At 35.1% G+C, this 60948-nt stretch overlaps 3 protein-coding genes and 2 long non-coding RNA genes across 7 annotated transcripts; all 5 read left to right on the top strand.

Annotated features, from left to right (window-relative positions):
* Positions 1 to 13589: 13589 nt before the first annotated feature.
* Positions 13590 to 14003, top strand: LOC145632573 (uncharacterized). Its single transcript, XM_081684938.1, has one exon. The coding sequence runs from the start codon at positions 13590 to 13592 to the stop codon at positions 14001 to 14003; it is 414 nt and encodes a 137-aa protein (XP_081541064.1).
* Positions 14004 to 23456: 9453 nt separating this feature from the next.
* On the top strand, positions 23457 to 25097 carry LOC145630406 (uncharacterized). The gene is made up of 3 exons (XR_014112044.1): positions 23457 to 23800; positions 24658 to 24864; positions 24972 to 25097. It is a non-coding gene; the product is annotated as an uncharacterized LOC145630406 (long non-coding RNA).
* Positions 25098 to 27016: 1919 nt separating this feature from the next.
* Positions 27017 to 28446, top strand: LOC145630405 (uncharacterized). The gene is made up of 2 exons (XR_014112043.1): positions 27017 to 27065; positions 27921 to 28446. It is a non-coding gene; the product is annotated as an uncharacterized LOC145630405 (long non-coding RNA).
* A 1955-nt stretch (positions 28447 to 30401) lies between these two features.
* Positions 30402 to 39147, top strand: LOC145630404 (3beta-hydroxysteroid-dehydrogenase/decarboxylase-like). Its single transcript, XM_081682664.1, has 12 exons — positions 30402 to 30754; positions 31545 to 31634; positions 31730 to 31863; positions 31959 to 32129; positions 33305 to 33421; positions 33521 to 33600; positions 34928 to 35132; positions 36306 to 36423; positions 37129 to 37303; positions 38003 to 38147; positions 38358 to 38421; positions 38513 to 39147. Exons 1-12 carry the CDS (start codon positions 30517 to 30519, stop codon positions 38707 to 38709), a joined length of 1734 nt encoding a protein of 577 aa, XP_081538790.1. The 5' UTR covers positions 30402 to 30516; the 3' UTR covers positions 38710 to 39147.
* A 1502-nt stretch (positions 39148 to 40649) lies between these two features.
* Positions 40650 to 52997, top strand: LOC145631853 (flowering time control protein FPA-like). 3 transcript variants are annotated; one of them, XM_081684057.1, is made up of 6 exons: positions 40650 to 41094; positions 42737 to 42982; positions 43349 to 43483; positions 43690 to 44597; positions 46583 to 47927; positions 52624 to 52997. In XM_081684057.1, the coding sequence occupies exons 1-5, from the start codon at positions 40828 to 40830 to the stop codon at positions 47913 to 47915; spliced, it is 2889 nt and encodes a 962-aa protein (XP_081540183.1). In that variant the 5' UTR covers positions 40650 to 40827; the 3' UTR covers positions 47916 to 47927; positions 52624 to 52997. The 3 variants fall into 3 exon arrangements, with proteins under 3 accessions (XP_081540183.1, XP_081540182.1, XP_081540184.1); XM_081684056.1 differs by having other exon boundaries at positions 40651 to 41094; positions 46583 to 47931; positions 52624 to 52996; XM_081684058.1 differs by having other exon boundaries at positions 40651 to 41094; positions 43352 to 43483; positions 46583 to 47931; positions 52624 to 52995.
* Positions 52998 to 60948: the final 7951 nt, after the last annotated feature.

Genomic DNA, 60948 nt, shown 5'->3' with positions numbered 1-60948 from the left:
GTTTCGTTTGGCCACCGCAATGCAACGTTCGCTCGTGAAATTGGTGATGCGTTAGGGGGCTTTATGGAGTTTGATGATGAAGATCCTCTTGGTTGGGATGAACTTATGAGAGTTAAGGTGTTGGTGGACATAACAAAACCTCTATAAGAAGAGGTATCAAAGTTGTTACTAGCCTGTCGACGGCAAAATGGGTGGGGTTTAATTATGAGAGATTGGAGGATTTTTGTTACTTCAGTGGAAGATTGGGGCATCTTGATAAAGATTGTCTGGAATAAGAATATGTTGAGGAGGAGCAATCCCTAGTATTTCAATATGCCTCCTTTCATGGTGGCTTCTCCGCACCAGCGTCCCCAACTTTCTTTGGTGGATATGGAGAGAGAGAAGAAATGGGTGGAGAATCTGTCTAATACGTGGCATGTCAAGATAACGACATATAACAACCCCAATGCCATCAAACTTGCCCCCTAGTGCTGCTAGAAAACTGATTTTCACTCCTCCAAATATTGGGGTTACTGAAAAACCAAAGGCAAGATATGCAAAACTCATAGCTATGATTGATGATAAGGGGAGCATGAATGTTGTGCTACGTACTGTGGCTGATGATTCTGATGGACAACAAGATGTGCAAGTGAGTACTAGTGATGCTTATGTGGCGAATGAAGAAGGGGAAAAGGACGGAGGGTAAAATAGGTGCCTTAAATAAATTTATTTTGGGGGTGGGAAATAGATGGATAGTGGGGTAATGCAGAAGGACAGTGGCACTACTATGGATAGGAATTTTGCTACTGATTATATGGACACATCTGAAAACAATGTGATCATACCAAAGAGTAAAAAAAGAAGGGTCAATGATCGTTCATTTGATGATGAGGCTAGTGATGTGCTGCTACGGGAAAAACGAGGTAGAATTTTGCCATAAAAGTTGTCACTTTCAAATACAATTCAAGTAAAGGGACTTGGGAATTACCAAGCCCTCAAAAAGCCATGAAAATTTTAAGTTGGAACAGTCACGGGCTTGGCAACTCAGGGCGAGTTCGTGCCCTTTAAGATAAACGTTGGAAGGAAAGGCCGAATTTTGTTTTTGTTATGGAGTCGATGATTGATACACTAGTAGAAAAAACTAAATGGGAAACCCCAAATGGCAAGCGGTTTTTAAAATCCGCTTCCAAAAACCCACAAAAAAACCTCTGATATGGAATGGCAAGCGGTTTTGGGTTGAACCGCTTGCCATTAGTTATAGTGATAGTTCTATTTTAAATAAAATAAAAATTAGATGTGGTCTCTTGTTCTGATCATCACTTTGAACCGCTTCCTATTTGGGGGTTTGAACTGCTTGCCATTTAGTATTTTCTACTAGTGATAGTTATATTTTAAATAAAATAAAAAGTAGATGTGGTTTCTCTAATGTCTTATGTCTAAGTAGTGTTGGTAATTCGGGAGGGATAGGTTTTTGGTGGAAAGACATTAATGCAGATGTATGTGGTCTCTTATTCTGATCATTACTTTGAGGTGAACGTTTTAGATGATAATCATACCCTGACATGGAGAGCAATTGGCATTTATGGTTGGCCCAAACAAGCTCAAAAGCATAATACATGGTCGTTGATGACTTTCCTTAAATCATGTAGCACTTTACCATGTATTATGTTGGGTGATTTTAAAGAAATTACTAGTTTAACTGAAAAGGAATGGAGTGTTCTGAGAAGCTAAAGATTGATGGATGATTTTAAGGAGTCCATAGATCAATGTCGCCTTCGAGATTTGGGTTTCACATGTAGCATATTCACTTGGCCGTGAGAGGGGTAATTCTATGTCCAGTTATGTTCGTGAACAACTTGATCGCTTTCTTACGGATGATGGTTGGATGACCTTGTTCCCCGATTATGAAGTCCGAAACTTTCCAATTTATAGTTTGGATCATGTTTCCATTATGTTGTCAGTAAAGAAAATAAATGATCTAGGGATGAATGGTAAAAGCTTTAGGTTCAAACCATTGTAGCTTTCTAGAGAGGATTGTGGTGAGATTGTGGACAGGAGCTGGAATGCAAGTTTAGAGCTGAATATTGATAAAAAAAGTGCTCGATGTGGAGAAGATATAAGTATTTGCGTGGGCTAGGAAGTCATTTGGGTCTATTAAAAAAAGATCAAAGATGTTGAGAAGAAGCTTCGTGAGTTGAAAGAAGGGGCAATGGATGCGCAACACTTGAGCTATGCTAAAATATGTCCGTACAGCTTGATACTCTTTATGTGCAAGAATAATCTTTCTATTTTGCTAGAGCATGAGTGAATGAGCTTAGAGATGGGGATAAAAACACAAATTATTTCCATCACAAGGCAAGTCAACGTAAGGCAAAACTATTGAATTAATGGGCTTCTTGATTCAAATGGGGTTTGGTTACAACGACGAGTTGACTAGGAGTGTCTTATTGAAGCCTATTTTAGGGATCTTATTGCTATGAGCTCCCCTACTGGTTTTCAGGGTGCACTAGATGGAAATGAGAAGGTGGTATCGGATGAGATGAATGAAATGTTGAACTGTGAGCCCACCGATGAAGAAATTAGAGACGCTCTCATTCAAATGCACCCTAATAAAGCACCCGGACTCGATGGTATGTATGCTTTATTTTTTCAAAAATTTTGGCATGTTATTGGGATGATATTATTACTTTTGTGAAAAAAATGGTGGAATGGGGATGCAGATTTGAAGGAGATCAATAATACTTGTGTGGTGCTAATTCCCAAGTGTAAGGACACGAAATTAATTACTGAGTTTATTAGGCCTATTAGTTGTTGTAATGTAGTTTATAAAATTATTTCAAAAACTTTGGCCAATGAACCGAAAGGGCTCTTAGGGGAAGTGGTATCTCAGAATCATAGTGTGTTTGTTCCTAAACGACTTGTCACTGATACTGCAATTGTCGCTTTTGAGATTTTTCATACCATGAAGAGAGGAGGTGAAGGAAAACAGGGAAATATAGTATTGAAGCTTAACATGAGTAAGGCCTATGATCGTGTAGAATAGGTCTTTTTGGAGATGGTGATGGAGAAAATGGGATTTTCTAGTGTTTGGATTGGTTGGATTATGGCCTGTCTTGAGAGTGTTAATTCTTCTTTCAAAATTAATGGGAAGATTTCAGGTTCCATTACTCCGACTAGAGGACTGAGACAGGGTGATCCCATTTCCCCTTATTTGTTCTTGCTTTGTGCTAATGCTTTTTCGACCTTGTTAAATAATGCAGCAACAAATAATGTCATTCATGGTGCCAGAATATGTAGAGGGGCCACAGAGTTTCTCATCTATTTTTTGCCGACGACAGTATCCTTTTTGCTGAGTTAAGCTAAAATATGGTCCCTCAACTTTGCCATTAGTAGCACATTTGGTCCCTAATCTTTAAAATGAAGCAAAAAGGTCCCTCAATCACCCTTTCCTCAACATTTCTGGTGGAGGAACTTCCTAGTCAGCAAAGTTTAGGGGTGTCAATGCCAACTAAGCCAAAGTTTCAAGGACTTCCAGCGATGAGTCAGCAAAAGTTTAGGGACTACACTTGTTTTTTTCAAACAAAAGTTTAGGGACTTATTAGATTACAAGTCATTAATTAAATTAAATATAAACAAAAGCTTACTTATTTATAAAGTGAGTTTTTATTAACCAAATATTTTTAAAGTGAGTTGGCAAGAATAAAAATTGCTAATAAAATTTGATAATCATGATGTATTTTTTATATATATTTTTTTATCATTCCTTTAGTTCCTAACATTTTTTGATAATCAATCGGAGTGTCCAGGGCTCTGTGACTCCTTCCAGGGGTTTGAGGCAAGGGGATCCATTATCCCCGTATCTTTTTATTATGATTGTGGATGCTTTCTCAGCTTTGATCAGGAAAGAGTCGGATGATCGCCTTATACATGGGGTAGGAGGTAGTCGGAGAGGGCCAAAAATCACTCATCTTTTCTTTGCAGATGACAGTTTCCTTTTTGCAAGAGCCAACCGAGAGGAATGCTCAAAAATTGTTGAAATTCTCAACATGTACGAAGCAGCTTCCGGACATAAAATTAACTATCAAAAGTCGGAGGTCTCTTTTAGCAAAGGCGTTTGTTTGTCGAAGAAGAGTGAGTTAATTGATTTGCTGAAAATGTGAGCAGTTGGGGAACATGATAAATATCTTGGCATTCCTAATGTGCTTGGTCGGTCTAAGAGGGTGGTTTTTACGGCTCTTAAGGATAGAATTTGGAAGAAATTACAAGGTTGGAAAGAGAAGTTGCTTTTGAGAGCGGGGAAGGAAATTCTTGTTAAATAGGTTATACAAGCAATTCCTACCTATTTAATGGGAGTCTTTAGGCTGCCTGATAGTGTGCTTGATGAGATCCGTTCATTGACAGCAAAATTCTAGTGGGGCAATGCTGACTTGAAGAGGAAGGTCCATTGGTTGAGTTGGGATAAAATGTGCAAGCCAAAGTGTCTAAGAGGTCTTGGTTTTCGTGACTTAAAGGTCTTCAATGAAGCCCTTCTTGGCAAGCAATCTTGGAGGCTAATCTCAACACCGAATTCACTATTTGGGAAGGTTATGAAAGCAAAATACTTTCCCCATACCGATTTTCTCAATGCTACGCTTGGCCTCAATAGAAGTTACTCGTGGAGTAGCATTTGGGGATCGAAGGCTTTAGTGAAAGAAGGATTAATTTGGCGAGTTGGGGATGGTAAGACCATAGACATTTTTGAGGACCCATGGCTTTCTGATGAAGGGGGCAGATTTATGCATACGCCTAAGATTGATGGTCTAAACCATGTCTGTGACCTTATTGACGAGAGCACAAATGACTGGAATTACGAGCTGATCTCTGCCAAATTTGTTGAGCGAGATGTGAAATGCATCCTTGTTGTCCCTCGGTGTGATAGAATTGCAAATGACCTCCTCACTTGGGCTTTCTCCTCGAATGGACATTATTCAGTTAAGTCTGCTTACATTCTTGGAATGTCATGCAATTTTGATGCCATTCATCAGGCGTGGGTGGATGTTTGGAATATAGCTACAATTCCGAAAGTCAAGCATTTTCTCTGGCGTGCTTGCACCAACACTCTGGCTACCAGGAGCTTACTGTATCACAGGCATATGACGGATAATAACTCCTGTCCTTGGTGTCCGAATGTGCCCGAGACCTTCCACCTTACTTTCTTTGCTTGTCCTGCTGTTACGGATTTGTGGAGAGAATGTAACTGCTCTGACTTGGCTGATTTTGATCTCACATTGGACTTTAAAGATGTTCTTGTTGATTGGAGAAGGAAGGATGCGAAGTTGTGCTTAATTGGGGCTGCTCTCATGTGGTTTATTTGGGGAAGGAGGAACGACAAAGTTTTTAATAACAAAGAAACCCCTCACCTGGTAATTAGTGACAGAGTGGTGAAGCTTGTGGAAGATTGTGGCAAGTATACAGAGCAAATTTATGGGATTCCCAGCAAGCAAAGAAGGAAGAGCCCGCGACATTGGCGTCATCCACCTATTGATTTCATCAAGCTGAACTGTGATGCATCGGTTAAGGATAACGGTTGGATGGGATTGGGGACCGTGGCTAGAAATGAAGAAGGTGATGTCCTTTTTGCCGGTGTTCGTCGCACTAGAGGTTTTTGGTCCCCCGAGATCGCAGAATGCAAAGCTGTTCATTTCGGTATCAAGCTTGCTCGAAGATATGGATATAAGAAGATTGTGGTGGAGTCTGATAGTGAAGTTGTGGTTAATCGCCTCTCTAAAGCAACTACTTATCTCACCGATCTCGACTCAATTCTTGATGATGTTTTTTCCTTGTGTATTGATTTTGATTTTATTTCTTTTATGCATGTTAGAAGGGATGAGAATAGTGTTGCTCATCACCTTGCTAGTTTAGTACCTTTCGGGACGGAACAAGTGTGGGAAAACTTTTGTCCTTCTGTAATTGCTCCGTACGTTTCTATGGACAAGTTGTCCATGAACATTTAATAAAAAGGTCCTAAACTTTGTTTCAAAAAAAAAAAAAAAAAAAAAAAAAAAAAAAATTGATAATCAATTTTTTTTTTTTTTTAACAATATATCCTAACCAAAATCATTAACCACATATCTTCAAATCCTAACTCCTAACCCTTAACCCCTTATATATTTCACACGCCAATATAAATTGAAATAAAAATAAATAAAACCAAAAAATGTATTGTGTTTTCAAAGTGAGTGATGAGTAAGACAAACCCAAACTTTGTAATATAAAACTAAGTAAAATTATGAAACTAGAATAAAAATAATACCACCCTACTTTTCTCATAATTGATATTTTATTTTTCATGAGTTTATGTTCTAAAAGGTTTTCACTTTTTTGGGTTGTTGTGTGTCAATTTTAAGGTTTTTTCCCTACGTGTTTTGTGTTCTAAATGAATTTCAATTTTTTTGGGTTTTACGTGAGACAATTTTAAGGGTTTACCTATTTCCCTTTTTTCTTATGTTAATTTCTAGGAGAGCATAATTGCCTTAGATTATTGACTAAATGTGTGACCATTAATTCACTCTTAGCTTAAATTATCTCACTTAAATATTTTTATTTTTATAAAGCAAATAATTTTTACTAAAATTAAATTGGTTTAGTTGAAATTAAATTAGTTTAATTGAATGGGCTAAAACTTATAATCACTTTGTATGAGAGCACCATGTGTCCCATAGGTCCCTAAACTTTGGCCTATAATAATTACATTAGCCACCTCACCCGATAAATCCCTAAACTTTCATTTCTAATTTTATTAATGCCAACTCATTAGTTGAAGGTCCCTAAACTTTGCATTTAAAATCATTAAATTTGTTGCCACATGTGCACTAAGGTCCCTAAACTATGCCTAGTAAGCTAATTTGTACCTAAAAAGTGAGTCATTGGTGGTTGAAGGACCATTTTGCTTCATTTGCAAGTTGAGGGACTAAATTGCTACAAATACCAAAGTTCAAGGACCGTATTTTAGCCTAACTCCCTTTTTGCTAGAGCCAATGTGCAAGAATGCTTCGTTATAGGTTATAGCTAACATTATCGGCAGATAATCAGATATGAGAGGGAATCGGGTCAGAAAAGTCAATCTTAATCAAATCGAGGTAACTTTTTGCAAGAATGTTAGTACCGTTTGGAAGGAGGAAATTATAGAGATTTTAGGAGTTTACGAGGTAAAAAAAGCATGAAAAATATTTGGGCCTCCCTACTATTATTGGCAGATTGAAGAAAGTGATTTTTGCAAGACTAAAAGAGAGATTGTGGAAGAAGCTCCAAGGGTGGAAAGAGAAGCTTCTATCGAGACCAATAAAAGAAATTCTCATCAAAGCTGTGGCTCAAGCCATACCGACATATATGATGAGCATCTTTAAAATCCCAAATACTTTTAATGATGAATTTCACTCTCTTTTGGCGAGGTTTTGGTGGATTTCTACGGATACAGGAAGGAAAATGCATTGGTAAAGGTAAGAGTTGCTATGTCAACCCAAGGGTAGGGGAGGAACGGGGTTTCGTGATCTCCGTTGCTTTAATCAAGTTTTGGTCGCGAAACAGTTTTGGCTCCTTCACCACGATACAGACACATTATTGCACAAGATCCTTAAGGACAAGTATTTCAAAAATTGTGATGTGTTGGAGGCTAATGTTGGTGTGAATCCTAGCTACGCTTGGAAGAGTATGTGGGGGGCAAAATCATTGCTCCTTGAAGGGTTGAAGTGGAGAGTTGGGAAAGGAAGTGCAATCAATGTATGGTGTAATGCATGGTTGCCCGGTAATACATCCGTTCTTGTCCCCACTCTTTCGGTTGATAGTGACTTGAATATGAGAGTCATTGATTTAATTGACCATAGTTGCAACTCCTGGGATATAGAGGCTGTGAAAAACACATTTATTCTTCTACCAAATAAGAATGGTCAACAGGTATGTCAAAATTGGTTTGTGAGTATAATTGTTATGCTGAAAAAAGTCCACCCTCAGGTTGCTCAATCTATCCCATCTGGTGTAAATTCTTGGCAAAAACTACCCTAAGGAATTACAAAAAATAAATTGTGATGCATATGTGGGTGATGTGGTTGAGCTTGGTATAGTGTGCAAGAATGATAGGGGTTGTATTCTTGCGGCTGATGTTAGAAAATGTGGAGTTGGCTGGTCGGTGAAAGTAGCAGAGGCAACTGTTGTGTTGTTTGGTTTATAGGTGGCTAAGAGGCTTGGCTATGCGAAGGTAATAATAGAGAGTAATGCTTTGACTATTGTTTCCGGAGGAATCAAACAAATGACTGTTGGATGTTCACCTATGTTTGATGATGTATTACCTCTTTCCTTATTATTTAGTTTTGATATTTCTCGGGTAAAGAGGGCAGGGAACACTCTAGCCCACTTAGTGGCAAGGTGGGATACTAGAAACTGTGATGAGTTTGTTTGTCTCGGCCCATTTTCGTAAAGTTTATTAACTTTGGCGGACTTGGATTTATCTTAAAATAATTTCCCTGTTGTTCTCAAAAAACAATGTTAATCTTGGCAATTAATTTGTATTTTCTCATCATTAACAAAGAAACTATATAACGGGATCTTTTTTTTTTTTTTTGTGTAAAATACTAATTAAACAATTCCACTACTTGTCTAATATGGTTCCAACCGTTTTACTATATATTTTGTCTAAATTCAAATATGATCTCTCACAAAATATTTAATTTAATTGTTTTTCCCTTATTTTTACCACTCTTATTTGTTTTTCATAATTTTCAAAGTTCAACAAAGACATTTGTTACTTTCTCGTGACATTATTGTTTGATTTAATATAAATTGAAGTCCACTGTCATATTCCTTTTTGGAAATTATTAATCTCTCATTTTCTTTATTAATTATTGTAACACCCTAGAAATTCCTTTCCTTTAAAATACCTATTTACTCTTTTTAAAATCGAAATAGAAAACTCTAAAACATTACCGCCACCGTGAATACGGCTAAGGCAATTATCAAAGACACACAGCGGAAGACTAATTTCACAACCATTCAAAACAAGTCAACTTAAGAAGTCAACCAAACGAAAGTAAAGTCAACGAAAGACAAATAAAATCAACCTACAACTTGAAACCATTGTAGGCCCTTATTAAAACCAATAAAATACGTAAAAACTTTGCGTTAGTCTCATGAGCAACCATAATATAAAATAATCAAAACATTAAACACAACATAAACTAATAGAAAATATCATGATTCGATCTTCACTCATGCCCCGTCATGAATATGCTTCAATACCTGAAAAGTTTATCTCTACTTGTTTCCACTACTCTCCATTAAAAATGGGTCATCATAAGGCCAAGATAAATACAAGACCAATAACACACAAACACACACAATCAGCAAAGCTGAGTACATAAGCATATTTAAACACACTAACATGCTTTCACCTATCAACACAAACTTACCTCAATGCACCTGTTTACAATCACACACAACATTCAAAAAAAACTTCTCAACTAGACCTCTAAATAATTTATTTAGCGTTGATTACGCATCGAACGGGTTTCCCACTCAACCTCCCCCAATAAATGAGGTTACTGACACGGGAGCTAACCGTGTCAGCATCAAAACCACTCATAGGTCGCGGAATCTTGCGCATAATAATAATAAAAAGGAATGTACAGCGTCCTGTACTCCAATAGAAGTTATATTTAAATATAAAACCTCATAACTCCCCCCATATGTTCATACTCAAGGTATATACGTTCCAAGAGTTTTGGTGCGTAATCTCTTTCACTTTACGTTATTTACAGATTATTAGACTTGGTGGTGACTCTCAAACCATAATCATTCAATCAACAATAATTATTCAATCAACCAAACACACCAATTTAATTCTTGAATAATTAGTGACCACGTAATATTTAATGTTGAACTCTTTTTAAATCTAACTCGGTGTCAAAGACACCTTGAACGCATAAAGCGCTACAAATCCTATCCCTTGGTGTTGGAAACACCTTAAGTACACTAAGGCACCAAAAATATAATTTAACCCTCGTGTATAAAGACACTTAAATAGCTATTTCCTCATGCTTAAAGCATCAATAAGAATTATATGAACCATGAATAAATTCCTTTTCAATATCCTGAACATAATTAAACATGTAGTTTAATTAATCATGCATTCTAACATGTCATAAATAAAAAGTATGGTTCATACACAACATGTCAAACAATAATTTTCCAACATTTAATCCATCACAAATAAATCATGCTTCATAATTCAATCACCAACATCAATAATTCCAAACATAAATCTTAGCATGCTACTACATCACCCATAAATATGCTAAGTACGCGAACATATCTCAATTAAGCCCTTAAGTAGCCGATTACACTACAACAATTCCCGAATTAAGTCTCCACGGGTGGTGGCCGACAGCTGAACAGCGACTGGTGGGTAGTTGTCGGCCGTCGGTGGTGACGTGGCATCGGTGGTGTGAGGTGGCGGCAGCAACATCATCAACAATTGGAGCTCATGAGTGTACGTGAATGAACAAGCAAAAAGAAAAGGAAAAATAAGAAAAGAAAAAAAGGAAAAAGAAAGAAAAGGAGAAATAAGGGAGAAAATAATTACCTTGACCCATTGACTTTTTTTGTGTAGGAAATTTTAGGGGATTGAAGGAGTATTTATAGTGTAGACTGTAGAGAGTAGGTTATGGTAAATTTTGGGCTTTAAAAATTAAAGACTTGGATGATGAAAAAGTTGGTCCAAATATATAAAAAAAAAAGGATGATTAGGTTTATTATAAAGATGAGATACATTAAATTAAATACTTATTGACACAAATGTTAATACTTGTTTTAATTATAATTCAATAATTATTTCCTCGAAAAAAAAATATTATAATCAATAGTTAAAGTAGTTTGACCCAAAATATATTTTATAAACAAATAAATAATTTATAAAATACTTTAAAATATGGGGTATTACAATTATTATACCACTAAACGTCTTTAAATATACACTTGTATTTTGACTTTTAATTTGCATACTAAAATTTACAGAAACAACTAACTTAAATCATAAAAAAAAATATATATTCTTTTTTATATTTCCTTCATTTTGTTATATTAGACTCTTCTTTTACTAATAGTTTATCTGTGTATTATTGTATGCATTTGATGCAATTAAAAAAAATTGACAATTATATAAAATTATTTACAAATTAACAAATTACATGACCATTTACAAATTACTAACAAATTATTTATTCAACTAAATGAGTTTTTGTGCAATTTGATAATTTTACTTATTGTTTGCGATGTCATCTTTGTATGTGTATGCTTGTTTCTTCAAATTTTTTGGATGCACATAAGAATATGTCAAATTTTAAAGCTATGCAAGTTTATGGTTTTTTGAAATATCATTTTCCGCATGTACATTTGATGTCTTCAAAAGAAAACCAAAGCATGTTTATGTATTATCGGAAAATAGCAAAACTTTACCTTTGTTAGATGGTTCTCGTGTTTATGATGATTGTGATTCTTTGAAAATGAATATTGATGTTAATGATGTTTAAAATTGTTTATGTGTTAGAGGTTATGTGGAATGGCATTGGAGATATGTAGTACGTACAAGCAAATATAGATGTTTTATATATAATGAGGAATTGGTATTTTGATGTTTATCCCAAAGTTTATGGGAGTCTTATCGTTAATACAAAAAATACATTACTATCGGATTGTACTTTTTCAAAGGAATCAAGAAGATTCGTCACAACTAGTAGGGAATAGTAGGATAATAACACTATCTAGAGTGGTGGTGGTTGTTGTTCCACTAAAATCCTCTCTTGTTATTGAAGCAAATCTATGAAATAGAATTTGTAATAAAGTCTTGTCGTCCTCTACTGAAAATCTGATTGGGACATCGAGTGATTCCATAACAATAGAGGAAGACAATTATTCTATTAATAATTAATGTGAAATGGGGTGAAGTTAGTAGTTATTATATGTCTATTTTTGAAGTAGCTCACTGCGAAATAGGTTTAATTTTGAAATAGGTATCTCTACCTACACCCCTTTTTATTATTATGATGTCATCTTATATATGAATGTTCATATATATATATATATATATATATATATATATATATATATATATATATATATATATATATATATATATATATATATATATATATATATATGTATGTATGTATGTATGTATTTTCAATTTTGTATCAAGTATCATTAAATGTTCAAATTTGTAACATTAAATGTTAAATCTTGTTAATACGATGTGCTATTTTCAAATGAGTATTTTTTTCATTTTTAGTTTTGGATTGTTTTTCTTATTAATTTGTCTTATTATTAGTTAAATTAATAGGCAATGTGTATCCCGAAATGCTTAGGAGGAATGGGTTTTAGAGACCTCAAAGTCTTTAATGACGCGCTACTTGGCAGACAAGCTTGGAGGTTAGTTCATAAAGATGGATCCTTGTTGAGTCGGGTTATGAAAGCAAAATATTATCCGAATTGCTCTTTCTTGGATTCTTATTTGGGGTATGGTAGTAGTTACTCTTGGAGAAGTATATGGAGTTCGAAAGCACTACTCAAGGAAGGAGTTATATGGCGCATTGGTACTGGATCGAATGTGAACATATGGAGAGACCCTTGGCTAGCTGATGCCGAGGGCCGTTTTGTCACTAGTCCGGAGGTAGAAGGCATGAGTCAGGTGAGTGAGCTCATTGATTTTAATTGTATGGAGTGGAATGTGGATCTCATTACTTCAATTTTTAATGAGCGAGACCAACGTTGCATCTTGTCTATTCCCATAAGTTGTAGAGGCCCCTGCGATGTACTCACATGGGCTTTCTCCAAGGATGGCTTATACATGGCAAAAACAGCATACATGTTGGGAAAAGGGTGCAATTTCGACGCATTTCACTTGGCTTGGGTGGAGATATGGAGCTTGGAAGTATCACCAAAGGTAAGACATTTCCTTTGGCGTCTTTGTACTAACACTCTGCCAATGCGAGCTCTCTTGAAGGCTCGTCACTTGATTGAAAACGCCTTATGCCCTTGGTGTGGATTGGAGGAGGAGATTAGTGCACATATTATGTTTGATTGCGCCAGGTCTAGAGATATGTGGGAAGATAGTGAATGTGCAAGATTGATTGAAGATAGAAGTGGTACGATGTGTGACATGGTAGTGAGTTGGAAGGCCATGGATGTGAAGAAACAGCAGTGAGCTGCTAATTTGATGTGGATCCTTTGGGCTGAGCGAAATCTTTGGGTATTCAATGGTACAGCCACCCCAAATGGAGTGCTTCTCTCTCGTCTGGACAGGTTGTGCGAGGAATATGGGAAATATAATAACATGATTTATAAACCGATGCAGCCTCGACGAAGGAAGAGTGCCTCGAAGTGGACTGCTCCTCCCACTGGCTTAATTAAAGTTAATGTCGATGCATGCAGCCTCGACGAAGGAAGAGTGCCTAGATTTATAAACCGATGCAGCCTCGACGAAGGAAGAGTGCCTCGAAGTGGACTGCTCCTCCCACTGGCTTAATTAAAGCTAATGTCGATGCATGCAGCCTCGACGAAGGAAGAGTGCCTAGATTTATAAACCGATGCAGCCTCGACGAAGGAAGAGTGCCTCGAAGTGGACTGCTCCTCCCACTGGCTTAATTAAAGCTAATGTCGATGCATGCCTAGCAAATGAAGGTTGGGTAGGGCTTGGCGTGGTGGCGAGGGACCACAAAGGGGAGGTTATCTTCTCTGCAGTTAGACGAGTGAGAGCTCAATGGCCTGCGGAAGTAGCAGAAGGCAGAGCTTTGTTGTTTGCTATCAAGCTTGCAAAACGGCTTGGGTATGAGAACTTGGTACTCGAATCTGATTGCCAAGTGTTGGTCAATAGGCTTTCGAGTGCAGCTGTGTACTTCTCTGAGTTTGATATAGTTCTTGAGGACATTCTTCATGTTAGTTGTGCTTTGAATTATTTTGCTTGGTCACATGTAAAACGTGAGGGCTGTAGGGGATTATAGGTACTACGCAGCGGAAATAATCATGAATTATATTCATATAGCACCTAACCAAGGATCTCATGCATAACACATAAAGAGTAAGAATTATACCTTTGAAGCGTGATTCCATTAGCAATCGAGCAAGAACAAGGGAGACAAAGAACCTCAAACGTGATTCCTCTACTTGGTCCACAGGCACAGGTTAAGACCTCCACTAATGCTAGTTAGTCGTGATCGAACTCTTCAATCGACCTTCTACGGAGAGGTATGAGCAACGAACTAGTCACAAACCACCACGAACCACCGCGAACACCACCAGGGGTGGTCGGCCGCAAGTCCAAGGGGGGGGAGAGGGGTGCCGTGAGAGAGAGAGAGATGAGGGAATTGAGATTGGTTGCCTTGATTCACAATTCACTGTAAGTTGATTGTGACTCTTGTGTCTGCCATCCTAGGCACAGATCTTATTTATAGATCATATCCATAAATAAGAGTCCATGACCAAATCCAATTCCTAATCCCAATCAAACTACACTAGCCCAATCCTATTCATGATTAGTTAAATACTCATAAGGCCCAATAATGGGCCTCTTACTTGCTTAACCCAATACCTTTGTGTGTGACCTCATAGGATCCATTCTAGCGGGCTTTGGGCTATTTTACTAGCCCAAAGATCATCTCTCATAGTCTAGCAACAGATGATGACGCCCCAAGAGAACGAACTTATTATCTCCATAATAGTGATCCTTGATATATCTAGTAATTGCACTTATCGAAGACATAACTCCTTCAATCTCCCACTTGTCTGAGACAAGTGCGCAATATTCAAATTCCTTAAGTCAATGTGTGCCGATTTGATAATATGATTGCGTCTCATGTCGTGATCATATTAGTCCACAAATCTTTTCTTGAAAACTGAGTGAGAATTACAAAACAAATGATTACTATGTAATCCATTTGAGTACGGCCATGCATTTTCTGAATTCTCCCTCTTCAAGGGGCCAAGACACATTCCTAATTAAATAGGTAGACTCAATCCAATCTTGTGGCAACCAAAGCTCCCACTCAATTTCAGAAATAACCGGGAAACACCCTTTATAATCTCCAGTTACGGGCAGATGTTTGAGTGTACCACAGCTATAACATCCATTGAATGAAATCAATGTTCCACTCATGTCAAAGGAATCCACTAATATATCCGGAAGCTCTATACTTGAACTTCAAAGTAGGTCTATAGTTCGATCATGCATCATTCATGCATATCCATGTGATTGACCGAGCTTCACTACGCTCCTATAGCCCATAAAACTGCGCTATCCAATCAATCTTACATGCTAGTCCATTATTAGAAATTATTTATGTCCAATTTAATGATTCTGAACTAGGAACTTAAATAATACATGAATTTTGTTCACTTGTGGGGTTTCATTCACCAGGTCATCAACCTGATGAGCCCATCAATTCATAATTATTTCGGACATTTTATTTAATTTCCAAAACCATAATTAAATAAGAGAAATAATAATTTCTATTTTAAACATAATTCTGCAAATTGATGCATTTCTCATGTAATATGTTTTCTCAAAACATATACAACTTAAATTACACAACTTGCTTCAATCCTAGGACTTTAATATGACTCTCATATCTTAGTCCATGGAAGGGGTTTAGTGATTTCTCACTCATATTAAAACTTTGCAGAACACGACCTTCCGCAGGTCAATGATCTCATAATTGAGGTGATATCTCATATCCTTTTGTTTGGATTTGTGATGTGACTCTGGCTCCTTTGTTTTTGGGCAAAGGTGACCTGTTAGTCACATAACATTTTAATCCAAACTTACTCTCTAACTATCTTACTATAGTTTAATACACAAATTCTGACATTGAGTATGCAACAGTGCTCTGCTTTGAACTCTTCAAGCTCACTGTCCTTTTCCATCCAGACACAAATATGCATTTAGATCACCATCTAGAATCATCTTTCCTGTTTGGAAAACTTGCATTCGTGTAACCTTTTGACAACTTGCTTAAATTACTAGAATTCCTTTTAGTGCTTCTCAAGCACTCAAGGACTTTTCTTGGTAATTCTCTGTATGCTTATTCTAAATTTGCTTGAATTCTACTACATATGCACGAGTCATATGCAACATCTTGTATTGTACATTTCATAGCACATATAATGAATCCTTTTGCAGAAGCATAAGGTACATTATCCATACAACTCAACTCTATTAGCTTTTGAAGGCACTGAGTCTTACTGAGTATATTACCATGAGACATGGGAAGATATCCTATGTTAGAGTCTTGCTTCATGAACCTGTCAAGATCCTCATCAACATAAGTCTCTCGATTTATTCCAGCCATTCTTCAAGATTCACTTCATGGATTTTAATTCCCAATGTGTACTCAACATCTTCTAAGTCTATCATATTGAGACAATCTTTCTAATCACCGCTTGACTTATTCAAGCATTGATATATCATTTCATATGAACTGTATGTCAACTACATACTAGACTAAAAGACCAATTGCTCCCACTAAACTTCTTGTTTCTACAAGAATTCTTTCGTTTTACTAAGGAAATCAAACTGTTTGATTGTCTAATCAAAACGAATGTTCCAACTCCCTGATGCTTACTTCAATCCATAAATGAATTTCTGAAGTTTGCAAAACTTTCTAGGAATTTCTGGATTTCAAAACTCTTAGGATGTATCATATACATTCTCACCATCAAGAAAATTTCATGAAAGCAATTTTGATATCCATAACTAGAATAATCTGAATAGGCTTACCCAACTAATAGGTTTGACCCTATTTGTAAGACTATTATGGACCAACACATCTTTACAAACATGGAGTCCATACTGGATTTCATGGTTTTAAGCCATTTCCTGAGTTGAAATTTATCCAAAGCTTGCTTGTAGGCCATGGATTCTAAACATTCCAATAGGAAAATTTTAGAATCCACCTTTTCTCAGAATTTCAACAAACTGTTTGTTTTGATCCCAAGTGACCTACGATAGGTATGAGAAACAATAGAATCATTCTCTTCAACTCTTTGAAGTCTTTCATTCTAGTGGGACGACAGAAGCCTCGCTAGTGGAATTAGCTTGCTTCGACATATGGTTTATCAAATTAGCTGATTTCATATGCCTTCGTCTCTGATGTAGTGTTATCCACATCCATTTGTTGCTCGTCTCGAATCTCATCGAAATCTAACTTTACTCCCACTTGGCTTTGTAGGAAGACATTCTTTCTATAAAGACACTATCGCGAGCAACAAACACTTTGTTTCTACGCGATTGTAGGAATAATACCTCTTAGTTTCCACGAGAAGACCCATGAAGAACTACATTTCTGATTTAGGGTGTGTTATGTTGTCGTTGTAAACATTTTACATTGATTTCATAACCCTTAATCCTGTTAGAAAAGATAACTTTTGGAAATTTTCCAAATCATAACTCTTATGACATCTTTTCTACTGTTTTGGTTAAGTTTCTTGTTTAGTGTATTCGCAATTGTTGTTGTAATAATGCATATCCTCAAAACGATATTTGTAAATCATTAAATCTTGGATCGAACAATGGCAAGCAAAGTTTGATTCATTTCTTCATAAACATACAATTTAATTGTAATGTTTCTGGATTGTGAATTAATTCAACAATTCCCTTTAGATGATCATTCCTTTTTGAGCTAAATATTTATCACAACAATCATATTGTGGTGTTAAATTGTTTATCTCAAATTGATTTTACATTTCATTTGGAAATTTTGAACTTTTCAATTATTCCAAGCTTTACTTCATTAAGTAATTATCGAAATATTTACTTAAATCGTTAGTAAAAGCGATGAAATAGTTAAATACCTTTGCTAGTTTTGAACTTATTGATTCACATACATCATATGTATGAGTACCAAAAGGTCATTTTAGCTTCTTTTACCCTTTCTACTAAAAGGCAACTTGGTCATCTTAACTTATCAAGCATGACTACTAATTCTCAAGTGATTCATAATCATATAAGAATGAGAGTCCATCCAAAACTTTGGATGTGCAAATGGTTTATGTGACCCAACCTTACTTTGTTATAAGTAAGTGTACTTTAAATCATCTAAATTATTTTGTGATCTACTTATATCAATGTCATAAAACAAAATTAACTCATATCTAGCAAAATGAAAACAATTTATTACCTTAGTCATGGATCAACACTTGTCCAAGCCAAGTAAACCAAATTCAGTATTCAAAACAAGAAAACCGAAATATTGTCTCATCAAAACTGGAAATTGTTCTAAAATTATGATAAACTAATCAAAATTTAAAAATATGAAGCTATCTCTGGCCACTCAAATACTTCTAGTGAACCTTCAAGCTCCATTTCCATGCTAGCTTCACTTATTTGCAGTTCCTGCGCAACATCACTATGTTAAGCACTGCAACTTGGTATCATATACCTAAGTGAAAGTTAAAATGTTTATAACATTATACCTGAGGTTGATGCTCCAATCTTCTTGAGGAAGTCATGGTATTTCTGGCAATTTCGCTTCCAATGCCCCTTCTTCTTGCAGTAAAAGCATTCACTTTCACTTGCAGCCTTGGGCTTTGGAGTCGTCTTAGGCTTTTCAGGAGCCTTGGCAACTTGCTTGCCCTTGCTCTTGGCACTAGCCTTTTGCCCCTTCTTCTTGAACCCCTTTCCCTTTTGAATCATAAGAACTTCCTTCTTAGGTTCCTTAGGGATTTGTTTCTCAGCACTAACCAACAGTGCATGCAATTGATTCATAGTCTTTGCAGTGGCAGTCATGTTAAAATTCATGATAAACTGGTTAAAACTTTCTGGTAGTGAATGGAGAATGATGTCTGTTGCCAAATCATCATTGTATGGGTGCCCCAGTTTTTCCATACTTTGAATTAGGTCGATCATTTTGAAAACATGATCATGAACTGTGGCTCCCTTCTCCATTCTACAATCCAGAATCTCACGATGGAGCTCATACCTTTCAACTCTAGCTTGTTTCTTAAACAAAGCTTTGAGTTCTTGCATGATTGAGTAGGCATCCTGGTCCTCAAAACGCTTTTGAAGACTAGGCTCCATGGTAGCAATCATCAAGAAAGTGATAGGTATAGCTCTGTCATGAGCTTCCTTGTGCTTCTTGATCTCTGCCGCAGTTGGATTTTCTGGCAAAGGTCCTGGTAATGGGGTATCAATGATATCCTCTTTACCCTCAGATTTCAGAACAAGTCTTAGCAATCTTTCCCAAGTGGAAAAGTTCTCCCCTGTCAACCTATCCTTCTCAAGGAATGGCTGAAGGTTGTAAACGTTGTTGTCACTGTGATTACGGCTACCCATCTATGTCAAAATAAGGCAAAGTTTAATAATTATGTTTAATTTCAAATTAAAGTACCATAAACGATTATAAAATTTGGTAACTTTAAAACATTCATTTAATATTTAATTGATCCCTATTGAATAGAATGATTCCAAGATCCTTTATTGTGTAATAATTGACCGGACTTTGGCCCTACCATCAACTATTACATTTTCAAGGTGAGTAAACTCTTTACTGATTACAACTCTTTGTAATTCTTGGTTGAATAATTAACCATCGCATGTTTAATTATTACCCTTAGCTTCAAGGTTCTAAACTCTTTAGGTAACCTTGTTGAGTATAACCAATCAAAAGTGTAAAATTTGTCTTACCCCCACTCCCCTAAGATATAATATGACACCCTGCTTTGGCATGACCCATCATAAATATCAAAGGTTTCATCGGGTTTTTGATTGGGAAAGCAACCTCAATATTACTGGGACCTAGATTCATTATGTGGTGATTGTTTAGTGAACTCTAGCGCATCATCAAACAACATAAATAAAATCTAACATGCATAATCTACTAATGCATAAATAAAACATGACATAGTATGACCCCTTAATACTAAGAAAACTAATAAAGCAAAAGCTCCCACTTGAACCTTCATGGATCTCATCCACCTTGCTCCTTTGGCCCTCCACTCCATGGATTCTTGGATTAACTGCAACCTGTAATTTTATTCTATTCTATCTACTACTTAAATAAAATAAAATAAATTACAAAAATACTTAACGGTACGCATACCGTATTTAGATTACAAAAATACGAAACAATGCGCGGATCGTATTTAGAATCTATGGGCCATACTAGTCTATATAGCAATATATAACATCATATATTATAAAATGTCATATAATAAATCACTCATCATGCTTTCCTAAACTACAACATCGAATGTTCACAGTAAAGGAAACATGGCTCCTAAAATATCTCATATTTTAATTAATTAATTAATTACTGTAATTAGATAATATCATATATTATTCATGACCAATTATAAAATAACATATATTTTAATTTAGGTATGAGATAGAATCAAATCTTATTTTAATTATGGAAGATAAATCATATTTATCTTCCATGATTATCCTAACTTTTAGGAGATTCTATCCTAATTACTTGCCAATCACATATTTTAAATCAATTAATATCCTAAAATAATTATGGGATAATCATATTATTCAATCAATTATTATCCAAATAGAATCTTTTGCTCCATAATTATCCTATCTTAACAAAATCAACAACTTTAATTTTGTTTATTATCCTCTCAAAATCAAAACTTATCTTTTAATTTTAATTTTGAAAACTGATTTTATCCAAAATAAAATAAAATAAAATAAAATAATTTTTTTTTTTATTTTGAAAACCCGCGTCAGCCACCGTGGTGTGGCCAGCCGAAGCCGGCCATGGTGGCCGCACACCTTGCGGTGTGCGCTGCCCCTGCAGCGACGCCCGGACAGCAGCAGCAGCACACCTATCGGGGTGGTGCACTGCTGCGCTGCCCCTTTGACTGACCCGTGCCCAGCCGCCCTCCCTCCTGGACCACCATCGGTGCGGCAGTCGTCGTGGCCGCGCCACCCAGCCGCGGCTGCCGCACCTCAATTCCCTTTATTATTATTTTTTTTATTTGATTTTTAATTTAAAACAAAACAATTTTATTATTAAAATTAAAATTAGTGTGGTCCATCCAATTTTAAAATTAAATCATATTCAATTTTAAAATTAGGGTTCTTCATGAATTTAATCCCAATTCAATTTAACTTTTAAATTAAATAGGTTGATCATGAAAAATTCATAATTTATCATGAAATCAATTAGATTAAATTCTTTAAACATAAAACTTTCGAATTGAATCAAAATCAAAAACACAAATTTCACAAATTAGGGTTAATGATTTCGAAAATTTCGAAATATTAAGGGGGGGGGGGTTCGAAGTTTTTGAACTTCATAGGGCAATTGTCGAATCAAATTAGGGCTAATATGGAGCAAATTAAACAACTTTAATGATTCTATATTGTTAAATCACATTTAATATAATAATTGACCCATAATTAAATTATTCTCCCTCCTAATTGAATTAAAATTGTGGATTAACAAAGGTTTAATACCCAATATATGTAATTGAAAGAGGCTAACTGATACCACTGTAGGGGATTATAGGTACTACGCAGCGGAAATAATCATGAATTATATTCATATAGCACCTAACCAAGGATCTCATGCATAACACATAAAGAGTAAGAATTATACCTTTGAAGCGTGATTCCACTAGCAATCGAGCAAGAACAAGGGAGACAAAGAACCTCAAACGTGATTCCTCTACTTGGTCCACAGGCACAGGTTAAGACCTCCACTAATGCTAGTTAGTCACGATCGAACTCTTCAATCGACCTTCTACGGAGAGGTATGAGCAACGAACTAGTCACAAACCACCACGAACCACCGCGAACACCACCAGGGGTGGTCGGCCGCAAGTCCAAGGGGGGGGGGAGAGGGGTGCCGTGAGAGAGAGAGAGATGAGGGAATTGGGATTGGTTTCCTTGATTCACAATTCACTGTAAGTTGATTGTGACTCTTGTGTCTGCCATCCTAGGCACAGATCTTATTTATAGATCATATCCATAAATAAGAGTCCATGACCAAATCCAATTCCTAATCCCAATCAAACTACACTAGCCCAATCCTATTCATGATTAGTTAAATACTCATAAGGCCCAATAATGGGCCTCTTACTTGCTTAACTCAATACCTTTGTGTGTGACCTCATAGGATCCATTCTAGCGGGCTTTGGGCTATTTTACTAGCCCAAAGATCATCTCTCATAGTCTAGCAACAGATGATGACGCCCCAAGAGAACGAACTTATTATCTCCATAATAGTGATCCTTGATATATCTAGTAATTGCACTTATCGAAGACATAACTCCTTCAAGGGCAACTTTGTAGCCCATCATCGCCCATCATCTAGCCAAGTTAGTGCCCTTCGGGGATGAGCAAGTTTGGGTAAATCATTGTCCTTCGATGATTGCCCCCTATGTACTATCGGATCTTTTAGCACTTGATTAATAAAATTGCTCGACGGGTTTCCAAAAAAAAAAAAAAAAGGCTTTATTTGAAAAAATATCTTTCAATGTACAATATAATTAATTAATTACAATTATAATATCATTTTAAATCAATATATAATTATTGTTTCTTAAACATAAAAAGGAACTATTTTAACTTTTCAAATATACACATGTTTTTATTTATAAACAATTAAATAAATTAGGAAATCTTAAACTTCAAATTAAATATACATATCATATATAGGTGCCTTACAAAATGATTATTGTCATTCAATCTATACATTTGGAATAAATAAAAAGTATATAGCATCATTGTCTTTGTAATACAGTTGTACCCTTTTACTCTTATGATGCTTGTGTGTTTTTCTTTAATTTATACATATCTTTTTCCAATATATAAATAATCGTTTCCAACTTTTTTTAAATTTTTTTTTTATTGTCCTGCATAATAAGAGATCAAAATATTGTAAAGGAAATGTTAGCAACACCAAATAAAATACACTATAAACAAAACAGGATAATTAAATATACATTTACAATAACAAATTTGGACACATTGCTAGAAAATGAACATAGTTCAATATGAGAATGAACAAGTATTACAATATATATGAACATCTTTCAACATAAAAATGAACATATACCAAAAGTCCAATGAACATTTTCATTACGAGAATGAACATTTTTAAAATTTAAGGAAACACTAGTGGAAAAAATCTCATTCGTAACAGGCTATTCGTAACGGGCAAAGCTTTGCCCGTTACAATTAAGATATTCGTAACGGGCAAAATAGTGTCCGTTACGAATACTTATTTATTTGTAACGGGCAAAATAATGTCCGTTACGAATACGTATGTAATTGTAACGGACAAATTAGTGCCCGTTACAAATAAATAAGTATTCGTAACGGACACTATTTTGCCCGTTACGGATACTACATTACACGTAACAGACATATTGTGCCCGTTACAAATGCCCAAACTTGGCCCAACGTATGAGAGGAGCCTAATATTTGGCTTTTTAGGGTTTCACCCAAATGCCCAAACTATGTCGTCATTCGCCTCTTTCTCTCTCATCAGTCCCTCACTCTCTCTCTCTCTCCTCTCCTCTTCTCTCCTCCCCGTAATTCAACAATCTTGCCCATCAATCTCAGGCCCTCTCTCGTCTCATTTCAAAATCACGACCTCTCTCCTCTACTCCATCAATCGATCTTCCCCTTCCATTGGAGAAAAACAGCGAGATGGAACGACGAGAGAGAAAAATGGTTAAATTGACTGGGGTTGCGTCGGATCTCCTTCAATCCGCCCTTCCGCCGCCCTCCTTCACCGTTTCTCCTTAATCTCGCCCGCAATTCTCGCCGCCTCTCTTTCACTAACCCTAGGTACAAATTTTTCAATTTAATGATTATTATTTTTTATGTTTGAATTTCTGGATTCGTTTTTATTTTTTTAATATACGGGTTTGTTTGATCTAATTTGTGTGACTTGATTTGGATGATTGATGGGTTTGTGTTAATTTTACTGGATATTTTGTTGTGTATATTAGTTAATTTAAACATTTGAAATCACCTGTGTTTTTTTTTATTCGATTAGTTCTTTTTTATTTCATTGATTTTGATCTATTTGTTGCTATCTCTGTTTTTACTGGATTAATTAATTTAAACAGTTGAAATCAATTAGGAAATTTTAAATTGATTGATTGATAAATTGAATTTTCAGGGTTTGTGATTTTGTGTTTTGAATCCTTGTTTTTGTTGTAAAGTTTGTAAATTTTACTTGATTTGGAATTTTATGGTTTATCATGTTAGGGTAATGATGTTTTTATATATGTAATGTTGCAAATTGATAGCTTCTGCTGGTTTGTTCTTCTAATTAGGTTAAAAAAAAGTAGTGGCCTGGGTTTTGTTTAATTATCATAATTTATGCTATATTTGAGATTTTAGGGAGGAATTTAGCCACAGTAGTATAGCATATGTTTACTTAATACTTTTTTTCTTATAAGTCTGCTATCCTTGAGCCTAAAATATGTATACTCAACAGTGCAATCGTTAACCTATCCCACAGGCTTGGGAAATTTTTAGTAATTGATTTCATAAAAAATAGTTTTTTTTTTTACATGTTACACTTCATTTTAGATCAAAAGATGCTTAACTTACATAAATTGGTCAATTCTGAATCTTGGACTTGTATCTATAATCTATGTCTGTCACTACTCAATAATCACCAACTTCTCTTACAGTATGAAAGATCAAAGGAGGAACCTGAGGAGAAGCATAAGATTCTTAAAGAGATAATTGAGACTATGAAGCACAGAAGCCACCTTGACAGCAACATTGAATTAATCGGAAAACTTTTATTTGGACTAAACAATGGCCCTTCGGTCCTACGCGCAAAGCCAAGCCGTGGAATGCCGCTTGTGGATGATTGGGATTGCTTGAAATCAATGGTAATTAATTAAATTTGTATTCTTAGTTGATTTCATAGTAACAGGACATGTAGCTAAATTTCTGTTATTTTGAACTTAATTAACTGTGAAAACTTTCATATCTTCAGGTTCGGGTGTTTGAGAAAGAATGTGGGACCTTAACTCAATACGGGATGAAACATATGCGGACTTTTGCAAACATCTGCAACAAGGATATTCCGCTATCAGTAATGCAAGAAGCTTGTGTTGCAGCTGTAGACACCCATTTGTGTCTCCCCAAAACCAAACCCAGTGATGAGTACCTTTCACGTCGAATCATAATCGAATGAAACGAAAGTGTGGAAAGGTCTAGTGTTGCGGAAAGTTTTATTTCTTTTCTTTTCTCTTCTTCCTGTTTTTGAAAACTTTATTTTAAGAAAACAGCCAATCCAGTTTGGTTGGTCCATGATATGGGTCCAATAGTGGTATAGTTGGATGGGGCTTGCAAAGACCTTTCTAACGATATATTATAAGCCCAATTCCGATGAATATTGAGGAAGTTATGGCCAATTTACTAAACTGGGCCTGGTTTGAGTTTTAAGTACGGCCCAATGATCTAGGGGAGGGCCTAATATGATTTATCGTTCCTAATGTAATTAGGAATGGTTTTGGTCTTCTAGAACATTCTAGAAGGTCTTATCATTCTTAATTCAATTAGGACTCTTTAGAGTTTTAATTAGATCAAATATCATTTTCGACTGAAATTATATTATTTTATCTTCCAGTACGGGAAATTTATCAGATTTTCGAAAACACGTTGAAAGTCGGTTTGGCGTCCAACCCCAGGCCTTGGCGCCTGGAATCAGGATTGGCGCCAGACGCCAGCATTGGCGCCTGGCGCTAGCCACTGGTCCTGGCGCCAATGAGCCAGGGCTGGCGCCAAGGTGTTTTTGTGGTCTTCAGACTCTGTTTTGATAAATTATCTTTTTTGGATGATTTTCTCTATAAATATCGTATCAAAAACTCCGTTTTCAGATATCAACAAGCATCAATTATCATCTACACCGATCGTTCACCAATTCTTTTCATTCTCAAGCTTTCATTAGTTCTTTAGTATTCTTTTCTAAACTAGCCTTTTCACATACAAAATTCCGCATTCACAAGATCTAGAAACACCTAGCCATATTCGAAGTTGCCTTCGCCCTAGACGTGAAAGGTTTTAATTTCTGAGGGTTTGGTCCCAAATCTCTCTTTCAATTATTTAATTTAATTGCTTTGTTTATTATTTTCCTTGAAGTTACTAACGTGTGTATTTTGTTATTAGAAAGAGGTACGAGGCATCCAAGTAAGTACTTTAATTGATTAATTGATTTATGATGTAGATATCATGCTTACATTGTTATTTTGATTCCTAGTATCATGTCTAGGTTAATTTTAATATCAAATATGATTGCTATGATGCCTTTTATTCTCTTCCTAATATTTATTCATGTTAGTATCATGTTAGGGCTAAAGACTTGATTTTTATTGCTTAGTGACATGCTAGGGTTTGTTATTAATCTTGTTAGTATCATGCCTAGGATCTCGCTATGTTTACTATGCTTTAACATGATTATGATGATTATGATTATGATTGATTATCATGTTTATTTTTATGTTGCTTGATATGTATCATATTTTATATTGTTATTGCTTGATCACCTTTATTGCATGTTAAAGGGAATTGGTACTTGTAATCACGCTTAATAAGATAATTAATAATCTTGTTAGGGTTAATGTGATTATAATTTCAAGTGATCGCCAATAATAATTTATTTGTGCGTTAAATTCAACCAACATAGATTAAACAGGTTTAGGGTTAACCTATTGATTGCATGCTAATCAGAAAGCGCACATGAATACGAGCAGAATAAAGTAGAGGCCTATTATTAGGGCAGGTTCAATCTCTTTTAGGTTGGATTTGTACCTTCATCCCCGAACCCTTATTTGGTTCATGACCTTATGGAGTTGACGATCTCTTGGATCGTTAAGGGGTGTAACCTTCACTTCGTGATGGTTTACAAGTTCCTTAAAAACTTGTTGGCGACTCTTTTGCTCTATCTTCTTCCCTTTTGGACACCACCGTACTTTAGTGTATGATCACAGTGGGGTTCAAGCTAGTGGGATTTTTAAAGGCTTGAAATTATTCCCTACAGCAGCTTGCAGTGGGCATAACTCTGGCGAGTGGCATCCATCATTCCATGGTTATAGTGCTTAACTGGCTTTTCAGTTGTTATATAATGCTACATATTACTGTATCATATGTGTGAATGTGTTGTTAGACGGTTAGACTAGACCACAACACGGTGATATACTACGGTCCAGAAAGTGACTACTCTGTAGTGTGTTATGTGGTCAATTTCCCAGCTTACGTGCTTAATCAGTGCATGTGTTCATAAATATTTTGCATAATTGGAACTTTCATGGGGTATGGACTATGCCCACTATGGTCCCTTAGGACCCTTACCCCAAGACGTGAGGTCGAATTCTACCTCTTGGTTTTCCCCACGTAGATTCGATTGGGATGTTTTAACGAGCACGAGTTCAATAATGTAGGTTATATATACTCATGCTTGAAACAAAGATTAGATGTCTTAGTTCTAAGACAAAATAGTCACTTTGCAACATTACTTTTATTCAGGGAGTAATTATAAAAGTAAAAAGCGGGTTGGTGGGAAATAGATTTGAGTTCATCATATATTCTTGTGAGTTTTGCTCAGTTAGTTTAGGACTTTAGGTTCATGCTTTTTTTGACCTTAAGTATATGTGAAAGCCCATGATAAATGAACACTGGCTGTGGTTTGCAATTGTTTGAATTTTGGTGTACTATTTTTAAGTGGAGAAAAGCTGCTGATTGAATTATTGGGTGCAGAGTAAATTATAATTGGGGGACATATCAGTCAAACATCTGTATGTGATGTGTATTGGTCTGTTACTTTTACCTTTTTTATTTTTATTTGGTTTTTTTATGCTTTGTCCTAGATATTAGGCAGCCATTTCCTAATATCTTTCTCTGTATCATATTATGTATTATTGTCCTAATCTCATGTAATATACAGGAGAGGTTTTCTATCCAGATTGGACATCTTTCAAGTTCAAGCAAGTGACCTGTCTGGTAGTTCTTTGGAAAACAGTCCTCATAGTTTTAGAGATGATCAAACTCAGGCTAACAGCACAAATGAGGGCATTGACAGTACTCATGTACTAAATGATCCTCAGATTGAGGTTCTTGATAGTGCTCAAGTACAGAATGAGCTTGCAAATGAGATCCTAGATGATGCTCAACAAAATGAGTCTGCAAATGAGATCCTTGCTGGGACTTGTGAACAAAGTGATGTTGAAGGAAATGCTGATGTTGGTCCATCTGCTGATGTAAATCAGTCGAGAGGGCAGTGAGCACATTAATTTACAACAATTGGAAGTTCAAGCTGAAATGACGCTGGAGCTTGCCTCAGATGCGGAGAATAGATCAGAGACAATTATGAATTTTTTGAGATGTAAATTTAAAATTTGATGTGCCATATTTTGATAATATTTGTGTGCCTTTGTGGCATGGAAATCAGTATTTGGGTTTTTGTTTGTTAATTATTATAAATGATAATTTGACATGTCAATGGAAAAGGAAAAGGGGTATTTGTAACAAGCACCTTTTGTGCCTGTTACAAATACCCCTAATATTTTGATTTTTCAAGACATTATTTGTAACGGGCAGTCAAAGTGTCCGTTACAAATAACTGGCTATTTGTAACTGGCAGTCAACATGTCCGTTACAAATACCTGGCTATTCGTAACGGGCAGTCAACTTGTCTGTTACAAATACCTGATTATTCGTAACGGGCACTTAACCTGCCCGTTGCAAATACCTGGCTATTCGTAACGGGCACTTAACCTGCCCGTTACGAATAATATTTCTATCCGTAACGGCTGTATTCGTAACGCCCGCTGCCCGTTACGAAAAGCCTATTTTTGCCCGTTACGGATAGGCTTTTTTCCACTAGTGAAATTTTGTGAAGAACTACCATTTAAATGACTCGTTTTGGAAACAACTACCATTTATAATTTTTTTTTTTTTTTTGAAACAACTACCACAAAAACAAAAAAGTTTGAGTAGCACTACCTTGACTACTATTCCGACGAGAAACTCCGGCTGTGGGGCCCACCACTTACAATTTCCCTCCCATGAACTACTACTACTACTGAAATTTCATATTATTGGAAAATAAGACAAATAAATTATAAGAAATCACAAACTACTACTTAAATCTAATATATATAAATAAAGTAGGCATTTTTCGGAATCATTAGGCGCGCCACATAAGAAAATGTATTAATTTAACAATGAAAAATTAGATTAATAATTTATTTTATATTTAAAAAATTCACTCGCCATCTAAGCAAAACTGACGAATAAGATTTAAGAAATTCATAAACCCTAATTTTTTGAATTGAGCAAAAACCCCCAAATTAATTACCCAAACCCTAATTAAACTACTTAATTCAGTTCGTTGTAGGTTAGATTGTAGCAATTATAACCTAATTTGCGAAATTTTTGTATTTGAAATCAAACTTAAAGATGAAATTGGAAGGAAATCGTGGGAAGAAAGAGGGAAATCGAGGGAAGAGAGAGGGAAAACGAAAGTGTGGGCCCATGATGATTTCATGTCGCATTAAAGGTGGGAATTTGAAAACTTTTGGAAAAAACTAGGTGGTAAAATTTAAAAAATAAAAAAAACTTGAGGTGGTATTTTCAATTTTGGCAACAATAGTTGGTGGTAATTATCAAATTTCTTTGTTAGACAACCAATTACCGACCATCCCTAACAATCAAACAATTACCACACATCTTCCATTCTAATTTTCTAACATGACCATCATGATCACCATTTTCACCATGACCATCACAATTACAACTTGTTAGTCACCCACCACTCCGTATGTAAGAATTTATTATGCATCACAAAAATAACAAAAATCTATAGTAATTAGTTATAACTATATAAAGCTGATTTCCATGATTTTCAATGTAAAGACAATTATATATTATATTGCGAAGGAAGACACTAAATGATGTAGATGAGTTTAAGTAAGAAAGACTTCATCTACATATATATCTTCGCTTACACTAACCCAACTCAACGCAAATCCATCACAAGCCTAACACGGCACGCCAAATGGACATGGACTGTGTATGGATAATCATCAAAATTTGACACAAGTGATACCAGTCTGCTTTACATAACATGAACAAACTATGTATGATTATAATTTTGAATAATCGGCACGAGCATGAGATAACACGACTTACGAGACACGGTGCACCTCACACCGCACGACATGGCTCGTGCCACCTTACACTTAAGCTAAACGAGGCATGAGTCCCATGACTAAAAACAAAAGGAAGATCACAAAATAAAAAATTAAACATAGACGTAAATACGTAATAATACTAATAAATTCGTCCTTTAATTGTCCTTTTATATTTTGTCAGAAGAATTAACACATCTTTTTGCAGCAAACTAAATTAGTGGTGGATACAGCGGCTCCACCACTTCCCCCCACCAAAACTTTCTCTCTCCTCTCTCAAATTCAATCTTTACGTTTCATTTTCCCCGCCATTCTCTCTCCTCTTCCTCAGTTATCAGTTGCAGTTCATCAATGGCGGAAGATCACATCCCTAACCCTAGCTCAACCTGCGTCGTCATCGGCGGCCAATCCTTCGTCGGCCGATTCCTCGTTTTACGCCTCTTGAAGCTCGGTAATTGGATTGTCAGAATCGCCGATTCTTCTCCGAATCTCAATGTTGAGCAGAATTCTCTTGTTTCTGACGCTGTTTCTGATGGTCGTGTTTCGTATTTTCAAGTTGATGTTCGTGATAAATCTCAGCTTGTTCGAGGTAATTTTTATTTTTATTTTTAGGGTTCTTCGAAGTTTAATGTTGTTGATTTGTTCATTTTATGGTGATAATTTTGATTTGTTTTATGTTGTTGTTGGAGAATTAAGCTGTAGAATGATAATTTGATTGATTTGGTCGAAATTGTTCTGAATTAAAAGTGATTTGGTTGAAATTGTTCTGAATTAGAAGTGTATGGTGATACAACATTGTTGGAGCAAATTGATGAAGTTAAAGTAAATTATCTTCGTTTTTATCGAAATGTAGTCATTTTGATCATGACCTCATTTTTAGTGTTGTGATTATTTGAAGGACAGGAAGAAAAATTCAATGCTGAAGTCTGATTTATTGATATATTGCACCTAGTGTTACAGTGTTGATATGTTATGTTTGTTCAAGGAATCTAGTTTTATCGTTTGCCTACGATGAAGGATCACGGTGTTTGGAGTCAATATATAGGCTCATTGACTTTGTTTCCTTTGGTATTTGGCTTAGTTCTTTCAAACAGTTCTGTGAAGTATTCTAAGTAGGATGATCCTTCCGTTTTTATTGAACCATTGCTTACACATGTTAATTGTGCTCATTTTGGAGTTTTGCTTAGCCTGCAATAGTGAGACCGCTTCTCATTGCTTTTGGATATTTTAAGTCTTGGGATGACAAGTTGATCTCGTCTAATATTACCTGTTTAAATCGGTCCCTGTTATCACTATCTTACAGTGTTCTCTTCTAATTGTGAAACCTTCAGCAGACTGAGATTTGATGACTTAATTACTCTTACCTTGTTCCACTGCAGCTATTGATGGTTCGTCCGTTGTTTTTGTTGCTGAAACCTTGGATGCATCCCAATGTAATCTATACGAAAGCTACATGTTCATTGTTCAAGGTAAGTTCTTTTCAAATGAGAATGTTTAATTCAGATGGAGTTTATGATTGTTGCAGAACTACTACAATATGAATTATCTCTATGCTGTTCATCAGGTGCCAAGAATGTCATATATGCTTGCCAAGAGTGTAAAGTCAAACGACTAATATACAACAGTTCTGCTGATGTCGTTTTTGACGGTTCTCATCATATTAGAAATGGGGATGAATCCATGCTCTACCCGTGGAAAGTATGTATTCATTCGATGAAGTTCCTTTTCTTATTCTTTGTTCACACCTTTTTTGAAACATATGAGGTTCTAATTGACTTCCTACACTGATACAGTATACAGACATGTTAACGGAAATGAAGGCTCAAGCAGAAGCACTTGTTTTGTATGCTAACAACCATGATGATCTATTGACCTGTGTTCTCCGTCCCAGCAATATCTTTGGACCATCAGATACACATCTGGTGCATGCTATGGTGAATCAAGCAAATTCTGTCTGGGCAAAGGTCTGGTAATTATTCATGTCTATATCCTCTTTTTGACACCATCCCTTTCCCTGAGCATGTGTACGGAATATGAGTAAGCCTATTTTTCTGGGTTGGCTTTGGGTGGAGCAGGGTTCAGTGTCATTGCAGCTTCTACTTAGCTAGATACCACAATGAAGTACATTTTCTAATTGCTTAAGTTACAGAGACTTGCTTATTGTATGTGCCAAGCTTTTTATTGCTCTTTTTTAGTTTAATCAAACTATTGTTGGTCCAAATTGAAGTATCAAGTATGCAACATTTGTAAGCAAGATGAAATGAAGAGTTTGAGAATTATAGCTGTTTGCCAAATGGCCCAAATAGTTTTGTATGATCTGCAATATAACATCGCCTGGCAGATTTCCAGAACTTCTCAGTGTAAGCTGTTGTTCTTTCCCTACATTCTTGCAACCCAAAGTGCAAAGAAATGTAAGATATTTTAGAAATATATCTAGGAATAGCAACTTGTTTCGTTTGGAAGCCCCTTGAAGCGTAGTGGCCAGTGATGAAATAAAATGCACGTATCCCACGGAAAGTCACAGTGTTAATCTTTTTCTTCAAGCCCTGGGTGATGTGAATATGTGATATACAATTACGACACAACTGACTAACACAAGAGAACGACTCTAGTTTTGCAGATCTAGGGTCTTTAGCTAAAAATTATATTGAGAATTTAACTATGACGATTTTTGGAATTTAAACGCTTTATGTTGCCGGGTAAATTTTTTGTTGCCATGGCAGGAGAGGCTAAGAGAGAGGAGTTGAGTGACTGAAAGATTATAATTGATATAGATTGCAAGGGACAAATTAGAGTGGGGTGTTTGGGAAGAATGGGAACGGGATGAATAAGAAAGTGGAGGAGTAATTTTCTTTTTTTCTAATTTCTTTCCTATGTTATATAATTTTCAGATTTCAGATACCTTCCTTCAAAATCTAACTTACATGACTGCACAACTTTATTTGCGTTAATTTTCTAGTTTATATTTCGTATTCTATGAAACAATTATTCACTTATTTTTCTCTTCCTTTTTTTTTTTTTTTTTTTTTTTTGTTGTTGTTTTCTTTCATATGCTTTATATCAGGTGTATATGCCAAATCATTTTTTTCCCTGTTCTTTAAAGTTAATTCCTTATCATGGACATATCTCCCTTTTCCAGTTTGTTTTAGGCAGTGGTGACAATCTCTCTGACTTCACCTATGTTGAGAATGTGGCCCATGCTCATATATGTGCTGCAGAAGCTCTTATTTCTCAAAAAAATTCTGTGGCTGGAAAGGTAATTCATTGTTTTAAACTTTTTTTGCTGTCTTGCTCAGTGCATTTTATTACTATTTGGCCTTTATATTTAAGATTTGCTCCGTGATGTCATATTTAGGCATTTTTTATCACAAATCTCGAGCCAAGGAACTATTGGGAGTTTGTATCTCGGATATATGAAGGTTTGGGATATAAAAGGTGCGTTGAAGTTTTATTTACGGAGTAGTTCCTTTTTTTTTTTTTTTTTTTTTTTTTTTTTTGCTAGGTAGTTATAAGTTTGATGGGAATGAAATTATGTTTTGGTCAGATTTAAGGCATTTTAGCTTTCTCTTCAGTGTTTGTTCACTGACACGGGAAGTGTTGTATGATTGTCACACGGTGATTTGTATCGATTGATGAAGAACCTAGTTCTCTCAGCCTTTGTTGCACAGAAACCTCACAAATGTCGTGTTTTCCCATTTTGGAATCTCTAGGGAACCTAGTGGAAACCTCTTTTGGAGACTACTGACCACCATTGATTTCTGCCATATTTTTCCATATACAGTTGAATATATGCTATAATATTTACCTATAATTGTCTATATAACTGGCTATACTTGTATGTTATATCAACTATTTGGATGTCCCAAATTTTCTTCTGTTAAAATGTGTTTTTCCTTTTCGTCACTTAGTCTCTTATACTTGGGACAAATAATAATTATTCATAGTTTTTGAAGTGAGCCTGATATGTCTTCTTCTGCGACTTCTGTTTTTGGATGACTTATCATCCTATACATTAGTAGATTTTCTCTTTTTTTTTTGTTTTTAGAAAAAAAAATATGGTCATACAAAGTTGTACCATACTACCACTGTCCTTGTCTCCCTGATATAATGTGGATTTTTCCTTAGAGATATAATGTGTCCTATTGTCTGTGTCTTTGTGTATTGTTATTGTTACATGATGCATTTATTGTCAGTCACTATGCTAAAAGAAATGTCACCCCGAGCGACGTGTACTTAAAGATGTTTGCTTGGTTTTTAAGGTGCAGTCCTTGGTTGTTTTGGTTAAAATACTTTTTTATCTGCATTTTCGTCTTCCACTGTATCGGTTAACTGTGCGTTTTCATTCCTTTCATTTTTGGGGTGGTTGGGCTTAATGGGTGGCACACTTTTAAAGTAGTTATAATGTTGTCTACAAATTTTGGTAGTACAATGTTACCACAATTAGAAGATTAACTGTTGTTTTAAAAATTGGCCACGTGGGAATTGGAATTTACTTTGTTTTAGAGTATTAGTTTGAATCACTAATGACTTTTATTTTTTAAAATACAATTTCTTGCTCTTAATCTCCCATGATGTATGGAGTTTAGTATTTTGTTTTTATAATTATTTTACTATCGAAGTGCTACTAGTAGTCTAGTAGTATATAGTATTACTTGCTCAGTGGTTAGATTACTGCTTGTGCTTTTATTTGTTATGCTCTTTATATTATTTATATTCCTTTATTCTGATTTTGTCAATTTATTGTCAAAAAACAATAATGCAGGCCAAGCATTCGAGTTCCTCCTAAGATCGTCAATTTTTTGCTTCCGCTTTTGAGGTGGACAAGTTACAAACTGGAATCCGAATCTGATGTCAAAGGCCTCTTAGTGTCAGTTCAGTTTGCTATTGAATCGTCACTGTTTACCAGAACTTTTAATTGCTCTGCAGCTAAAGAGCACATCAATTACACACCTGTTATTCCTTTGGATGTAAGTGTTTGACCATATTGCCAACTTGTCCAACTCTTAATTATTGCTTTATCCTATTTTTGTTGTGCCTCTGTTTATGTGGTTTACTTGGTTATTATTAAAACCTGTCTGGATAGATTAATGGTTTGCAGCAGTCAGAAAAGGATGCATCTTATGCAAGCTTTAAGGCCTTTGATTATATTTATATTGTTTTTTCTAGCTTGCAACTTATACAATAGAAGTGACTGGTCTGTTTCATGTCATCTTTATTCATTTTTTTGGGATAGCAATCGAAGTTATGCTTCTTTACCAATGTATATACTCATTTTTACGTCAAGAATGAGATCCCTTGTTGGACACTTAATAGTGGACAATTAACTTAATTTGCAGCAGAACTTTCTATAGATCTGCAATAGGAAAGAGATAATCCCCTTTGGTACTAGTTGTCACATTGCTCCTACCCCTCATAATTAAGGATTTACCTTCACTTCACCAAATTACCCTTTACTATACTTCTCTCTTTCCTTGTGCATTGTATATAAGTGATTAAGTGGTAGTAGGTTTGGAAATGTACTCAGAAGCAGTTTTTTTTCTTCTTCCAGGAATCTTGATAAATTTTTTTTGGCACTTCCAAATACTTTAAGTGACTATGTTGTCTGGTTTGTGGGAACACCTTGCAACTCTGTCAATTAAAATGTTATAATATCTACTCTGAACTACTATAATTTCCTAGTAATCAATATTTTGTAAGAAGGAAGCCCGGCATTGTGGAGATATTTTCCTTAATAATAATAAAAGATAAGAAAGTAAAGGTGATAAAACACAAATATACAAGTAGGGCAATTTCTCTCTCTCTCTCTTTACCAACCCTTGATCCCCTGACCTTGAGCATACCATTAGAATGATTAGTAGGTTAATTTCTAATATAACAGACACATTTCTACTCACATGAAGCAATGGGTGAAGATGTGAGCCCATAATTATTTTTTGAGTTAGTTCTATAAAACCTTTAGCTCTATCTATCATTATCTAAAGTAGACTAAGGAATGTATAATGTCTTCAGATGATGTTGTATGTTTGTGGCTCTTTTGAGTTATTAGTTCAATGTTAGAGTCTTTCTCTTTTTTTCTGAATAATGTATAAAGAAGGATTGTGAGAGTTTATAATAAATTTGTGTGCTCTCACTGGCTGCAGGAAGGTATTGCTTTGACTGTCAAGTCTTTTTCTCATTTGGCTAAAAGCTCGTTACCCTCTAAACAACGCCAGTTTAAGGATTATTCAAAAGCAGAAGAAATTCTGGGATATGGGAAAGGTTGTCACTTTCTCCTATGGTTCTTCATATATCTGATTTCCTTTTAGCACAAATATGTGCAATTATTGTTGTTCAATCATCATGCCTTGAAGAATGTGCTAAAATCTTAAGCTCTTTTTGTGACTACCTGAATATGATAAGCCCAGTTCTCAAATCTCCTCTCTAAGTAATGTCTAGGGAAGAATCTCAAGTCGGCATCACCACCTTTCTATGTGGAGGCCACTTGAGCCCATGTCCTTCAATTATCTAAGTCATAGTGGGGTATCATTGCTTCTAGCTTTTTCATTCAGTCATGATATGCATGCATGCATTGTTTGGCATGAATGCAATGAACAGTTCCTCTGATGCCAACCTACATGTTCAGATGTGAAATTGTATGGTGACTAGTTTGGCATGAATGCAGTGAACAATTCCTTTGATTCAGCCAAAAAAAATTTTGGATGATGATTTGAAAAAGAAGCCTTATTGAGAAGTTGCTTCTCTTTTTGCTGCTCGTGTTTTAGTATATGTTTTTTTGTAAATCATACATGTTTCGTGCCTGAACTATTGGTCTTAGTGTTTTTTGTTCTTAGTCCTTCTTTTACGCTTATGACACCTATATGACATCCGGAGGATGGTACTTCTTGTCAGTTTTATATACAATTTTAATTAAGTTTGTTGACTTTTTCTCTAACTTCATTTTCCTTGCTTTTTCTGGAAGTGCAGTTGCTGACATATTGCTTTGGAGGGACGAGATGGAAACATTTACATGCTTTCTTATTACGTGTGGATTGTTCTACTGGTTTTTACTTAGTGGACGAACATTCATCTCATCTACTGCTGGGCTCCTTTTGCTGGCCACGTTTTTTCTCATTGTAAATAGCATTCTTCCAGTTAACATGTAAGTTTCGGCATGTTGCAATCTTTAGATATGCATGCAGTTCTGTGCTTGAGTTATGGTACCTGTGCGGTCTTTTATTTCTGCCACGCCTTTTGTGAACCTATACTCCTATATCTCTTGTCAACCAGTTGGCTCTTAACCGAGTTACAGAGTCACCCCAAAATGGGCTGATAATTACTGGAGTGTAATCATTACTTTCATCCCAAGTTGTAGAGTGATTTCCATGTTACCCATCTACAATAGTTGGATTGCAATTGATATTACCCCTTGAACATGTAAAGTGTTTTCCATGTTGACTATTTACAAACTCTTAGGACTTAGTAGTGTAGTTGGTGAGTATAATTTGATCAACAATGTTGTGTTAGGAGGGGGGGGGGGGTGGATCGGAGATAGATGTTTGCTGAACGTACACTTGTTAAATATCAAGGACAATATATAGGGACTTCCCATACTAGATAGGTGGACTTTACAACTTGGAATGAGGGATTGAGGGGATCAGGAGCATTGGACTTCCCATAATAGATAGTGTTTGATGAACATACAGTTCCTGTTGCCTATTGGTCCAATGCCTGATATGCTTATTGGATTTCATATTTTTCTGAGAAACTTGGACTGTCGTACCTTGTGTGAAAATTACTTTTCAAGAGATTATTAGTGGGACCAGTTACTTAAATGTTTTTACTATGTATTTGACTTCAGCTTCAAGAAGATATCTATCCCTTGTTTAGCAATCTCAGAGCCAACAATGAGAAACATGCTTGACAATGTAGCATTTATTTGGAATGAAGGGGTACAATTTGCTAAAACGTTGGCGCATGGAGAGGATTGGAGCTTATTCATAAAGGTACCTATATTGTCTCTTGTAGTGATTTGATGTGCATCTTCATACAACCTCAACTGTTACATTTTTCCGTGGTATGAACTTAAATAAAGTTGCTAGCTATAGCTGTTTTGCAGATTATGATTTGGTAAATGATAAAAAAGTAATTTATATAAATGTTGATGCTGTGTCTTTTTCCCAGCTTTTTATGTGCTCATTTGTTGATTATTACAGGCAGCAGTTCTACTGTGTTTTCTCAAGTGGATCTCACATTCATTAACCTTTTTATTAGGATCAGGTATATTATCCTTTTTTGACTTGTTATCAGTGAAATATTAAATGTTTCTTGTTCCTTCTATTTTCCCCTTACTTGACCTGGATGAATGCAGTGCTCGTGTTTGCGTTCACGTCATTCTTTATCTATGAGCAATATGAAGACGAACTTGATCAATTTTTTAGGGTGGTTGTCATTGTTGCAAAGAGTTTATTGACTATGTTGCTAAGAAGTCTTCCTCCGTCCATTATCTCAATCCTTTCTGCTGATGATGAGTTGAATGAAGAACAAAAGCAACCTGTTGTGAAGTAAAGATTGTAGATTTCTTTAACTCCATGTATACACTCACCATGTGATCTGATAATCTTAGATCATCAGAAGAGGCAAGCCATGAAAATCGTGATTCTGAGTCGTATGAGGCACATAAATTTGTTTGGAGGGGGGGGGGGGGGGAGATGTCTCTGAATTTGGCTATCAGTATAGTTGCTTCAATCCACATTTACTGTGGTTATACATAAATAAGCCCGATGCTGTTTCCTGTGAGTGCCTTGCTCCTGCTAATCTCGGAAACACATCCTTGTCGGTCAAAGATTTTGTGTGTATTAGATGATGTATATCCGTGGTTTGTACCATCTTATTAACATCAGAACCATTTAGCTTACTATGGATTGTTAGTTGAGCAAGTAATTGCAGTGAAAAAACTGAGAATTTTGTACAGACTTTTAAAGTGATCATGAGGCTTTTCTTTTTCGTTGGTGCTCAACGTGCTTGTTTAATAGCAATATTTAATTTTTTTTTTTTTTTTTGGACAAGAGCAATATTGCATATCTAATCTCATACTTAAGTCTCATGTAACATGCTTGTCAATTTATCCAGGTCAATCCCCTATTTTCCTTGATTAATTCACGGTGATGGGAATATCTAACTTAATTCTTAATTGAATTTATTAAAAAGTAAAATGGAAAGTTCAAAATATGGGAATTTATAAGGCGTTACATAAACAAAGTAATTTTATCAATAAAGCATAAAACAAGTTTAGATTAATAATAATCAGGTGAATAGAACACATACAGTAACCTTGTTGTTATCACGTTGTTAATGAGTTCCGTTTTATATATTGACTAGGTTAAGTCTCGTGCCATGCACGATAATTTTTAATACTTGATACTTATCATTAGTTTAACACTATTATTTAATTATAAAAAATTATACCTAATTGCAAAATAGGATGAAAGTTCTGTAATTAAAAAAAAATTAAAAATTTATGACACTAAAGAAAACAGAGACAATAATATATGCACGACTAATAAAAATAACTATGAATTACATTACAAAGTTATAAACTATTATTGCATATTATTGTATAAAAAAATAATATGTTTGTTTAAATGTGTACAAATAGAATATACTTATCAAATAGGAAATGAAATATTATTGCATAGTTTGTATTAAAAACTTCTCTAAGAAGCTTTGGCAAAAAAAAAAAAAAAAAAAAAAAAAAAACTTTTGGAGGGAAAATTTTTAACCAGGAGATGACATGTGTCATTCCTGGTTTCGCCTTTAGTATAAAGTTATAGATGTGTACAAATAGAATATACTTATCAAATAGGAAATGAAATATTATTGCATAGTTTGTATTAAAAACTTCTCTAAGAAGCTTTGGCAAAAAAAAAAAAAAAAAAAAAAAAAAAAAAAAAAAAAAAAACTTTTGGAGGGAAAATTTTTAACCAGGAGATGACATGTGTCATTCCTGGTTTCGCCTTTAGTATAAAGTTATAGATAGATAGATTCAACCAATGCTAGTGGGGCTAACTTTGCATCTATTAATTTTTCTTTTCTCGATTAGCATGTTAAAAAAAGTTCCATAAAAAGATTTTAAGGGTCGTTTTAGAAAAAAACTACTAATGCCTAATTTTACAAATCAAAAAAGTCTCGATTTGCGTATTATTATTATTCTAGTTGCGACAAATGCTCAGATATGATTTTGGGTACATTTTATTTCTAAAGAATACAAGTTGAACTAAATACCGATTAAGGTGAAGTAAACAAAACCCTAATCGACCCTACGTGAATAGTATTCCGTATTAGGAGGGTATTAGTATACGAGAAGTTTGACAATCATTGACCACATGATCTACAGTGCTACACTGATAGAGTACACGACTGGTAGTGGGCTGCAACAAAATAAAACGGTTGCTAATAAATTTGTGCGGCCACCAACTCACCGTCGTTTCGTCTTTCTATATAAACACAAAACCCAACCCAATCTTCTCTTACATCCTTCTTACTCTTTCTCTCTCCTCAGATCCTTTCTTTTCTCTCTCTGATCACAAACCCTAATTTTCATCTTCTCCCCAATTTCTCCCCCAATTTCTAGGGTTTTCTCTTTAAAAAAAAAAGGAATCCCAGTTAATTAATCAAGCATTGCCGATGAAGCCGAAGAAGCAACCCTACGCTTCAGAATTCGACGCAACTTCGAGTCATCTATGGGTCGGAAATTTAGCCCCAGAAGTTACCGAATCTGAGTTGACGGAGTTGTTCGAGAAATACGGATTGATTGACGGAATTACTTGCTACGCTTCCAGGAGTTACGCTTTTGTTTACTATAAGCGTGTTGAAGATGCTGTTTCTGCTAAAGAAGCTCTTCAAGGGTTTTTAATTAATGGGAATTCAATCAAAATTGAGTTTGCCAAACCGGTTTGTTCTTTTCTTTGGATTTTTGTAATCGAATTTGTTTTTATAAATTTTGTGTTGATTGAATTTGGATTTGAATTTTGTGTTTTTATTGCTGTTTGTTTGCGACAAAATCTCGAATTCGACTCGAATTTAGATGATGCTTAGATATAAATTAGGGATTATCGTGGTATTCGGATTATCCGGTTTCGAATATCAAACTCATCTCAATCAAATTAGGTTCGTCGATTATAGTTAGTTTACGCCGCATGATTAATTGAAAGAGAGGATTTGGTGATGATCAATCTTGTAGTATATAGGAAGTATTTTTGCTCAAAGTAGATTAAGGTGAAGTTAATAGTTTGCAGTAGTAGGCCAGTAGTGTAATGAACATCTATTTCTGCCGATTTTCGGCTACAATCCTTTCGTTTAAATTGGTTTATTCGCGATAAAATCTATTTCCGGGTTAGGTTATGCTGTAGTTACGTTCAGCGCATTCCTCGGCGATCAAACTACGAATCTCTAATAAATCTTGTTGTCAATTAATGAAAATTATTCATGCGGAGTATTAAACAACTATTACTACTTTGTTGCAGTCGAAAAATCGAAAATAGATTGCATTAGACCCGGGTTTCGTAACACAGAGGAACATCATATGTAACCTAGATTAACAACTAAGTCAATCGACTAACATTACTTTTGAACTGTTGGTTATCTTATCTGAAATCAAATTCATATTTGCTGTATTAATTTTGATGCGCAACTTGAATGTATATATGCTGAATGGCATCAATTTCCGATCCAATTCTCTTTGCACCAGCCTCGTAACTGAGTTGACTATGAATCCTTATTTAGTGGTTTCCACTGATTTTTCATGCAATCTACCCTATCAATTTTACTCCAATGGGTTAGGATGGGGTCAAATGTACCTAGGGATGCTATATATAGTAGTGTTTCGATTCAAAATGCAATACCTTATTTACTTCTCAATGGTTAATGCAATGCAAAGTAAACAACTATAAATTGCCCTTCCTTGGATGATATAAGCTTAACAATTTTACTCACAATGGCGTTTACAATTGAGCGACTGTAGATAAGTAGTGTTTCTGTAATCAAAGTCTATCCGTTCACAATATAAGATAGCCACATGGTTTTATTATCGTTAGGAACAACCACCATTATTTATGTTGACCATATTGATAAAACAAAGCCAAATAGATTAAGAATTGTCATCTTTGTGGAAATGGGAATATCATGCCAATTCATATTGCCCAAATAACTGTTGCTAAGATGCCATATTTGCGACGAATGAATTTGTTGACTTAATTTTCTAGTGCAAAGCAACTGCATAACATAAGGGCGTATGTCTATTCCGTGGTCTTCGTCTTTATCAATCTGCACCAAAGGTCAATTAATTGTCAAATTGCCTTACGGGAGGTCTTATGTTGCAATTCTGTATTCTTCTGTCTGATAACTTGGAATCATGAGAATTGTAAATTTTTTATAAAAAAATCCATGTACTAAAGATTAAAAAGAGTTGTTTAGTCTTTTGACGCAATTTTGTTGGTTATATTATCTGCGCCTACAATTTATTTTAGTCCATTATATAGAAATTTTTAAAGCTTTTTATGTGTTTAGACCTTCATAGTAGACATTGGACTTGCAGGCTAAGCCCTCCAAGCATGTATGGGTTGGTGGATTTGGTCCATCAGTCACTAAGGAAAAGCTAGAGGAAGAGTTGAGTAAATTTGGTAAAATTGAAGATTTAAAGTTCATTAGAGACCGGAATACTGCACTTGTTGATTTTGTGAGGTTGGAAGATGCTTCCGCTGCAGTGAAGAATGTGAATGGTTTGCAAATCGGTGATGATCACATTCGTGTTGATTTTCTAAGATCTCATCCTGCGAAGAGGGTTAGTATATACTTTTTAAAAAGTGCTTTCAAAATTGAGCTTTGCATTTGTAAATAGGTATTGTAATGTATTGCATGGGTGCTGCATTTCTTTCTACTACTGCAGAACAAACACTTGCTTGCATTTCGCTCCTCTCTTTCTTTCTCTTTCTCTTTCTCATATGTCTTGTTTTCTATCCTATATTTATTCATTTCACAGTAGCTTTAGCATGAATTTGCAGCAGTGTTCTGTTATTACTTGCAAGAAGTGCTTAGTTTTCATAACTGGTTGCTTGACCGACAACTAATTATTTTCTGAGAGTTCCCTCTCCTATTCACATGTGATTTTTTATGACCTAATTATCTTGTTTTGGATTTTTCCACCTAGCAGGATCAGTCTGATTTCCATGATCCGGGAAGTGCACAATTCAAAGGCATGGGGGGTTTTGATCCATCTTGGATTAATCCAGACATTTCAAGGAATTACCCTGAGCCTACTTTTTCAGGACACAAGAGGATGCAGGTATGAACCTTAAGCTGTGAAGTGTTTATGCAAATAAAACTTTTCCCTGACTCTTTAAAACATCATTTTTAGCATCAGTTATGTGGGTTTGTGTAGACCCAAGATATGCTTATTATATCTAGTACTTTATTAGTTAATCTTACGAGTGAACGGGTTTGCAAGACTCTTACTCTCTTAGTGAATATTCTTTTCCTTTTTTTTCCCAGCCATCTCAACCATTAGGAGGACGTAAAGTGGGTCAACCCAGTAAGGTTTTATGGGTTGGATATCCGCCTTCTGTTGTGATTGATGAGGAAATGCTGAATAATGCCATGATACTGCATGGAGAGATTGAGAGAATAAAATGTTTCCCTTCAAGACATTATTCTTTTGTAGAATTCAGAAGTGTGGAGGAAGCAAGGCGAGCTAAGGAGGCCTTGCAAGGAAGACTTTTTAATGATCCTCGAATTTCAATAATGTTCTCCAACAGTGATTTGGCTCCTGGCAAAGATTTTGGACCACCATATCCAGGATTTAGAGGGCAGAGGCCAGAAATGTTTGGGAATGAGTTTTCTTTTGGACCACCTGCTCACATAATGGATGCATTTCCTTCAAGTCGTAATATGATGCAAAACAGTTTCCATGGACCTCCTACACCTAATGGTGTGCTTGGACCAGGTATGCCTCGGCCATTTGGGCCTAGAGGGAGTATGGATCCATTATTGCCCAATCCAGATTTTCATGATCCCAATATGCATTCTACCATGCCTGAAATGACTGCTAATGCTCCAGCTAACAGAAGAAAACCGTCTCCTTCTGCTGTTGGACTGCTTCCACCTCCCTCTTTTCCAGGTAGGACATCTTATAAGATAAGTGGGTGGGATGTTCTTGATCCAAACCAGCTCCCTAGGGAACCAAAGAGGTCTAGAATAGGTGGTCCAACAGGAAAAGGTGATGAATATATTGCAAGTGACCAACCTTATACTTCTGGTCCTGCTGGAATGGGAGCTGCAAAAGGAAATGTTATTGGGCGTGCTAGTGAAGATTATATATGGCGTGGTGTCATTGCCAAGGGTGGCAATCCTGTCTGCCATGCTCGATGCATACCGATGGGAAATGGGCTAGAGTGCGAACTGTAAGATTTTCTTCTTATATATGGCGTGGTGTCATTTGATATAGTTGTTTTAACGTATTAAACTTCTGTGAGCTATGTTTTGGTGACCAATCTGTTGTCGGAATTGGCTGTTTAATCTCATCTATTTGTCTTGGACAGTTGTAAATCTTATAGCTAAAGTTTTAAATCACGATGCAATTGTGGATGGTTTGTGGCTGTGGCGGCCTATTATTACAGTCATAAAAGCTTAAATTCTTTGCCATCCTAAAAGATTCCTTACAATGTCACAGAATGTGGTGATGCAGCCACATTTTTATTATATTTCGTGAATGTCAAAAGAATATGAGTCTGTTAGGTACTTTGGTTCACCATCAAATAGAAAAGGGATATGAAAGGTATTAGGGGGAGGAGTGCAATCATAATATCATATCAAGTAATCAAACCCATTTCTTTAGTGACTTGTTTGGTGGTCATCCTTTTTTAACCTGCCCTTATTTATTTTCTAGTTCCCCTCTCTCTCTATCTCCTTCTTTTGATCCTCCTTTTTTATCACTTCACCTCTCTCTCTATAGTTATCTTCCTCTTCCATATTTCTGATTACTATTAAAGTGAATTTTGATTTTGGGGAGAAATCAACAAATACCCATATAGCCAAGTAATGGGATCAAAAGAAAGTTTTTTGAAATAAAAACATCAAACAACAACCTTTCTCTTTATAGTTTGAAATGAGATTTCCCTTTTTTCAGTAGCCATCAGATCAATGTATGATTTGCTTCTATGTGATGCATTTAAGAGTCGTATGAGCTCAGCTAGCAGTGACATCCGATGCACTAGCTTTAAATTAGTGTAATAGTCTTTTATCATTTGCACATGCTTGTTATTAAATTTATCTTATGGAGCCTAGTTTCTGTTTTACATCCCCGAGTCAAGAGTGTCAAGGCTTTCAAGAGGACATCACTTTGAAACTGATAAGGGGGAATAAAGAAGCTTTGTAGTATTTAGGTACCCTATCTTTACGCAGGATTATGGATTTTGCAATGTTTAGGTGCTCCTGTGATTATTTAGTGGATAATGTGTTTTGGGTCTATGGTGCTTTGAGTAACTGAAGGCCTTACTAGGGGAGGTTTTATTCATTTATATGTTTTATTATTCATCTGTGGTTGGTGTGGATATTCATGAGGCTGAGGTAATAGTTGGTGATTGTGGATGTGTGAATTCCGACTTTCAGAGTAATTGTGAGGGGTAGGAGATAGAGTAGAAGAGGTGTCCTTGGATGAACTTTCTGATTGGCTTGTTAGTTTTTAGATGTGTGATGGTTAACCTCTGTTAAATCTGATGACTGAGCTGTCAATAGGATAAATTTATTGATTAGTAAAGGAGTGAAGCTTTCCTCATAAAAGTATGTTGTTATCTTTGATGTTATTCCCCCCTTGGTGATCTGTGTGCAGCTTGGGCTTAACTTACTCCCCTGTACTGTGACATGGTTATATTTGGCTGAGCTTCCACTGATTCTTTTTACTAGTATATGCATATAAGCCATCTAGGTATTATAGCTTTATCACAATATCTAATTTTGTTTCAATTTGTTTCTGGATGCCTGGTGAAAGATTTTGATTGATGAGTGCCACATTTAAACGGTGAAATAATTTATTAAACTTGGGTTGTAAGCTCTTTTGTCACTCGTAACTCACTTGCCTATTTCCTTTTTATCTTCACATAATCTGTCACTTGTAACCCTTATGCCTGTTTGTCTGTTGTGAGCTTGGGGAAGTACTATATACTGGCAATGTTGCTGTTGCACAATTGTGCCTTTCATTTGGAAGGTGCTATGTGGTTTGAATGCATTTCCTAATCCATTTGTCTTTTTGTTTATTTTTAATAATTTGTCACAATATTGTTGGTTTACACACTAATATTATAACAAGAGTGGCTGTATTTAGTTATGTTTCTGAACTCGATATTGAGTTTGTAATGTATCTTAATGTGTGTTTTTTTTTTCTTTGCAGACCACAATCTGTTAATTGCTCTGCAAGAACAGGGCTTGACATGCTGGCGAAGCATTATGCTGGTGCTATTGGGTTTGATATTGTCTTTTTCTTGCCCGACAGTGAAGACGATTTTGCTAATTATACTGAATTTCTGAGGTATCTTGGTTCAAAGGACCGTGCTGGGGTAGCTAAATTAGATGATGGGACCACATTATTTTTGGTCCCGCCATCAGGTTTCCTGACGGATGTTCTGAAAGTGAATGGCCCTGAGCGGTTATATGGAGTAGTGCTTAAGTTGCCTCAGCAAACCCCAGTTGTCCCGCCTCTTTCTCAGCCAGTACATCCGCCCCTTCCTCCCATTCAACAGTCAGAGAGCCAGTTGGAGCCTCCTACACAAGAATACGTAGCTCCTGAAAAAGAGTTAGCTGTTCATATGGATTATGGTAGAGCTGTACATGATGATACACATTCAAGAGCATCCTTCCCAAATGCATCTGTTTCACAAAATCAATCTAATGAAGGTGTTTCTTCAACACCACGACCTGCAGTTACATTAACACCTGAGCTTATTGCTACACTTCATGCATTCCTTCCAGCCAATTCCCAATCTTCAACTGCTCAAAGTGCTCAGCCACAATTACATCCCTCCACCACAGGACGTTCTCAACCTCATTCAACAAATGAGAATGGAGCTTTCTCACAGGATTGGAACCAACAGCCTCAAGTGATTGATCCAACTGGTCAATCTCAACAGTTTGGGATGCAAGGGTATCCTAATGCACCGCTGGTCAATAATTACCAGTCATACTCATCCAACTTAAACATGGGAAGTCACCCTGTTCAAGTTCCTCCTGCAAATATGCAAATGCAAAATCCTTTGTACAACTTTCAGGAGCAGAGTTCTGTTTCTTCTAGGCCTCCTAATGTTCACCCTGTTACAACACAAAGCCAACAGTTTGTGCCACCAATGCAAAATATGCAGCATTATCCCTCAGATCACAATATTCAGAAGGGTTATGGGATGATGCATGGAGCACCTGTTGGCTCTTATGGAATAGCAGAAAGTCAGCAGCATAGTGATCCAGGTTTCTACCCTAATCAAGCTGGTGGTGCTAATGTTTCCCATGCAGAGATTATGGTGCCAACCTCAAATGGAAATATGAACTCAGAGTCTTTAAATCCACCTGAAAGATCGCAAACATTGACATCTGGAGTTGGTCAAGGCTCATCGGAGGTTGAGGTTGACAAAAATCAACGGTACCAATCCACTCTACAGTTTGCTGCCAGCCTTCTCCTTCAAATACAGCAGCAACAGCAGCAGGCAAGCTCTCATATGGGAAATCAGCAGTGATATTTCTATTTGGTAGGTAGGTACACCTCATCCAACCGTTTTTGGTATTGTCTGGGCATTTCCTGATTATTGCTTTTTTGCTAGATGTTGGTAGCTGAATGGTGGTTTATTTTTCTGATTCATGTGTCCATGCTTCCTTTTTTTTTTTTTTTTTTTTTTTTTTCTTCTCATAGGGGGGAGGGGGGCGGTATAGTTATGGGGTTGTGAGTCCAATAGCTGCTAGAGTCCATCAAGTTATGCTATGTTGAAGGCTTCTTTTTATGTGTTAGCCGTCATAACTAGTTGTTCTTTTGCTTGTGCTCACATCCTGAGTATTATGGGTTTGCTGATCATCTCTAGTGCTTTTTCCATTTGGGTCAGGGGGGGGGGGGGGGGGGTGGGGTGGCAGCTGTGCAGGGGGAGGAAGGGGATCAATTTTGATTGTAAAGATCTTCAAATTCGTTAACTCTGCATTATTGTGATTGGTTTAGGAAATTTGTTTTTTTAACAAGCATGCTTTTAGATGAAATTACGGTTATGTGTATACACTTGCCTTTTTTGTTGATTAATAATTCTCATTTAAACTTGACTTGGCTGAAATCCCTCGAGGTAACCTTTTGCTATTGTTAGGAAATTAGAGTTGGCTGTGTGGACATTAGTTGTTCACATATCTTTCTCTTACCCCCCTCTTTACAATACAAATATACCAGGCCTAATTTGACTTCAAGTGGAAAGCCTAGTAGATAAGCCAAAGCAGCTACATTAGTGCAGTAGTACCATTGTATTTGTCATCTAGCAATTTTATAAGTGGAAATATAGACTTTTAGACTTTAGTAGATGATATATTGTATCTGGGAGGTCTATTAAGAAGCAAGATCATTTTCTGACGTTTAGAGTCTAGGTCAGGATTATGGGTGTGAAAGGGGTGGTAGATATCCATAGGAGGAATTATTGAAGAAGTTTTGCTATTAAATTGGGAGATAGTTGGTGTTGTGGGACAAGGCAGTCATTACCTGCTTAAAGTGGGTTGAAAGTGGAAATTTAGGATTCTGAGAACTATTACAATAAAGACTTTTTACAGAGAAGACATTCCAGTAGTCTTCTTGTACATTTTTGAAGTCACTGTACTAAAATTTAGTGGTGTTGGTTAGTGATATTTTCCTTTACTTTAGGTTTTATTTGTGCTACTGTACCTGTTTACCAGTGGCGTTCATGGAAATCTTTTCCTCGTTCTGTGGACAAGTGGTTTTTTCCCTTTTAACTTATTTTTGGGGAAGGGTGGGTGGGAGGGTTTTTTTTTTTTTTTTTTTTTTTTTTTTTTGGTAATAAGGGGAACTTAAATTAGAAGTATTAAAGAGTTCAAAACAAGCTTCTTGCATTGTATCATTACAGACCAGGGGTGGGGGAAGGAGTTTTGAGTATTTCTGCATTGTCGCCTTTTTGCTTGAGTCATTACCTTTTGTTATCTCCTCTGGTTGCATACCTTTTGTTTTTAGTATTGCTGATGCTGTGAGTCTGTGACCTTTGGTTTCTGCTAGAAAGCATGTCTTAAAGGTGCCTTGTGTCTGTTTGATGTTTGCATGTTGAAAAAAAAAGTCTGTTTATATTATTTTTGTGCATCTTGCTTATGTTTTTTTGTGTAGCTACATTCTTTGCTGATCATTTTATATTTGTTTGGCCCTCCTAATTAGTAAACCTTGTCTATTTGTTGTAACTATTGACTTGTAAATGTTTTTTCATACCAAGTTTTTATTATATGTTAAGATGCATCCTCTATGTTATTCTTTTTATGGGCAATGAGCATAAGATGAGATAAATGGGGAAGGGGGGTTGCAAATTATCATTATTACTAGTGATTGGAATTTCAGAATTCATGTACTGACTAGGGCAGAGGAAGTGAAGATAATGTAGGACATACCAAATTGTTTCACATCTATAAGAGTTTGAGACACGCAAATTTGCATGTCGCAAGTTTTGTTAGCAAACAATTTGGGACAAGAAAACACGGGGTAGTAGAGTTGGGCAAACTGTTAAAACTGCCAGTTTACTGTATTTCTTCATGTTTGCAGTGGACTATAATAATTTATCAGGAATATGTGTATGGTAAAAGCAAGATTAGAACTAAAGAACAGGGTAAATCTCGGGTTTGATTGCATTTGTCGAATAGCATAAACTAGCTAAGGTCTGTGTATTTCTACTTCTAAAAATGTTAATTAAAACATGGATATATCATATATGTAAAAAAACACGGAACTCCTATGTTGAACATTTGAACCTGAATCTTACTAAACAAACCTTTTCTGTAAGATTGAATGTTATCAAAACTTAAGATACTTTTCAATTTCTGATCTTATTTAGGACATGTAATTTACTTGTTTTATATTTGAACTTAAGCTCTAAATTACAACTGGATTTTGTAAATTCCAAATTCACCTATTCCAATTAACCGTGTCTGCCTCACTTCATTATTGTGGTGCTACTTTCTACCTGTCTAAGCTAGCCCGTGCTTCAATTAATGGCGAAAACTAAATATATATCTTGTATTTCGTCAACACTAATTATCCCTCTTGCAATGAGTTACGAAAACAACCTAGGACGCAGAGTTAGCGACCGTTTCTGATTTTACATTTTCCTTTTTAAGTGAGTCATTACCCCGGAATTTGACCAATTTTTTAATGTTTGCCGACTATCAAAGGTTTTGTATGATTGCATGGTGTTTGGTGTATACCAAAACAGCCTAATACTCGATAATAATCCATAACAGCTGCCTGTTTTCAGTTAGCCATTTGGGTTCAACACCAGTTTCCGCAATACCGCCCTAAGCCAGTCAACAATAGCAATTTTGTTTCGACTTTAAAACAGGTCTATATGAATGTTCTGTTGGGCAGTCTAAATCGGCTCAAAAGGTTAAAGCTCTCTAATTAACTAATCAGATGGATCCAAAGATCATTAAGTTACTAACGTTTTTAATCAAATTAATTACTCCTTTCTCAACCGCAAGATATCTATTTGCGAGGCTTAACTTTTCTTTCAAATTACGCGTTTGTTCAGTCAATTGGAGGCATTATTACTTTGTGAGACGCAAAGCTATAAGGGTTTGTGTTGAAGATATATATTTTTTTTTCTTGGAAATTAGTTACATCTCTAGGCATCCTTCTAATTCTAGGAAAATTCAATTAAAATTTGGCTAAAGAAAACTTAGACACGTCTCTTATGCTTAACTCGATGATTAATCATGTGAATTACAGTTTGGTTCAAATTTAGGAGCAATTATGTTATAGTAATAAACTTATGTTAATGTGCCATGTCAGAGTAAAATACTACTCGTATAAATTCTAAGGGTTGGGAGCCGAGACAAGACAAGAGCCAATATAAACTTCACGATAAAATTAGGGTAGCCAAGCCAATATGAACTTCACTTGATTTGAAATTTTAGCTGTTTTTAATAGGTATTCGCTGTATACATTGCGCTTATTTGACTATCAATTTTTTTATGGGAATTTTTCGATAAAGTTTAACTTTTCTAACTTCATTCATAGCGAAAATTTATAGTCAAAGTTCTTAAAGTTTAGTGTAGCTAATTTGAATGTCTTACGTCGGCCTACAATCAAATATATAGCTTGTTCGTGTAAATTTTTCGCATAATACGGAATTACTGAGTAATATAAAAAAGGCATCTATAATAGCTTTTTTAATTTGATAAATTGAGTACTTCTTTCGACTCAAACCTAGTGAGGGCTACAAAGAGTCAAAAAAAAAGCTCTAGCTAATATGGTTGAGGTTTTAGGGATGGTACCTATGAGATTAAATTTCATGCACATTATGTGGCGTCTAAGTGTCTCTAAAGAAAATGATCATAGGCACATTAAAAAAAATAAAAATAAAATAAATTAGTGACGGTACTTAAGGAATTAAGGATAGGAAAAGAATAACAAATTGTGAAAATGATTGAATTTACGTTGTTACTTCTTTGATTTGAACATGTATGCGTACAACCTGCTTGACCGAAAGGCGGCAAAGCCAAATAGTGGATACAAAATAAAATACTGCTCAACTTTCGGGTGGGATCAATTAGTCAATATATAAGCATTAAATTTACTATTGAAAATTGTATATAATTAGGAATTTATGACAAAAATATGCATAAATTAGTGCGTCTTTGTCATAATTTTCTTATTTTAAACAATTTTCTAGAGTATATTTAAACAATTTTCTAGAGTATATTTTTATATTATTTGCTTTTAAATAAATAATTTATCTACTTTTTTTTTTTTTAAAAAAAAAAGATGCATAATAGGTGTATTTACTTCAAATATTTTATTTTTTCATCCAAGCTTCCAACTCAATTGAACCACAAATTTTCCTTAAAAATAAAAAATCGAAGCACAAATTAATTTTCTTGTATTTGCTAAAAAACTAGGTAGGGAAATTTCAAGAGTTAGGACTTAGGATCATAAGAGCTAAATTGACATTCTAGCTTTTATTCAAGATACTATTTAAGTATGTCAGTGTGAGACTGTGTCATTTAAATTTTGTTCGATAAAATATTGAAAAATAATAAATAGATAGCAAAGTTGAACATAACACCTTATAGATCTAGATGATAACTCGCACCCAAATTTTATTGATAGTGTTTATTCAATAAATTTTACATTGAAAACACATAAATGTTGTGATTAATTTTACAAGGGTAAATTTAATTAATATATTATTTTTCCATTTATTTCAGGCAATGTAGAAGTTGAGTTGTGTGTGCATAACGAGGAACAGATGCAAAGTTGCTGCGCGCTCAAGTGTTAAATGATTGGTAGTGGACTAGGCTAGTGGAAGGAACTAATATAGGTTTTTTTTTTTTTTTTTTTTTTTTTTTTTTTTTTTTTGGGTGTGTTAAGTTGTGCTTCCTCTTTCCCTTTTGTAAGTGTATAAACCTACATTGGTTTTTAGCAAATTTTCTTTATTGTTTTCCTCTCTTTGAGTTTTTTAAGTATCACATTTACTAAATGTAGTCTTGTTTAATTTCTTTTTTATGTGTTTATACTTTATTTTTTGTGGCAAAAACAATGTACATTTTAATATTATATAGCTCTCTCATGAGTCATGATTCTCACCAAAACCTTCTACGATTTTTTTTTAAAAAAAAATTATATTATTTATTTCCTCTCACATTAATTATTTTTCAAATTAATTATTAATTCTATTATCTTTCTTATATAATTCTTTTATACTCCAACTACCCACTTACATATTATTTTATTAAAGTTAATTTAATTGTCTAAAACTATGTGTTGGTCAAAATTTAACTCTTGATCAAATATGGAGATAATATATTTAATTGAAAATGAAATAAACAGCAAAGCTTAGCAGGCCCTTTCTCCTCTGCAAGGCACTTTATTTTTGAATAATAAGTTTACTTTTTAGAAAGAAAAGAATAATAAATTTAAATAAAAAATAATGAGTTTAGATTTCAGTTGAAATAGTAAATTAACTGGATATTAATAACAGCAATTTGAAAAAAAAAATCGGGGAGGGAATTTTTTACCACATGATGATGACACATGTTATTTTAATTCATCTTCAGTACTTTCCTCGTTCTTAAAATATGGTTACAATTGCCATTTTAGATGCACCTTATATTGATTATACATGGAAATATTATAGTGAAATAAACATTAATTACATCGATCGACGTGTGATTTTGTCATGCATTTCGAACTTAATTCTATTTTAAGTAATATATTTATCCCTTACCTAACACACTTGGCGCTTGTTAGTAATATTCTTATTTTAAATTATTTTCTAGATTATAAACCCTTCATTTCTAATTTTTTTTTTCTCTCATTTGACTTTTTGCGATCTTCAGACGTGATTTTAAAAGGTTATATCTCTATTTTAGTTAATTTTATACGCGTAAAGGTTATAAAAACTAGATATTGAGTTTACATGAGGCGAATCGAATAAGATCTCAAATTACTATATTATTTCTTATAGATTAAATTTTATTTTACGTTGACGCCTTGTTTAGTATATGATGCATGTAAACATTTTCAATGTGCAATTAGTTTCCATGGAAAACATTATTTTCAAGGAAAACCACACTTGCAAGATAGTTTTCCTTTATTTGGTTCTTACAAGTAAAGGTAAAAGAGAAATTAAACATAGGAGTGCATGGGAATGTGGAGATGGATGAGAGGAAAGTAAAAAGAAGATAAGAGAAAGGAGTAAATTTTGGCTTCTTTTTGTTTTGTGAAGGAAAATGTTTTCCAACAAATGGATTCAATTTTTCACCATTGAAAAATTTATTTCCACTCCTTCACAAACCAAACAAAGGAAAATGAGAAATAATGGGAAAATCATTTTTCATTAAAACATTTTACATAGGGTTGTATAGAGTGCGATTTAGACTGCACCAAACCGCACCGCACCAAAACCGCATTTTGCAATGCAATTTGGTGTGGTTTTTTTAGAAGTGCGATTTGAAAAAACTACAAACCGCATTTTTGCGGTGTTATCACGTTTTAATCAATATTAATTTACAAATGCGGCATATTTTATGAAAATAAAATCATGAGAGGGATGTCTACAATATCATACACTAAGAATTAAATTAAATTGAGAGTGAGGAATACCTCAAGTGGTTAGAGCTTTCCTCCCGGTTTCAGGAGATCTTGGGATCGACTCTCACCACCGCCCTTGTGGCTCTCTAAACACCAAAAAAAAAAAAAAAAAAAAAAAAAAAGAATTAAATTAAACTTCTGCACTTACTACTCATATAGTTAATTTTCATTAGACATCCTTGATCGAACAAATGCACTACTCATATAGTTAATTTTCATTAGACATTCTTGATCGAACAAATGCACTTCCCAAGTTTAGTAATGTAGTACGTAGGGTTATATGAATGAGTAGTAGTGCATGATGTAAATGTGATATGATGCACGTAGGTGTCATCACTAACTTAATTTCTTAGTGGTTTACATTGTTGACAATCTAGACAACAATAATGTACTCCTTAGTCCATAATATATATAGACCCTTGTGGATTGTATTTTCGTAGTAAACTAGACATCCATTTCAATATTTAATTTACCATTTTTTTTTAGACAATAGTTTACTGCATTTTAGTAAAAGGAGTTCCACCAAATATCAAATTGTCGTAAATCTCGCAATTATAAAATCTCTCAAGGTGGATATAGTTACTAGGACAAGTTGTCCCGATAAGTTAACTAAGGAAATTCTGTCTATAACTACCCTAAAGATAGGGTCATTTGTGAACAACTACCCGTTTTTTTTTTTATTTGTTAAGAACTACCCAGAAGTTAAGAAAAGTTTGGATAACACTACCCATTAACGTTTTCCGTCCAAAAAAACGTTAATGGGGTCCACTTTTTCACTTTTCCCACTTAATTTAACTCCCCTAATTACCTTCTCTCTCTTCCTTAATTAACTTCCCCTAATTACCTTTTCCCTCTTCCCTAATTAACCTCCCCTAATTACCTTCTCCCTCTTCCCTAATTAACTTCCCCTAAACCCTAGAAATTAAAACCCCCAAATTTAGACATCCTATCAATTACAATGGCCAATTAGACATCCTACCAACTGCAATGGCCAATTAGTAATTGAAGTGCAATTGAATTCAATCTCAAAGTCAAAATAAGTGAAACCTAGAACTCAATTAAACCCCTAAATCCTAGAAATCAAAACCCCCAAATTTATTTGAACCCATAAACCCTAATTCGAATTCCTAATTTACACCCTAATTATGTTAATTGCGTTCAATTAAAACTTGTATACAAATACAATAAACAATGAATTAAAAGGAAAGTGTGAAACATTACTTGAATAATTGAGAATTTGTGTTCAATTGATTGAGTATAATCTTTTGGATTATAGAGTGAGAATGGAGAGGAAGTTAATTAGGGGAGTTAATTAAGTGGGAAAAGTGAAAAAGTGGGCCCAATAACGTCTTAATTGGACGGAAAACGTTAATGGGTAGTGTTACCCAAACGTTTTGTAACTTGTGGGTAGTTCTAAACAAATAAAAAAAAATTGGGTAGTTGTTCACAAATGACCCTATCTTTAGGGTAGTTCTAGACAAAATTTCCGTTAACTAAATAATGATGTTTTTAATGTTAAAAGGAGAGGAAAGGCCTACAATGAAGGAGGTTGCAATGGAACTTACAACAATAAAGGGTCTTTTCTCATACGTTTATTTTCAGTTCAGTTCAGCTCCTAATTTCCTTCTCTTATAAAATATTCATTTCAGTTCAGTTCAGCTTCTAATTTCCTTCTCTTATAAAATATGCATTTCATTTCAGTTTAGTTCAGTTCAGCTCAGTTCAGTTCACTTCAGTTCACTTCAGTATATGAGAACATGCCCAAAAAGACGGGGATCGCATCCATGGAGTAATGAACCCTCCCCCTATCGGAGAACGCGATAATTGCAATGGGTTTGCAGTAGGAGAACGCGAAAGGGTTGGTTTCGTGGTATGACCAAGAGGGGGATGAAATTCAAGGTGGGTGAGCTGTCGGAGGTAGTAAAGGGGAGTTTCCACAGGTGGTGGAGGTGGTGCTAGGGTTTATATAATTAGTTAAGGTTTTAAAGGTACTAGTTAAAAATTCATCAAATAATCGTGTCATTAAAATTTTAAGTAGGCTGTAGTTACAAATTAAAATTTTAAATTCATCAAATCAGGGAAAAAGGTAGTAGTTACACAATTATAGATATTTAGCATATAAAATGTGCTTTAGGATGCTTAATTTCATGCTTGGCTGTGCGATCGAAGGGGATGGGATGTGGATGGTTTCATGGGGTTGGGGCGGTTTTGGGGGAGCTGAGGCAATTCGAGGGTCGGGGCTGGGGAGGGGTGGTTTGGCGTGGGCAATGGCCACCGCCAGTGGTTGGCTGGTGGTTACTTGGTTTTGTTTTTTTGTTTTCCTTTTATAATTTATTGATTTTTTCTTTAATTTTTAATTTTTTATTTTTTGGACCAATTACTACTTGACGCGTGTCAAGTTACTTAGAATATTAGGTTGTAGTTTATGTTTGTTGGTTTGGGATTGTTAGAAGAAACCACAAGTGAAAGTTGGGATTATTGTTGAATAATCAGAAGTTGGGATTATTCAAAGTAAATCGGGCAAAGTTGAGATTATTAAAGTATATTTTTCCTATTTAAAAAAAAATTACTCCCTCTGTTTCACTTTGTTAGTCCCATATAGAATCACTCACAAAAAATAAGAGAATGAATAATATTTGAAATCTTACATTTTAGTACTCCGTACAAAATTTGCTTAATTAGTTCTATCTTATTAAATGTTCTGATTTTTTTTCTTTTGAAAGCATCAATTACAATGTTTTGTTTAACGTGAGGAATATCAATCAAATGCTATGTCATCAATCCACTAATGGGATTGATGACCAATCAGAATATTTAATTATTGCCATGTCATCAATCCACTAATGGAATTAGAAATTATAAGACCAAATTAGGAAAATAAAATAAAATAAAAAAAGGAATAGATTCAATATGGGTATATCATTTTGAAACGCCCAAAATAATATATGGGACTAACATTATGAAACGGAGGGAGTAATATGTTTAACTAAATTTAATAGCATTGAATGTTGTATATGTACTATTAAATGTTTTCCATATTTATAATAAATTTATTGGATACAATATCATATGTGATTCTAATTTAATGATAAATGACAAAAATTTAATACTTTTCCATTATTAATTTTTGGGAAATTCTCATTGGTAACACTTAACTTTTTAATTTTCTCAGTGGTAAATTGCAAAAAATTTTATTATCCTTGATAAACTTTAATTTATTATAATTTTCAATGGTGAACTTAATGATAAATTTTAACTTAATGTTTAACTATAGTTAGTTTTTATTTTATTTATATTTTTTTTACATTTATTTTAGATTTTTTTCTTTAAAAAAATACCCATCCCTAACAATTAGCCACTTCTCCCCCGCCCCACTCATGCGACGCCCAGCCTCCCCTTCGTCGGCGCACCGACCTCCCCCTACCGCACCTCTCTATTCCCCCTAAATCGCCAGCCCCTCACATAAGTGAGTGAAATCAACACCCTCAGCCCTAAAACCCCCTCCTTGAAATCCCAAATTCTAGATCAATCTCTCATCCCTAAATGAAATCAGATAATTGGGGCTTCGGGATGGTCGAAAATCATGGGTTTCTCCAATTCTCGAAGCTTTAGGTGCAGGAGGGGTGGGGAATCGCTACAATTGGTTGCGGAATTGCTGTTTGCGGTGGCGAATTGGTGATTGTGGGATGTAGAGGTGTGATTGGTGTTGCGGGCTATTGGAGTGAGAATTGGTGGTTGTTCGAAGGTGTGGTTTGGTGGCGAATCGATGTAATTAACGGTGTCGTTGGTGGGCAAAGCGGCGGTGAATTGGGTGAAGGTGGTAGTTGTGGTTGGTTGTTGTTGTATCTTTCGGTGGCTGATATTGTAGTGGCTGAATGGTGGCTGCCTTTTGTTGTTGTTATTGTGGGTTGTTGTTGGCAGGTGTGGTGGGTTGTTGTTAGCAGGTGCGGTGGTGGCAGTTCAAAGGTTGTTTGGTGGTGTACCGTGAATGTGCAACAAGGTGTGGCAGGTGGTTAATTGTGGTGGTTGAAATGGTGGTTGTTCGGTGTTTGTGTTCTTGTTGGAAAGGTGAAGAGGAAGAAAGAGATGATGAAGATGATGATCTTGATGACGATATGTTGAGTTTGAGCGAGGTGATGACATTTTAGGGATTTGAGTATATTAAGTGAGAATATTTTAGGATTTTTTTTTTTTTTATTATAAAAAGATGTTAACCATGGTTTAATATTAACTAAATTGCTTCATTAAGTTCACCATTGAAAATTATAATAAATTAAAGTTTACCAAGGATAATAAAAAATTTTGTAATTTACCACTAAGAAAATTAAAAAGTTTAGTGTTACCATTGAGAATTTCCCTTAATTTTTTCTTAGGAGTATAAATTTCATGACACACAAAGCTTAAATAGTTCCATATTGTTAAGAGCTGCATTCAAACTAAGGCAAATAATTAAAAGGTTTGTATGAGGTAATAATATTTTACATTAAAATAGTTTTTTAATTTATTGATTAATTTTATGAAAACTTATTTTGTAGAGAAATGGTTGTAAAAAATCTAGCGTACTTGATAGCTTTGTTGTTACTTCTAATTAATCATGGAGCAAAAGGTCATCGTCTGGCTAGAGAAGAGCTTGATTATGAAAAACAATTTAAACTCCTCCAAAAACCAAGTGTTAAGACGATTAAGGTAAGTTATTTATAATTTTTTATTTTTGTAGAATGTATTATGAAACATGTTCTCAACTTGGTGATTTCTATTTATATATAAATGTTAAGAAAATTTGTAAATAATAATCCCAACTTTGCTCCATTTTCTTTTAATAATCCCAATTTTAGGGGTTGTTTTCTTTCTTCAATCCCAAATCGGTCAACAAAAGTCAATGACCTATTATATCAAGTAACTTGACACGTGTCAAGTCCTGATTGGTTCAAAAAAATAATCCCAGCACTCCTTCCTTTCCCCCCATCGACTCACTTTAACACCACCATTGCCTAGTCCTCCGGTGGTCGCTGCATGCCTTGCTGGCGTCGCCGATTTCCCCCCTCCCTAACTCCTTCCTATTCCCCACACAACACCAAGCGAACTAACCCCTCTTCCACTCCCAAAAACTCCAATCCGCCCCTCCTCCACCATGCGCGAAACCTTAGTGGCTAGAGTTTTTGATGGTGGGCGAAACTTAATTCCTCTCAAGGTTCTAGTGGCGACTAGGTGGGCGTGAAGTTTGGTTGGGTTTTATTTTTATTTTTATTTTTATATTTTTGTTCTTTTTTTTTAATTTCTTTTTTGTTTTTGAATTTTTTTTATCCAGTAAAATTGTGTCATGTGGCAATTAAAAAAAAACTAAATAAAAAAAAAACCAATTCAACAGGTAACCGGTCAATGAGATTGAAGAAAGAAAACAAACCCTAAAAGTTGGGATTATTCTAGAATAATTCAAAATTGGGTTTACTTGAAGAAAATGGAGCAAAGTTGGGATTATTATTTACAAATTTTCCTTAATGTTTTGTTTTGACGGGAATTTTATATATAAATGCATGCAATAGTTACAAGTTATGTAGTATGTTCGTAAATTTCAAAATGCATGTGAATCATATGTCACATATCTCAGTATGTGAATTGATTAAGTTTGTTATTATTTTTTTCTTTTGCAATATCTTTTTTTGGAATGGTTTTGAATTTTTTTAAAATAAGAAAGAAATTGATTAGTTACAAGTTACATGTTTCAAAAAAAAAAAAAAAAAAAAATTTACAAGTTACAACTTATGTTGTTACATTAATTAATTTAATTAAATAGTTAGAAAAGAATGAGCAAGGAATTAAGTTCACAAATGTGTAACTTGTATAAAGGGCTAGTCTAATATATATAGTGTAAATACAAGTGTTATTTTGCCTACTTTTAACCACAACCCGGCCTCCATCAATAAGGAATTTTTGTCCACTAAACGGAGGAAGTATACATCTTTTGTTCCACGGAAAAAAAATATTTACTTTGTTTTCTTATACACAGATTCTTATATGTGGCTAGCCACATGGCGTGACCACTTCACATATAAGACAATTAATTAAAAATAAGGGGGTCAAATACCCTATGATGACGAGCAAATGGGGTTATCTTGACGTATGTGGGTAACTTAAATGAGAAAAAATGGTTACTCTCTTACATAATGGAATTATTGTGTGATTTTTAAAAAAAAAAAAATAAGAGCTACTCAAATGTTTGAATAAATGGGGTTACTTATTTCTAAACCAGTTGATATTACTAATATTAATGAATTGAAGTTACTTTATTGGACAAAACAAGGTTACTCTTATGAGAAAATTGGGTTACTAATACATATAAATAAAGATTATTCTTATAAAACTATGTGGCCACACTGTGTGGCTAGCCACATACAAAACTTACTCTTATTTATATATGCAACACACATTTTTTCACGGTA

Source organism: Chenopodium album, chromosome 5, assembly GCF_948465745.1.
Source record: "Chenopodium album chromosome 5, dcCheAlbu1.1, whole genome shotgun sequence".
In the NCBI taxonomy this organism is placed as follows: domain Eukaryota; kingdom Viridiplantae; phylum Streptophyta; class Magnoliopsida; order Caryophyllales; family Amaranthaceae; genus Chenopodium; species Chenopodium album.
This window is presented reverse-complemented; position numbering and strand designations above follow the sequence as displayed.

Coding starts and splice junctions, on each gene's coding strand:
- LOC145631853 (XM_081684057.1), top strand. CDS start 40,828: ATGAAGCCGAAGAAGCAACCCTACGCTTCAGAATTCGACGCAACTTCG. Junction 41,095..42,736: donor AAATTGAGTTTGCCAAACCG/GTTTGTTCTTTT, acceptor TTGGACTTGCAG/GCTAAGCCCTCCAAGCATGT. Junction 44,598..46,582: donor AATGGGCTAGAGTGCGAACT/GTAAGATTTTCT, acceptor TTTTCTTTGCAG/ACCACAATCTGTTAATTGCT.
- LOC145632573 (XM_081684938.1), top strand. CDS start 13,590: ATGCAGCCTCGACGAAGGAAGAGTGCCTCGAAGTGGACTGCTCCTCCC.
- LOC145630404 (XM_081682664.1), top strand. CDS start 30,517: ATGGCGGAAGATCACATCCCTAACCCTAGCTCAACCTGCGTCGTCATC. Junction 33,601..34,927: donor GAAGGTTTGGGATATAAAAG/GTGCGTTGAAGT, acceptor ACAATAATGCAG/GCCAAGCATTCGAGTTCCTC. Junction 36,424..37,128: donor AATTCTGGGATATGGGAAAG/GTTGTCACTTTC, acceptor CTGGAAGTGCAG/TTGCTGACATATTGCTTTGG.